The 70,942-nt window shown below is 37.6% G+C and overlaps 3 protein-coding genes across 6 annotated transcripts; 1 reads left to right on the top strand and 2 right to left on the bottom strand.

The window, feature by feature from the left end:
* Positions 1-18,358: 18,358 nt before the first annotated feature.
* Positions 18,359-34,113, bottom strand: LOC110140343 (C-type lectin domain family 6 member A). Of its 2 annotated transcripts, XM_020898734.2 has the most exons (6): positions 33,992-34,113; positions 32,983-33,075; positions 29,876-29,977; positions 22,583-22,734; positions 20,040-20,155; positions 18,359-18,819 (listed from the first exon to the last, which is right to left on the bottom strand). In XM_020898734.2, exons 1-6 carry the CDS (start codon positions 34,002-34,004, stop codon positions 18,675-18,677), a joined length of 621 nt encoding a protein of 206 aa, XP_020754393.2. In that variant the 5' UTR covers positions 34,005-34,113; the 3' UTR covers positions 18,359-18,674. The 2 variants fall into 2 exon arrangements, with proteins under 2 accessions (XP_020754393.2, XP_070320156.1); XM_070464055.1 differs by lacking the exon at positions 32,983-33,075.
* Positions 25,051-25,491, top strand: LOC110140345 (small ribosomal subunit protein eS25). The gene has a single exon (XM_070464050.1). It carries the CDS (start codon positions 25,051-25,053, stop codon positions 25,426-25,428), a length of 378 nt encoding a protein of 125 aa, XP_070320151.1. The 3' UTR covers positions 25,429-25,491.
* An 11,396-nt stretch (positions 34,114-45,509) lies between the features above and the next one.
* LOC110140342 (C-type lectin domain family 4 member A) lies at positions 45,510-57,717 on the bottom strand. Of its 3 annotated transcripts, XM_070464004.1 has the most exons (7): positions 57,676-57,717; positions 57,381-57,578; positions 54,033-54,146; positions 51,181-51,282; positions 48,421-48,572; positions 47,174-47,298; positions 45,510-46,093 (listed from the first exon to the last, which is right to left on the bottom strand). In XM_070464004.1, the coding sequence occupies exons 2-7, from the start codon at positions 57,457-57,459 to the stop codon at positions 45,952-45,954; spliced, it is 714 nt and encodes a 237-aa protein (XP_070320105.1). In that variant the 5' UTR covers positions 57,460-57,578; positions 57,676-57,717; the 3' UTR covers positions 45,510-45,951. The 3 variants fall into 3 exon arrangements, with proteins under 3 accessions (XP_070320105.1, XP_020754391.1, XP_070320106.1); XM_020898732.2 differs by lacking the exon at positions 57,676-57,717 and having other exon boundaries at positions 57,381-57,669; XM_070464005.1 differs by lacking the exon at positions 57,676-57,717 and having other exon boundaries at positions 46,069-46,146; positions 57,381-57,669.
* Positions 57,718-70,942: the final 13,225 nt, after the last annotated feature.

Genomic DNA, 70,942 nt, shown 5'->3' on the forward strand with positions numbered 1-70,942 from the left:
AAGCAAAAGAGTTCCAGAAAAACATCTATTTCTGCATTATTGACTATGCCAAAGCCTTTTACTGTGTGGATCACAATAAACTGTGGAAAATTCTTTAAGAGATGGGAATACCAGACCACCTGATCTGCCTCTTGAGATACCTGTATACAGGTCAGGAAGCCACAGTTAGAACTGGACATGGAACAGAGACTGGTTCCAAATAGGGAAAGGAGTACGTCAAGGCTGTATATTGTCACCCTGCTTATTTAACTTATATGCAGAGTACATCATGAGAAACACTGGGCTGGATGAAGCACAAGCTGGAATCAAGAATTTCCGGGAGAAATATCAATAACCTCAGATATGCAGATGACACCACCCCTATGGCAGAAAGTGAAGAAAAACTAAAGAGCCTCTTGATGAAAGTGAAAGAGGAGAGTGAAAAAGCTGGCTTAAAACTCAACATTCAGAAAACTAAGATCATGGCATCTGGTCCCATCAGTTCAGTTCAGTTCAGTCACTCAGTCATGTCTGACTCTTTGCGACCCCATGAACTGCAGCATGCCAGGCTTCCCTGTCCATCACCAACTCCCGGAGTTTACCCAAACTCATGTCCATTGAGTCGGTGATGCCATCTAACCATCTCATCCTCTGTCGTCCCCTTCTCCTCCTGCCTTCAATCTTTCCCAACATCACGGTCTTTTCCAATGAGTCAGCTTTTCGCATCAGGTGGTTAAAATACTGGAGTTTCAGCTTTAACATCAGTCCTTCCAATGAACACCCAGGACCAATTTCCCTTAGGATGGACTGGTTGGATCTCCTTGCAGTCCAAGGGAATCACTTCATGGCAAATCGATGGGGAAACACTGGAAACAGTGGCTGACTTTATTTTGGGGGGCTCCAAAATCACTGCAGATGGTGATTGCAGCCATGAAATTAAAAGACACTTACTCCTTGGAAGGAAAGTTATGACCAACCTAGACAGCATATTAAAAAGCAGAGACATTACTCTGTCAACAAAGGCCCATCTAGTCAAGGCTATGGCTTTTCCAATAGTCATGTATGGGTGTGAGAGTTGGACTATAAAGAAAGCTGAGTGCAGAAGAATTGATGCTTTGAACTGTGGTGTTGGAGAAGACTCTTGAAAGTCCCTTGAACTACAAAGAGTTACAAAGAGTCGGACACAAATGAGCAACTGAACTGAACTAGGTCAGTCATAGCTTTTCTTCCAAGGAGATAGCATCTTTTAATTTCATGGCTGCAGTTACCATCTGCAGTGATTTTGGAGCCCAAGAAAATAAAGTCTCTCACTGTTTCCATTGTTTCCCTATCTATTTGTCATGAAGTGATGGGACTGTATGCCATGATCTTAGTTTTTTGAATGTTGAGTTTTAAGCCAACTTTTTCACTCTCCTCTTTCACCTTCATCAAGAGGCTGTTTAGTTTTTCTTCGCTTTCTGCCATAAGGTGGTATCATCTGCATATCTGAGGTTATTGATATTTCTCCTGGCAATCTTGATTCCAGCTTGTGCTTCATCCAGCCTGGCATTTCGCATGATGTACTCTGCATATAAGTTAAATAAGCAGGGTGACAATATACAGCCTTGACGTACTCCTTTCCCAATTTGGAACCAGTCTGTTGTTCCATGTCCAGTTCTAACTGTTGCTTCTTGACCTGCATACAGGTTTTTCAGGAGGCAGGTAAGGTGGTCTGGTATTCCCATCTCTTGAAGAATTTCCCACAATTTGTTGTGATACACACAATAAAAGGCTTTAGCATAGTCAAGAAGCAGATGTAGATGTTTTTCTGGAATTCTCTTGCTTTTTCTATTATCCATTGAATGTTGGCAATTTGATCTCTAATTCCTCTGCCTTTTCTAAATCCAACTTGAACATTTGGAAGCTCTTGGTACACGTGCTGTTGAAGACTTGCTTGGAGAATTTTGAGCATTATTTTCCTAGCGTGTGAGTGAGTACAATTGCACGGTAGTTTGAACTTTCTTTGGTATTGGAAGGAAAATTGACCTTTTCCAGTCTTGTGGCCACTGCTGAGTTTTCCAAATTTGTTGGCATATTGAGTGCAACACTTTAACAGCATCGTCTTTTAGAATTTGTTATAGCTCAGCTAGAATTCCATCACCCTCACTAGATTTTTTGTAGTGATGCTTACTAAAGCCCACTTGACTTCGCACTCCAAGATGTCTGGTTCTAGGTGAGTGATCACACCATCGTGGTTATCTGGGTCATGAAGATCTTTTTTGTATAGTTCTTCTGTGTATTCTTGCCACCTCTTCTTAATATCTTCTGCTTCTGTTAGGTCCATACAGTTTCTGCTCCTTTATTGTGCCCATCTTTGCATGAATGTTCCCTTGGTATCTCTAATTTTCTTGAAGAGATCTCTAGTCTTTCCACTTACATTGTTTTCCTCTGTTTCTTTGCACTGATCACTGAGGAAGGCTTTCTTATCTCTCCTTGCTATTCTTTGGAACTCTGCATTCAAATGGGTATATCTTTCTTTTTCTCCTTTGCCTTTCGCTTCTCTTCTTTTCTCAGCTATTTGTAAGGTGTCCTCAAACAACCATTTTGCCTTTTTGCATTTTTTTTTCTTGGGGATGTTCTTGATCACTGCCTCCTGTACAATGTTATGAACCTCTGTCCATAGTTCTTCAGGCACTCTATCAGATCTAATCCTTTGAATCTATTTGTCACTTCCACTGTATAATCATAAGGGATTTGATTTAGGTCATATCTGAATGGCCTAGTGATTTTCCCTACTTTCTTCATTTAAGTCTGAATTTGGTGATAAGGATTTATTATCCTTAAGTTAATAAATAACAAGGATAGATAAATAGATATTAAAATAATTTTATATTATTTATTTATATTATAATGGTAAATTAGAAATATTTGAATATATAAAAATATAAACTTATAATGATTCAAAAGGAAGCAATTCATATTTCCAATCTAAAATGTGAGTATATACTATAAGACTTGCTTATTTTTTAAAAACTTTTTATTTTGTATTGGGTTATAGCCAATTATTAACATGTGATAGTTTCAAGTGAACAGCAAAGGGATTCAGCCATACATATACATGTATCCATTCTCCCCCAAACTCCCCTTCCATCCAGGCTGCCACATAACATTGAGCAGAGTTCCCTGTGCTATACAGTAGGTCCTTGTTGGTTATCCATTTTAAATATAGCAGTGTATACATGTCCATCCCAAACTCCCTAACTATCCCTTCCGCTCAACCCTTGTTTATTTTATTTTATTTGTCTTTTCTTCTTTCAGTAAGAGTATATGCATTTCCAAGCATAGGTATTTCCTTGTTCTGTTTTGTAGAACTAAATAATAGATAAAGAAATGGTAAAACAAGTAATTCTGGAGGAAATTTTCTGGAGGAAAAACAGGAATGACTTTTGTTCAGTAGTTGCTACATCTAAAAAACTAAGCAGAAAGAGAAGCCAGGAGTTCATACAAAGTAACCGAATAGGGTATTTCCATGGCTGTAAGTAAGCCTGGTTAGGACTCCATGCTTCCACTGCAGGGGGCACAGGTTCAATCCTTGGTATGGGAACTAAGATCCCACATACCTGTCCAGTAGGTCCAAAAAATAAAAATAGAAGGAGAACTCCTAATGTGCTACAAAGTTACAAATTAGTCAAATATACTAAGCAAAAGAGCTAACAAGAAAGACTCCCTTATACTCTAGAAGATAAGACCCTAACATCAAATGACAGACTTTGAAAATATAAGAAATGCATGGCTTTGGAATAATGCTAACAGACGAAATCAATGAGTTATGTAGCATTTAGCCAGTAAGATAGTAGTATACGTATGATATTTCTGGAAGAAATGTCTGGTTGCAAAAAAAGGTAGTGGGGGGTAATGTGAAAAGCACAAGATCAAAATAGACTGATGTCACAAGTGAAGTTTAAGAATAAAACAGCTATCAGATTCTGGTTCAAGGCAATGTTATAAGAGGCTCCTGAACACACTTCCTTCCATGGACACACCAAATCTACAGCTACACATGCAATGACTCACTCTGAAAGAAATCTAGAAACAAGCTAAGTGACTCCTACATATCAAGCAAACATGAAAAAAACCATCAAAATGGGTAGGACCATGGTTGACATATTGTCAGTCTCTAAGGAAAACAAACTCTGGAGTCGTGATTCAGCAGGAGAATGTTCACACCTTGGTCAGACTTGAAATCAGACAAGTAATAGCACTGAGAGCCTTGATAACACATGTGTAGGTACAGAGAGCTGCCAAAGGAATGGCTTCAAATAAGGATAGGTACAAGTACAGATCACTTCAGTCATGTCTGACTCTGCAACCCTATGGACCGTAGCCTGCCAGGCTCCTCTGTTCATGAGATTCTCCAGGCAAGAATACTGGAGTGGGTTGCCATACACTCCTCCAAGGGACCTTCCTGACCCAGAGATCAAACCCATGTCTCCTGCATCTCCTTCACTGGCAGATGGGTTCTTTACCATTAGCACTACCTGGGTAGCCCTAGAAAGGATAGGATTGTGGGTCAATTGAATAGTTTCCAGCACAGGGTCCAAAATTCAGCAAGAAACAACAGCCAGACTCATGGGCACAAAGCCTGAGGCAGAAACCTAATCATATTAAATGGATGAGAAATGGGTGTATTGGAAAGGGTATTATGATCATAAGGTAAAAGTTTTAAAAAGTCATAGACGTTGCAGGTAACTTATACTGTAGACATCAGGCTTTTTTGCAGCAAAATTGATTTCAACCCTACAAATCAGAGGAGCTGGTGTCCTTTATGATTTCTCAAGTCATCTCAGAAGCTGAGAAATACTGAGTCTGTAGGACATTGACATTGGCAAATAAAACTGGGAAAGGCTGAAGAAAGGAGTGGCTGACAAGTGTGGGTGCTCTGTAGACTGATTCCTAAGATGGTCTTAAAGGTTTTCTCTGATTCATTATCCAAATCTATTGTTTAGTGCGTCTGACACACCAACACTCCTGACAGTGTACGTCAAAACTTGGACTTTATCCCTTAGAACAATTCTGGCCTTTCTTTTCCTCTTCCTCAATGAGGGACCATGAAAATAAAATTAAGCAAGTTATTTCAAGGAACTTTGAAAACCATCACGGGCCATGCCAGTGTAAGTTGTGTTGTATGAGTGGTCACCATCTTTGTTGTTATTACTATGCAGGAAAGCAGTTTCTTTTGCACAAATGTTCTTAAACTGAAATCATGCAAATAAGACCAAAATGCAGGATCACTCAAGCTATTTGGAAGTAAAAAGCCAACCAAGACTAATGTTTAAAATTCATGAGTTGAATCAATGCTATGAAATTTCAAATTAGCAGGTTGGTGGCATGCTCAAGTCACTGGGCAGCTCTGCACGTCTTCAGGAAAGAAGAATTAGACTTCTCAATGATTGAAAAAGAGGTATAAATGTACATCATTTAAAGGAGGACAACAGGTATTCTTTACAGACTAACAAACCCCATTTCAATGATGGTCAATTAAGCAAATCAGTATTAGGTATTTTAAAATTAGCTTCCAAGAAGGATTCATATTGGTTTGGAAAATTTAAACAAAGGCATCTTACTCAAGACTCTGTTTTGAAGAAGACAGCCATTATAAACAAGGGAATGAAGTAACTTTGGCTTGTCTTACAGACTAGTTATAACAGCTCAAAACCATGTGTCCCTGTTGGTGGAAATGTGAATTGATACAGCCACTATGAAAGACAGTATGGAGATTCCTTAAAAAACTAGGAATAAAACCACCATATGACCCAGCAATCCCACTCCTAGGCATATACCCTGAGGAAACCAAAATTAGGAAAAAGACACATGTATCCCATTGTTCATTGCAGCACTATTTACAATAGCTAGAACATGGAAGCAACCTAGATGTCCATCAACAGATGAATGGATAAAGAAATTGTGGTACACAATGGAATATTACTCAGCCATAAAAGGAATGCATTTGAGTCAGTTCTAATGAGGTGGATGAACCTAGAGCCTATTATACAGAGTGAAGTAAGTCAGAAAGAGAAAGATAAATATTGTATACTAACACATATATACAGAATCTAGAAAAATGGTACTGAAGAATTTATTTGCAGGGCAGCAATGGAGAAACAGACATAGAGAACAGACTTATGGACATGGGGAGAGGGGAGGAGAGGGTGAGATGTATGGAAAGAGTAACATGGAAACTTACATTACCATATGTAAAATAGATAGCCAACAGGAATTTGCTGTATGTCTCAGGAAACTCAAACAGGGGCTCTATATCAACCTAGAGGGGTGGGATGGGGAGGGAGATGGGAGGGAGGTTCAAAAAAGGGAGGGGATATATGTATACCTATGGCTGATTCATGTTGAGGTTTGACAGAAAACAACAAAATTCTGTAAAGCAATTATCCTTCAATTAAAAAATAAATTTTAAAAATATGCCCTCCACATTAATGAAGAAGCTAGACTGTGTCAACAGTTTCTAAGGTTGAAAATACTTCAGGGATTCTCAAACAGCAAAATGCTTTATTTAAAAACACACATAAAGATTTAGACTGCTACAGAGAGTTTGTGGGGAAAGATTTTTTAAGTCCTTTGGTCGAAAAAAAAGTTAATGTAAGTAACCCAAGCAGTGCACCTGGGAGAATATGAGTACCAGCTCATGCCAGCTGTAATAACCTTGGAACATTATTTTAAAATGCCTCTAAAGTAGTGATAGTTCACATTAATTGATTAGACCAGGGATTATCCTAAGTACTGAACAGAAATTAACTTCCATGATCTTCACAAAACAAAGTATATACTATTATCTTCCCACCATTACAAATAACACACCCATGTCTTTGAAGAGTTAAAAATTTGCCAGAGCTCCCACAGAGAGTAGGCTAGCATTCAGATCTAGGTAATATGGCATGAAGCCCATACTGTTAACTACTGAATTATAGCCCTCTGAGAAAAGGACATTTCATCATGTAAAAAGCCACTGATTAACAGCAACTGACAGAAAAATTAAAAACATAGCCTAACAGGGAGTAAGACTGTACCTAGTATGGAAATCATGACTGGACCATACTCAAAAAAGAGTCGGCAAGAGGAAGGAAAAGAAACAATGCATACCCACTACAGTGGTGATGAAACTAGCATGGACAAACAGAAATGAAAACCACAGCAGCAATCCAGTGATTCAGTGGAGACCTACAGCTTCCTCTTTTGATGCAGCAAGTAAAGAACACACTGATCTATGGCAACAGGTTTCTTAGAGTCAGCTGGTCCAGAGTAAACTAGAGGTGATACCTTGTGTTTTTTTTGTAATTGTATCTTTCTAATTAAAGGATAATTGCTTTACAGTATTGTGTTGGTTTCTACCAAACATCAACATGAATCAGCCATAGGTTTACCTATGTCCCCTCCCACTTGAACACCTCTCCCACCTCCCTCCCCACCCCACCCCTCCATGGAAATGTTTACATTTCCATAATGATTAGTGATGTTGAGTATCTTTTCGTGTGTCTATTAGCCATCTGTGTGTCTTCTTTAAAAAAATATCTATTTAAAAAAAATAAAAATAAAAAATATCTATTTAGGTCCTCTGCTTATTTTTTGAGTTGGTTTCTTCAATGTTGAGTTTCATGAGTTCTGTGTATATTTTGCATATTAATCCTTTATCAGATAAAAATTTTCCAAATTTCTGCCTTTTTGTCTTGTTGATAGTTTCCTTCACCATACAAAAGCTTTTTTGTTTGATATATTACCATTGTCTATTTTTGTTTCCCTTGCTTAAAAAGACATATCAAAAATATAATGTCAACCAGTATCAAAGAGCATATTGCCTATATTTTCCTCGAGGAGTTTTTATGGTGTCAGGTCTTACATTTAAGCCTTTGGTTTATTTTGAGTTTATTTTTTGTACATGGTTTTTTGTACATATTGCTGCACTCATTATGCCAGCAAATTTGGAAAACTCAGCAGTGGCCACAGGGCTGGAAAAGGTCAGTTTTCATTCCAATCTCAAAGAAAGGCAATGCCAAAGGATGCTCAAGTTCAGTTCAATCACTCAGTCATGTCCAACTCTTTGTGACCCCATGGATTGCAGCACACCAGGCCTCCCTGTCCATCACCAACTCATGGAGTTTACTCAAACTCATGTCCATTGAGTTGGTGATGCCATCCAACCTTCTCATCCTCTGTCGTGCCTTCAATCTTTCCCAGCATCAGGGTCTTTTCAAATGAGTCAGTTCTTCAAATCAGGTGGCCAAAGTATTGGAGTTTCAGCTTCAGCATCAGTCCTTCCAATGAATATTCAGGACTGATTTCCTTTAGGATTTGAACTGGTTGGATCTCCTTGCTGTCCAAGGGACTCTCAAGAGTCTTCTCCAACACCACAGTTCAAAAGCATCAATTCTTCAGCTCTCAGCTTTCTTTATAGTCCAACTCTCATATTCATACATGACTACTGGAAAAACCATAGCCTTGACTAGATGGACCTCTGTTGGCAAAGTAATGTCTCTACTTTTTCATATGCTGTCTAGGTTGGTCATAACTTTCCTTCCAAGGAGAAAGTGTCTTAATTTTATGGCTGCAATCACCATCTGCAATGATTTTGGAGCCCAAAAAGTAAAGTCTGCCACAGTTTCCGCTGTTTCCCCATCTATTTCCCATGAAGTGATGGGACCAGATGCCATGATCTTAGTTTTCTGAATGTTGAGCTTTAAGCCAGCTTTTTCACTCTCCTCTTTCACCTCAATCACGAGGCTCCTTAGTTCTTCTTTGCTTTCTGCCATAAGAATGCTCAAACTAGCACACAATTACAATCATCTCACACTCTAGCAAAGTAATGCTCAAAATTCTCCAAGCCAGGCTTCAACAGTACATGAACTGTGAACTTCCAGATATTCAAACTAGATTTAGAAAAGGCAGAGGAACCAGAGATCAAACTGTCAACATCCATTGGATCATCAAAAAAGCAAAAGAGTTCCAGAAAAACATTTACTTCTGCTTTATTGACTATGCCAAAGCCTTTGACTGTGTGGATCACAACAAACTGTGGAAAATTCTTCAAAAGATGGGAATACCAGACAACCTGCCTGCTTATTGAGAAATCTGTATGCAGGTCAGGATACAGTTAGAACTGGACATGGAACAACAGACTCATTCCAAATAGGGACAAGAGTATGTCAAGGCTGTATATTGTCACCCTGCTTATTTAACTTATATGCAGAGTACATCATGAGAAACACTGGGCTGGCTGAAGCACAAATGGGAATCAAGATTGCCAGGAGAAATATCAGTAACCTCAGATATGCAGATGACACAACCCTTATGGTCAGAAAGTAAAGAACTAAGAGTCCTCTTGATGAAAGTGAAAGAGGAGAGTGAAAAAGTTAGCTTAAAACTCAACATTCAGAAAACTAAGATCATGGCATTTGGTCCCATCACTTCATGGCAAATAGATGGGAAAACAATGGAAACAGTGAGAGACTTTATTTTGGAGGGCTCCAAAATCACTGCAGATGGTGATTGCAGCCATGAAATTAAAAGACACTTACTCCTTGGAAGAAAAGTTATGACCAACCTAGACAGCATATTAAAAAGCAGAGACATTACTTTGCCAACAAAGGTCCATCTAGTCAAGGCTATGGTTTTTCCAGTAGTCATGTATGGATATGAGAGTTGGACTATAAAGAAAGCTGAGTGCTGAAGAATTGATGCTTTTGAACTGTGGTGTTGGAGAAGACTCTTGAGAGTCCCTTGGACAGCAAGGAGATCCAACCAGTCCATCCTAAAGGAAATCAGTCCAGGGTGTTCATTGGAAGGACTGATGCTGAAGCTGAAACTCCAATACTTTGGCCACCTGATTTGAAGAACTGACTCATTTGAAAAGGCCCTGATGTTGGGAAAGATTGAAGGTGGGAGGAGAAGGGGACAACAGAGGATGAGATGGTTGGATGGCATCACCGACTCAGTGGACATGAGTTTGAGTAAACTCTGGGAGTTGGTGATGGACAGAGAGGCCTGGTGTGCTGCAGTCCCTGGGATCACAAAGAGTTGGACATGACTGAGTGACTGAACTGAACATGGTGTGAGAAAGTAGTCCAGTTTGATTCTTTTGCATGTAGTGATCCAGTTTTCCCAACAACATTTACTAAAGAGACTGTATTTTCTCATTGTATGCTATTGCCTCTTTTGTTTAGATTAATTGACCATATAAGCATGGGTTCATTTCTGGGCTTTCTGTTCTTTTCCATTGATTTCTGTGTTTGTTTTTATGCCAATATCCTACTGTTTTGATTACTATAATTTTTTAATAGAGTTTGAAATCAGGGAGCTTTATACCACCCTTCTTTCTCAAGACTGTTTTGGCTATTCAGAGTCTTTTGTGTTTCCATACAAATTTTTGAACTATTTGTTCTAGTTTTATGAAACTAGAACATTTGCATCATTGGCATTTCGATAGGGTTTGTATTCAATCTGTAGATTGCCCTGGGCATTATGGTCATTTTAACAATGGCTATTCTTCCAATTCATGATCACAGCATATCTTTTCATCTGCTTGTGTCACCTTCAATTTCTTTCATCAGTATCTTACAGCTTTCTGAGCACATGTCTTTTACCTCCTTGGTTAGATTTATTCCTGTGGACTGTAGCCTGTCAGGCTCCTCTGTTCATGGAATTCTCCAGGCAAGAATACTGGAGTGGGTAGCCATTCCCTTTTTCAGGGAACCTTCCCAACCCAGGGATCAACCAAGGGATCAAACCCAGGTCTCCTGCATTGCAGGCAGATTCTTTACCATCTGAGCCTCCAGGGAAGGGTATATTACAATTATAAGGATCCCAAGGGTCAAACCAGCCACAGCATTAGTTCTGAAAGGGGAGAAGTCTGTAGGGACTTGCCATGGCCCCAGGTGAATGTCCCTAGGCATTTCTAGTCAATAGCATTGTTATCAATAGGCAAAGACCAGAAGAAAACAGGAAGTAAAGCGAGGAAAGTTGTTGAGAATGATTCTTTGATTTATTATTTGAGTTACATGTTGATTGAAGCCATTTACTGAAATGGGAGCCCTAGAAAAAGCAGTTTTTAGTAAAATCTAGGGCATTCAACATGTTAAGCTTGAAATGTTTGTTTAAGATCTTCAAATAAGGGCACTTTATTCAATAGTCTGTAATAATCTACATGGGAACAGAATCTAAAAAGAATGACTATATGTATAACTAAATCACTTTGCAGTACACTTAAAATGTTGTAACAAAATATTACACACCAACTATGCTGTTTAGTCACTGACTCTTATAGTATCTGATTCTTGTGATCTTCATGGACTGGTAGCTTGCCAGTCTCCTCTGTCCATGGGATTTCCAGGCAAGCATATTGGAGTGGGTTCCCATTTCTTACTCCAGGGTATCTCCAGCCATTCCCCAGTGGCTCAGTGGTAAAGAATCAGCCTGCAATGCAGGAGACCTGCAGAAGACGCAAGTTCGATCCCTGAGTAAGTCAACTATACTACAATACTGGAATGGGTAAGCCTTTCCCTTCTCCAGAGGATCTTCCCAACCCAGGGATTGAACCCAGGTCTCCCGCATTGCAGGCAGATTCTTTACCAACTGAGCCACAAGGGAAGCCCAAGAATACTGGAGTGGGTAGCCTATCCCTTCTCCAGCGGATCTTCCTGACCCAGGAAATGAACAGGGGTCTCCTGCATCACAGGTGGATTCTTTACCAACTGAGCTATCAGGGAAGCTGCCACAATATAAATAAAAATTAAATTTAAAGTAATTTTTTCTTTTAAAAAAAGATCTCCAAATGAGACAGCAAGACCTACTCACTTGGAACTCAGAATGAAGATTCAGTTGGACAGAAATTTAAACATTAGAACAGAAAGTTTGATTAGTCCTAGCAAAATTATGTATTTCAGTAGGATTACATTTCACAAGCAAGGCATATAAAAATTTTCCACTAGGCAGACTTTTGAAGAGTCACTAGGAAAGAGGAAGGGGGTTGTTCCTTTACACTGTGTTATGTCTTTGTTAGACTACAGAGCGTCATGTTCTTACAAACCGCCAGAACACAACCACCCCCTCACAGACCACTTTACCCCTGTTCTCCCACATGCACTCTCATTCATGTGCCATAAGAATACAATTTGCCATCATGATTCCAGCCACTTAATACTAACTTACTCCTTTTGAGAGTTTCTGAAATTTCCTGACTACTACTAACTACAAAGAATCATAAGAGATAATGTAACAGACAAGAGAAATTTTTAATGCTTTGAGATATCCTGAATTTCTTACAATAAGAACTATCTCTTTGTGTTTTGGAAAACACAGGCACAGATCTTCCAATTCCTCACTTCATTTCATCCCTCTTTTCACTCTTTTTTTTTAATGTGTGGGTACTCAACTCAGTCTGATTTTTCTGTATTTCTTAGTCAAATATGGATTTTCTAATCCACTTCCCCTTGATCAATGAAATATATTTTCTTAAACCCTTCTTTCTCTATCACTTGACCTTGAAAAACTAAAATGGAGCTAATTTTAGTGATGATGTTGGGTTTGTTCTTTTTTTTTTTTTTTTTTTGGATTACACTAACATCTGAGGTTGCCTTTTTTTTAACATTCAAGAAAATTTCAGGTTATCTAAACCAACATGTTCCAAATTCATATAAGGAGGCAGGTTGTGTTGTGCTCTCTTGCTCTTATCTGATTTTTTATCATCACATCAGAAAACAGATATTTTAAATCATCTGAGAAATAACAAAACAAAGTGATGAGAAATGTTTAATGTCTCTCAAAATAGAAAATCTTAGATGCCATCTTGAATCATGCTGCATGCTTTTCTTATTTTCCCAATTGCTCATAAATCTGAGTTATTTTTCTAATTTCATGTTTCCTTAGCCTATTATTGTATATGACTTCTATTTTAGTCTTAAAATCATCTAGCTTCACAATTCTTTCACTTTCTTGGGCACTTACTTTATAGAACATTACTCCTGAAATCAACATCAATTCCTAAATCCCCATTCTCGGTTTTACTTCAACTCTCCTATCTGGAACTATTATAAAAAGAAAATACAACCTCACTTCCACTTTGAAGTTATTCTTCTAGAAACACTAGTATGCACCCTTGTAGTGAGGCATGTGGAATCTCTTAGGTCTGTTTCCCTGAAGCTTTTACCCAGGAAATCTGGATTTATTCAGAGAAGCTAGACCTTACTCATTTTACTCTGAAAGACTAGGAAACTTTAGATGTGAAATTAATCTCAAAGGAAGTAGTATTGTTAAAGGTTAATTTTTATTCAAGGGGAGAAAAAATTTCTAGAATCTGCATGTGTCATAACAAAAATTACTCAAATTTGGGACTTCCTTTGTGGTCCATTGGCTCAGACTCTGAGCTCTCAGTGTAGAGGGCCTAGATTCGATCCCTGGTCAGAGAATTTGAGCCTGCATGCTGCAACTAAAGAGCCACACGATGCAACAAAGATCAAAGATCCCGCATGCCACAGCTAAGACTCAGCACAGCCAGATAAATAAGTATTTTTTAAATTATTCAAATTTCTTTAAAATCCAGATGAAATGTATGCTCTAACTTCCCAGGCCTTTCCCTTGTTGTTCAGCCCTCTGTAGGCTCTTGCCTCCTTTTGCCAGAGACCTTGAGTCTAAGTCAATCCAGGCTCAATTTAGACAGGCTGCTTCTTCTCACATTACAGCATTTTCATCACAATGAAGAAAAGTAACATAATTCCTATTCTGTAACATTTGTGTATGAATGTACCCATTAAAAAGTTTAACACAGTATTAAATAATTAGATAATTTTTTAAAGAACTTTATATACATGCAAAACTTCTTTGTGGGATATGATATAATAATTTATAAAAAGATGTACATAATAAGATATATTGATATATTTGGTCTTCAACCTTCATTCATGACTCACACACCCAAAGTGCTTATAATTTCCTGAGTGATTAGAGCAATAGAAACATCTTTTGTTACACTTGTTTTTTGTCCTTGGTTTCTAATATAGCTCAGAGCAATAAATGTAAAATGGGTGTCTTTTATTAATTTTTTTAATGTATATGTGTCATTGAGTCCCTTAACAATTCACCTGAAACTATCACATCATTGTTAATCAGCCATACCCCAATACAAAATAAAAAGTTTACAAAAGAAAATTAAAAATAAAATTTTAAAACCTTTTCAACCACACCTGAGTTTATGCTGGTGAGATAACTTTTGTAATGTCCCTATATAACCTATGGATAGAGGCTGATTAACAAGGGGACCAACCATGTAATTAGAGTGCTGAAACTTAACAGCCCCACTCCCCATCCTCCAGGGAAGGGAAAAGGATTGGAGGTTGAATTAATCACCAATGACTGATAATCAGTCATTCTATTGATATATGATGAAGCCCCAGAAAACCCCAAAAGGACAGGGTTCAGAGAGCTTCCAGGTCAGTGAAGAAGAATACTTCCATTGACCAGGACAGTAAGGCATCATCCCAAACTTCATGGCGACAGAAGTTCCTGTGCTCAGGAAACTTTCAGACTTCATTCTACATATGTCTTCACCTGGCTACTAATTCTTCTGCTTTAATAGCCTTTGTAATAAACTAGGAATCTCAAAAGTAAGAGGCTTCCCAGGTGGCTCAGTGGTAAAGAATCCGCCTGCCAATCCAGGATATGCAGGAGACTTGAGTTGGATTCCAGGAAGGCCCTCTGGAGGAGGAAATGACAACCCACTCCAGTATTCTTGTCTGGAGAATCCCATGGACAGAGAAGTCTGGTGGGCTACATTCCATGGGGTTGCAGAGTCGGATATCACTAAGTGACTAACCACGCATGCACACACTAGTAAGTAAACTGCTTTCCTGAGTTCTGTGAGCTGTGCTAGCAAATTAAACAAACCGACAAATTAAACATTAATACAAAATAGATGGTTTTCTAAAAGATAAAAATTACTGGAAATGACTAAGAATCAGAAATCCTAAGCCTCAAAATCATAGAGAAAAGGAAAAATGTGGTAAAAAATAAAATCCTCTTAAATAGATAGAAGTTCTGAGAACTTCATGGGCAAATTTAACCAAATTTCTAAGAAGTATATATATATATACTATGGTCTGAATGTTTGTGTCCCTCAAAAATTTACGTGTTGAAATCCTAATGCCCGAAGATGGTGGAATTAGGTGGTGGCGCCTTTGGGGGGTGCTTAGGTCTTGAGGACAGGGCCATCGAGAATGGGACTCATTAAAAAAAATAATAATAATGGGACTTGTACCTTATAAAATAAGTTCAAGAAAACCCCTAGACTTTCCCTTCCATCCTGGGAAGAGACAGGATGAGGGTTGTCACCAACACATGATCATGCTGATGCCTTAACTTGGACTTCCCAGCTCCAGAAGTATAAGAAATACATTCTCTGTTGTTTATAAGCTACCCAGTGTCCAATGTTTTGTTACAGCATTCGAAACATGCAAAGACACTATAATACGGTAAATTTAATCAAATGGTTCAGAAAATAGAAGAGGAAGAAGAGCATTTTGACTCATTCTACAAAGTAGACATAAACTAATTTCAAACTTGCAGAGCACACACACATAAAAACTGTGGGTCTTCCCACTTACAGACACAAATGCTTAGAGCAAACTTTACAATGTATTTAAAGAATGCTGTATTCCAACTATGTTAGACCTAGTCTCTCAGCCCTCAGCATCCACTCCTACCTCCTTCATCGTACCTACCATTGCTTCGGAGAATGGAAAGCTATGAATGACATTTTCCAGGCTCCCTTTTTATTTTCTTGATGCAAATTTGTAGACACCAATTAAATTCAATAGTGTGTGAGACTTGGGAGTAAAAATGAAGCAGGAGCTAACTTTCTATTGATAATAAAGGTCATAAATTTTGAATTTCCAGATACAATTGTGGCTAGAGTGAGTATTCCTGTGTCCAGCCCCAGACCCTTATGGGTGAAAAGAAAATTGTGATGGAACTTCCCTGGTGGTCCAGTGGTTAAGACTTTGCCTTCCAATGCAGGAGGTGCTGCTTTGATCCCTATTCAGGATGCAAAGTTCCCATGGCCAAAAAGTCAAAACATAAAACAAACAATATTATTACAAATTCAATAAAGACTTTAAAAGAAGAGAAAATGGTGATGATGGTGGCATGGAGGCAAAACTCTCTGGATGTTGCAGACCCTGAGATCACTGTTACTGCAGTATGACCTTGACCTCAAGGGCATCATTCAAGAATCACCAACTCAGAGAGATATACAAGCTAAAAGGGGCCAGGCCCCACCATTGCTCTCGAGAGGCAATGGACATCTCAAATGAACAAGTGTTGGACAGCACTTGTTCAATCCCCATGAACATTATCTTTTATCACAGGTTTTTTCTGTGGAATAGCTGGATTTGTGGTTTTGTTTTTCAGAACTCTGCTTCAGCAAGATATGGAAAAAAGATGAGGTTATGGAAGCTCATCCAATTCCAGATATGATGAAGGGAGAGGGCCATCAAGAAACTACCCCCTGTCCCCAGAAGAATGGGTTGAATTTGTCACTTAGCCACCTGCTTGGCCCTAATCCTCCTTCAGTGGCCAGTGGATGAGGAAGGTGCGTGTCTGCATTAAGAAGCAGACAACTGGACATGAACTTTCATGGTAGAAGGAAACCAGCAAGAAACGGATTGCCGACCATGCTGGACAAACTAGATGAACATGTGCATCCAAACAAGGACTGTTCTGTGTCCTCGCATTTGAATGACGTTGTGCTGGGAATTCCCTCTGCAGGGATCTGGCAGGACTGACATGCAGTTCTCTAAATGCACATGTTTGTCTCATCTTTTTTGTCATTTATTAAAGTATTAACACACTTTATATTAATTAAAATACTAATTAAATGACATACTAGTAATTAATAAAATGCTAATTGATACACTATTATTTAAAGTATTAATATACTATATACTATAATCTCACCTTTATATGATTAAAAAACAAAATGCTCCAAATGTGAAGAAAGGTAAAATGCTGTGTATTGAGTGCTGCTAGTATCCCTGTTTTCAACTTCTGAAATACTGTTCATGGTTTTTTATTGTTGTTATTCTCATTTATAAATATATCATGCTGTATTTACTAAAAAAAAAAGAAAGAAAGAAAGAAAGAATCCCCAACTCTCATTAATTTAGTCTCCAATCATCTTTCATATTTAAACTTTGGGTGCACAAAAAAATTTTAATTATAATTTGAGATCCCTAGTACACTAGCCTCTTGACATTCTTGTTTTCTTTTGTTGTGTTTGATGTTTATTATATGAATATCAGTAGCCAATATAAAAGCTAGAACTTTATAACATGTCTATGTGCTCCTGCCAATCCTGCTTCCTGCCTACCATAAAAATGTCACCATTATATTGAGCTTTGATTATCAAACCCTTGATTTGTTTTCACTTTTACCATATATGTGCCTAAACAATGCAAGCATACTGACAAAAGTTGGTGGCTCAGAGGTAAAGAACACGTCTGCCAATGTAAGAGACGTGGGTGTGATCCATGGGTAAGAAGATCCCCTAGAGAAGGCAATGGCAACTCAATCCAGTATTCTTGCCTGGAAAATCCCGTGGACAGAGGAATCTGGCCAGTAGTTCATGGAGTCACACGTCAGACACGAATTTGTGACTAAGCAGGCACACACTGATTAAAGTTATCCCCACAAAACAACTCTTCATTTTAATATCCACATTTCATAGACCCTAGATTTCTCTTAATACAGAATTTGTTGGATGATGTTTATAAATGAAAAATGTAGATATATATACTTCCCAATATGGTTGTACCAAAATAAATTCAAACCAGTAAAGTGTAAGAGATCTCATTTATCTACATCTCCAACACTTGGTATTACCTATTTATTAGTTTTTGCCATTAAAATGGGTATGAAGTATTATATTACTATGATCTTGACTTGCGGTTCTCAAGTTATGAGTGAAGCTGAGCATCTCTAAAAATACAGCTTATTAGGTTATGTATTTCCTCTTCCATGAAGTGCTTTTCAATTATTTTTCCCAATTATTGTCTTTCTAATTATTTAATGACAGTTGTTTATAGGTTCTTGGTATTAATACTGTGCTCAAAAACACTATAAAGTGTTTTGATAAGCACAAGTTCATAAAGAATCTGCCTGCCAAAAAGAAAAAAAAAAAAAAAAGGATCTGCCTGCCAGTGCAAAAGATATGAATTCAATCCTAGATCTGGATGATCCCCTGGAGAAGGAAATGGCAACCCTCTCCTGTATTCTTGCCTGGGAAATCCCATGAACAAAAGAGCCTGGCAGGCTACAGTCCACGGGGTCACAAAAGAGCCAGACACAATTTAGCAACGAAACAACAACAAAGCCTTTTAATAGACAAAATAGTACAATATCTGGAACAAGGAATGTTGAAAAGAGGTACGAAGAAAAGAGAAGAAAAGAATGAATAACAAACTAAACAAAAAAATAATAATAATAAAGGAAAGCTCATCCTAAGATTAGTGGAAAAGAGGTTAATAGAAGAGGACGAACTGAAGAGAGAAAGGCATCAGAATATCCCCATGACCTGATATGATAAGGATTATCTAAGTTACAAAAGAAAATTACATTTTTACAATGGGTCTAAATTTTAAAGATGTTAGTGAATAAAGTTCCACTTATAGGTAAATCTTCTTCATCTCACATATTGATTTCCTTTTAGAATCACAGAAAACATCGTTCCAGCCCCATCCTCTCTCATCCCAGAAAACAACTGAAGCACATTCCTCTGCAGAAAAGTTGGGTTCATTTTGGTGCCAAAATCTAAGGAGAAACAAAGGGTAAAAACACTTCAGTGAATGCTGAGTGATTGATTAGAAAGTACATAGGGTCAGGGTTGAAAAAATTAGGGTTCAAGATGAAAGAACACCCCAATGATGACTCCTTTTTTTCATATAGCCATCCTCAAAAACACCATATGCAGGTGGCTTCCCTGATGGTTCAGTGGTTAAAATTTTGCCCCCCAATGTAGAGGGCACAGGTTCAATCCCTGGTCAGGGAGCTAAGATCCCATATGCCTTGAGCCCAAAAATCCAAAACAGAAGCAGTATTATAACAAATTCAATAAAGACTTTAAAAATGGTCCACATCAAAAAAAAGTCTTTAAAATAAAACCACATGTGCAGACACATACTATCACTCTTGCTAATCTAAAATTCTCCTGGAAAGTAAGTTTTTATGAAACAAGACAAGATTTAATGCTTTAATATCTGATCTTCACTTCCTCTCCTATACAGAGCACTTATCCTGACCTCTCTCACTTATGCACTCTTATCATATTCCTAAATCTCTCTGCTCTCATGGAGCTACACAAAGTGAGTATCAGAATGCTTGAGTCTGGGATACAATCTGTGGTAGGGTGGGATGGAAGGGATAGGACATTATTTTTGAAATTAAAAGACCTAGTACTGCTGCTGACTCATTTGACTTTAAGGAATTAATTAAATTCTTCATCTACAAAGATAGGAATCACTGTAAGTTCCCCAAATAGTTCACAAGGTTGTGTAATTATCAAATGTAATAATGTATAATTAAATTCAGGGTTTTTTAAAGCCACAAACAAATAGTATTATTATATAGTTATCCTATTAGAATTTCAACATAATACTGCTTCAGACATTTAAATATTATTAATTGGAGAAATACTTAATTGAATTGTTTAGGAGCAGCAAAAGTAACAGTTAAGAGCATTATCTTTGGACTTAAATAAACATAGAGTTGAGACTACTTTCTCATCTTACTAATTTATTGAAGTTGGGCTATTTATTATATTTCTTATCAGTAAAATGAGTTCTGAAAAAGAAGTTTTTATGAAATTTAGGTAAGATAATGCATGCAGTTAGTAAGAACTTAATGATTGTTAGACTCTTGATTTCATAATTATGGCCATTAGTATTAGCATTAATAGTTGCTGCTAACAAAATTTCTCTAATTTTTTTGTGTAAACAAGACACTAGGGTTCATTAATCTGAGTCTGCACTCACCTGACATTTTCCTTGTAAGGTGTCTGATCAATCCATTGCCAATTGCCATTCCCTTGTGGGTCTGAGAGTCCCAGAAAATAAGAAAATGTTTTATTCAGCTGCTGGATAATGAAATCCTATGAGAAGAAAAAGAGTCACAGACTGAAATTTCCAGGTTGGATCAAGTAAGGGTTGTCTTTAGCTCTAGAGAAAAGAAAATGCAGATATGAGGAACAGTGTCATGACAAGAGTGGACAAGAGTGATGGCTAAAAACACCAACATTATCCCAGAAGGAAGAAAGCTCTGTTCTGTGAATTCCCATCTCAGACTATTTATTCTTTTCTTCACCAAGAGACAATTCTTTCTCAATGTGCAGATTGGTTTCTGTGCTTTTAAATGTTTAATAAATTTTACAAATGTGTGTGTATCATCTTATTTATCATTGTTTATCAGTAAAATTACATTTGGGTCATCAAAATTCAAATTCATTTTTGTCTACTTTCCTAAGCAGTACTTCTCTAAGAAGTAGGTTTCAATACTTGCAAAAGTTAAACATAAAGGAGTTCTAACTAAAGTTTCACTGTAGTATGTGATTAATTTCTGAAATTATTTAGTTTTGACCAAGAGGAGCAAAGATGGAGAGTAGAAAGGCCCCGAGTTCCCTCCTTTCACAGCACACTAGGATTACAACTATTTATAGAGCAACTGGCAATGAGAATGACCTGCAGGCTAGTTGAAAGATCTACAACTTAACCACAAAGTGACTGGTAGATGGGTCAGAGACACAGAGGAGTCAAGATCCATATACCCAGATAGGTAACCCACAGATGAGATGATAATTAAAATTACAGAGATTATCTACAAGAAACAATAGACCATAGAGTAGTTAACTGGATAAAAAAAACAAACTCCGGTGAGACTCACTTCAGTCTTAAAGGACACACACAGACTGCAGTGAACAAATGGAAAAAGGTATTCCACACAAATGAAGCCAAAACAGAGTAGGGATAGCAAAAAATGAATTTGGACCCTTACTTTACACTGCATTTTAAAAAAAAATTCAAAATGGAAGATAGACCTAAATATAAGACCCATAACTATACAAATTGTGAAAGAAAACACAAGGGAAATGTTCTATGACACTGGATTTGGCGACTTTTTTAGCTATGACACCAAAACCATAGGCAACAAAGGAAAAATAAAGTAACTAAACTACATCAAACTCTAAAACTTCTGAGCATCAAAGGAAATAATCAACAGAGTGTAAAGGCAACCTGTGAAATGGGAGAAAATATTTGAAAATCATATATCTGATAAGGAATTGATATCTAGAATATATAAAACTCCTATAGCTCAACAAAAAAAACACAAATATCTCAATTTTTAGAATAGGGAGAGTACTTGAATACACATTTCTCCAAGAAGGCATGCAAATGATCAACAAATATATGAAAAGATGTTTGATACTGCTAATCATTAAAGAAAAGGAAATCAAATCACAATAAAATATAATTTCACACCCATTAGGATGGCCACTACTGGAATAAAGACAAAGAAAATAATGTGTTGTCAATAAAATGGAGAAATTGGAACCTTTGTGTACTCTTTGTGGGACTATAAAATAGTGTAGCCACCATGTAAAACAATATAGTGGTTCCTCGAAAATTTCAAATTAGGATTACTATATGATCCATCAATCCCACTTCGGAGTATATATGCAGAATAATTGAAAGCAAAATTTCAAAGATCATCTGTGGTTATTTGCAGCATTGTTTAGGGGAGCCAGGTGATGGAGCATCCCAAACATCCACAAATATGTAAATGGATAAGTGATACATGTTTTATACATAGAGTGGAATATTATTCAGACTTACAAAGGAGGAAAATCCTGTCACATGCTACAAAATGGATAAATTTTGAAGATATTATACTAAGTGAAATAAGGCAGTCACAAAAATACAAAATACTATATGATGCCACTTGTATGAGATATCAATAAGTATTAATAGTCAAACTCATAAATACAGAAATTAAAAGGGTGGTTTCCAGGGACTGGAAGGAGGGTGAAATGGGTTGTCACTCTCCATTGGGTATAGAGTTCAGTTTGGCAGGATGAAAAAGTTGTTAGATCTTGTTATTGAATTGGTCAAAAAGTTCATTTGGGTTTTTCCATAAGACATTAGCTCCAGTACTTTGGCCACCTGATGCGAAGAGCTGACTCTTCTAAGAAAGGACTCTATGCTGGAAAAGATCGAAGAATGGAGAAGGGGATGACAGAGGATGAGATGGTTGGATGGCATCACTGACTCAATGAACATGAGTTTGAGCAAACTCCAGGAGATGGTGAAAGACAGGGAAGCCTGGCATGCTGCAGTCCATGGGGTCACAAAAAGTCAGACATGACTGAGCCACTAAACAACAATAAGGCATTACAAATACAATAATGTGAATATAGTTAGCACTACTAAACTGTACGCTTAAAAAGAGTTAAGGTGGTAAGTTTTGTTATTCTCTTTCCTCATTTTTTTTTTATTTTAATGAAAAATAAAGAAAACCAAAGTACCTGCTCTGCTTCTGTGTTGATCACCACCAAGTGAGCTCCCATCCCAACGCAGTTCTGCTCACTCTTAGCCCAGAAATTCTCTTTAGAAGAAATAAAGTAGCAGCTGGAGCCGAACGGCTTCCAGGTACCTGGGCAACATCCCCAAATCTTTCCTGCGTTGCATGAAAGCAAAGGGTGAGTGTAAGATGAGACTAATAAGCTTAAAGGAGCACGTTCTATACATATAAAATTCTGAGGATCTGTAGTCGTTTTTCAAAGATACGTGTCTTAATTCATGTATTTTCTTTCAGTGCCCTTTATTATATAATTTGACGCCGTAAAATTGCTTGTAAATAAACATTCTTCAACATTAAGCCCTCAATACTTACTAAGGTTTGCCTGCAAAATTTTTCTGGATTTTTTTTTTGCCAAAAAAATCACTATCAATATTTTTACCCTATTCCTTATATTCTTTATACATTAGAAACACCAAATTCTTTCAGAGTTTCAAATGATCAACTAAGTGAGTCTGGAATTCCAGTTCTGCTTAACAATCTTGGGCAAGCCACAGGGCCTAAAATTTTTAACATTTTAATAATGATAATTATTCTCAGGATGATTGTGGAAATTATAATTATTTATCATTAGAACTGTCTCTACCATTTATTGTATATGTCCTTGAGCAAATTCCATAACCTCCTTGCACCTCATTTTTTTTGCACCTCATTTTTTAATCCTTAAAATGGAAATAACAGTACCAAACTCAAGGTGAGAGTTAATCATGTAAATATACAAAGCACTTTAAAGAATGCTTAAGATGTAATAATTGCTCATAAATATTACCTAGTACTAATTTTTACACAGTATCAAGCACTTAAGAGTATTAACAAATAGTTGTCCCCTTTCTCCTTCGAAGCACCAGTTTGTCACTCTCCTTAGATTAAAATATCTGCGACTAACTGTAAAAATATCCACTGATGTCTTTTCTTTGTGTGTGTGTGTATATATATATACATATATATATATATAATTTTAGCACATGTATATGCATATATAAATAATATAATAAATTTGTTGGGATTTGAACTTTCTTAAAGGTATTATATGCAGTCTTCTTGGGCTTAATTTCTCATTGCATAATGCTAAAATTCATCCATATTGTTATATGTAGTTCTATTTGTGTTTTTAATTATGGTCAAATTATTACATATTAAGTAATGAGAAAACTTTTAAAGGCTTATTATTCATTGTATAATATTATAAAATTTTATTATATTATAAAATTTAAAATTTTAAATATTATAAAATGTTATTCATTTTATAATATTATAAAATGAATAAAATAGACTAATGAGTATCATTTTAATATTGGCCCCCTTTAGAAATCTATCTTAATTATATATTCTGATCACTATTAAAAATTGGTTTTTCATAAGACTTCTCAAAATGTGCCTTAACAGATTATTTTAATTTTAAAAGTCTAATTTGACTGACTGTTTTGTTAGTAGGGATTGGCCTTGCCAATTAATTATACATTTCAAACATTTTTCACATGTTAAATACAAATCTCCAGTTACAAGGTTGACAAAAATACTGAAAAATGTGATGAGTAGAAGAATTTGTCAAAAAAGCATATTGATTTTAATATATTTCATTTTCCTAACTGTTCTGAGAATAATGGACTCATTAAAATGGTTTGTAAGTATTGAAAAACAGATGTAATTAATAGTCATTTGCTAAGACTTCTTAAACATTTTTGGTGTACTTTCCAGAAATTGAGAAAGCAAATGACTACTGGCTGAAAAATAGCAAGACTTTGCAAATTATTCCATTTATTATTCTTAACATCCAACAGCATTGAAAAATAACCTAATCAAATTCTCAGCAGACCATTACAAATAATTTTTGGAACTAGAACACTGTATGATTTCTGGCAAATAACTGAAAATTTTCAAAAAATTGACTGACATCCTAACAAAGCACATTCTATGCCTATCTACTTATTTAGGTAAGTAAGGCTTATCTAAAGTTTGTGTTGCTAAAGTGAAAAACAGGAATAGAACTGATGTTGAATTCTCTCTCATTCTAGTAATAATGATAACCAAGTAGATACAGTCTGATTGCATTTTTCAAGTCCCATTCATCTAACTAAGAGATGGACTTCCAATAGGATTTTGCTTTATTAGTAGTAACTTATCAATATTTAAAGTACATTTGTGATGTTTTGAACACAAGAAATTAATTACACTTAAAGCCCAGTGTTCCATAGAATATAAATACATTAATAAAACTGGAGCATAACTGCTAGAAGCAGTCAAAATGTTTGGACCTATACATGGATCACCATGAATGTGACAACTAAATATGCAGACTGATACTGCAAACAATTGCCACTGGTGATGTGATATTCTAAAATAATAATGTTGAGCTTTTTTTGTCCAACATCTTAGCGAGGTGGCAGTGGTTGCAGTTGCTCTCCGGCCTTCGCTATGCCACCCAAGGACGACAAGAAGAAGAAAGATGCCGGAAAGTCGGCCAAGAAAGACAAAGATCCAGTGAACAAATCTGGGGGCAAGGCCAAAAAGAAGAAGTGGTCCAAAGGCAAAGTTCGGGACAAGCTCAATAACCTAGTCTTGTTTGACAAAGCAACATATGACAAACTCTGTAAAGAAGTTCCCAACTATAAGCTTATAACTCCAGCTGTCGTCTCTGAGAGACTGAAGATTCGTGGTTCCCTGGCCAGAGCAGCCCTTCAGGAACTCCTTAGTAAAGGACTTATTAAACTGGTTTCAAAGCACAGAGCTCAAGTGATTTACACCAGAAACACCAAGGGTGGAGATGCCCCAGCTGCTGGTGAAGATGCATGAACAGGTCCCACCAGCTGTACATTTTGAAAAATAAAACTTTATTAAATCAAAAAAAAAATAAAATAATACTGTTGAATAAACTTCTGAACAAAAGAAAAAATAAAAATATTAATGTATACTTATCTATATATTTTGGCAAATAGGGGAAGTATGATGTAAATATTAGTCCAAGGGGGAAAAAGAATCATGTCAAACATCTAACTGTTAAATAATATATGTTATTTTTTTCCTTAATGTGGACCTTTTTAAATGTTTTTACTGATTTATTACAATATTGCTCTTGTTTTATGTTTTTGCTTCTGTTTTATGTTTTGACTCCCAATCAGACCTGCAACCCCTGCATTGGAAGATGGGGCCTTAACCACTGGACCACCAGGGAAGTCTTGGTTACTCTTTTTTTCTCAATGCATGATGAGAGTGGAGGTAACACTTTGTAATGCCATTAAGACACTAGTAGATACATTTTTAAAAGACATAGCAGGTTTTTTAAATGTTAGTACTAACAACAGTCCGGAAATTGAAGCCTTTGCTTCTATGTGTGCTCAGTCGCTAAAGTGTGTTCGACTTGGCGACACCAAGGACTGTAGCCCACCAGGCTCCTCTGTCCATGGGATCATCCAGGCAAGAATACTGGAGTGGGTCACCATCTTTCGCTTCTATAACATGATGCAAAAATATAGACATCAAATTAAGTTATGTAAGGAAGAACATAATCTTTTTTTAACATTTACAAATTTATTTTTTATTTAAAAAATCTTTTTGCTCAACATATTACAGACAGAAAGCTGTATAAAACTGATATATACATTAACAAATTATTGAAAGTTGAACATCCTTATAACTCCCACTTAGGTCAAGATATGGAATTTTACCATCTACCCCAGATGGCGCATATGTGCCTCATCTTAATCACAGACCCTTTCTACCACTCTAGATATAATAACTGCTTTTCAAAATTCTTTTAGGGGCTTGGCAAACAGAACAGTTTAAATGTGACAGGTCAGGCTTCCCTGGTGATCCAGTCATTAGGACTGCCTTGCAATGCAAAGGACACCAGTCTGATCCCTGGTCCAGGAAGACTGCACATACCGTGGAGCCACTAAGTCTATGTGCCGCAGCTACTGACCCTGTGTGCTGCAACTATTAATACTGAAGCCTGCACGCCAAGAGACTGCTCTGAACAGCAAAAGAAGCCACAGCAGTGAGGAACCCATGCACTTCAACTAGAGAAAGCCCGCATGCAGCAACGAAGACCCACCATAGTTGAAAAATAAAATAAATAAATCTTTTTTAAAAAAGAAAAGGAGAAAGAGGATAGGCCTAGGCAGAGCACAGGTCCACTGAAAAAACTCTGACTTTACCCATGCCTCTGAATATCTCAACACCAGGACTGGGTGGGGGGGTGGGGGGGGAAAGGGAAAGATAAAATGTGGGTTTCAATTAGGCTTTAACTTCAATCAAATGGGAATTTTGTGTTTGAACTTTCATTTTTCCTTTTCATTGTCATAATAATTTGAAAAGTTATTGTTTAAAAATTGGGCATTTTTATTTGATGATATGGTATTACGCAACATAATTTCATCCTATAAGCTTATCTGTAACTTAAATTGGTTGTGTTGAACACCCTGAGTGGCCATTAACATTAAGTTGGATAGATTTAGAGAGTGAATTTGCAGTCTCTTATGTCAGACAAATGTGGAGTTAATTTAATTAATATCCATCTGTTTTGTCCAATTCAGAGTATTCTGAAGGCAAAGGCTTCCAGAAAGGTATTCTTTAAAATTTCAGTAATTATTGTTGAAGTGTCTCCCGAAGTCAGGAGGAAGACAATCCTGATAGACTTATGTTTTCCTCCCCAGAAGGGCCAGCTCTACAGCTGTTTGAGAAAAAAAAAAAACTCCAATGTGACAACAAAACCATAGGTCAGGGAGAGTAAGGAAAATTACTCCTCAACACCCATGCGCTACATTCTTGCCAAATACCAAAAAAATGGGGGAATTTTCAACATCTCAGAGAAGCACAAACAAACCTCTGCCCTCTCGTTACTGTTCATAAGTTTCTTCATAAAAGCAGAGGAGGAAATATTTAGTTCCTGAAACAGCAGGAATCTAATGTCTATTTGGGTTTCATTACTTAGAAGGAGTCAAGTCATAATGACCACTGCAAACATGCACTTTGCATTTCTTGGGCTTTTGTGAGTCAGACCAGTGTTGATTCTGAATTGAACTCAACCAATTCTCTCTGTGGCTCAGATGGTAAAGATTTTCAGCTGGTAAAGAATCCGCCTGCAATGTGTGGGAGACCCGGGTTTGATCCCTGGGTTGGGAAGATACCCTGGAGAAAGAAATGGCTACCCACTCCAGTATTCTTGCCTGGAGAATCCCATGGACAGAAGAAGCCTGGTGGGCTACAGTACACGACTGAGCAATTAACACTTTCACTTTACTTTCGATTCTCCATATGCTAAGTTACGAGGGTTATTGTTTAGAGTAGGGGCAGTCTCATTGAGACAGGAAGACAGCAATACAGCCATTTTGAAAGGACTGGGGAACAGCCTTGCACAAACCAGCCCTTGGAAGCTAAATAGGAGCTTGAGTCCCAGAGACACAGGTGAAAAAAAGCAGCAAAACAAAAACACACTTGCAGGAATAAACGATTGGCTTTATCTCTGCTACATTAATGAGTGTATACCTAGTTGCCACAAGAAGCTCAACTAAATATTTTAACCTTATCTGTTTCTGTCCTTTCTTGCAGAAAATCTTCCTGTATTCCCTTTCCCTCACACAAGCTCTCTCTGTTCTTGACAGCCACCATGGACCCATCTGCCACTGATTTTAAAAGCCTGATGGACTTTCCTGGTGGGCCAGTGGTTAAGAATTCTCCTTCCAATGCAGGGGACTTGGGTTTAACCCCTCATTAGGAAACTAAGATCCCACATGTGCTGTGCTTAGTCACTCAGTCGTGTCTAACTCTCGCGACCCCATGGACTGTAGACCCCACACTCCTCTGTCCTTGAGATTTTTCAGACAAGAATATTTGAGTGGGTTGCCATTTCCTCCTCCAGGGGATCTTCCCCACTCAGGGATCGAACCCGTGTCTCCAGTGTCTCCTGCATTACAGGCAGATTCTTGGTAACTATGTGCTGCTGAAACCACAGAGCCTGTTCTGTTTAGAGCCTGTGTGCCTCAATGAATACTCAGCACAGCCAAAATGCTAAAATATTTTTTTAATGTTCGACAACTGTTGGAAATTATCAGTGATCATGGGACAAACCCTCCTTATTGTTATAAAAGCAACTACCCCCTACTACTTGAGGAGCTGGCATTTTTCTCCCTGCCTTCTCTCTTGTGTACAAGCTGTCTACTTTAACAAAAAGCTTTGCCTGCCTAAGACTCTTGTGGAATCAATATTCATTTCTATGGTATCACTGTCCAAGGATCTGGAAAGGACGTGGTAACACCATCCTGAGCCATGTTCCGAGCTCCAAGTTGACCGTAATAAAACTGGTTCTTGGAATGGACATGGGCATTATTTTTATTTATCTATTTTTGGCTGTGCTGGGTCTTTTTTGCTGTATGTGGGCTTTTTTCTAGTTGTGACGAGAGGAGGCTACTCTCTGGTTGCAGTGCATATGCTTCTCATTGCGGTGGCTTCTCTTGTTGCCAAGCACAGGCTCTAGGGCACACAGGCTTCAGTAGTTGTGGCATGTGGGCTCAGTAGTTGCAACTCCTGGGCTCTAGAGCAGAGGCTCAATAGTTGTAGTGCAGGAGCTTAGTTGCTTCACAGCATGTGAGATCTTCCCAGATCAGGAATCAAACCCACATCTACTGCTTGGCAGGTGGACTTTTTACCACTGAGCCAGCAGGGGAACCTCGATATGGGCATTATTAATTGGGCACTTTAGATATCAAAAAGATTTTATCCATTTGGTAGAGGGTGACGGTAATGTGAAACAAGAACCGTTGGGAATAATTTCTAGGGTGGGCTTCAGCAAATTACGAGGGTATGTTGGTAGCACGTATTGAGGTCAACAAGGCTGGAGGAGGCATTTTTTGAAGGCAAGTCTAGAACCTGATATGAACAACGAAGTTTAGAGATACATTAAATATATTCATGCAGCAACTTTGCATGCTGTACTGTGCTTAGTCGCTCAGTCATGTCCAACTCTTTGCAACCCCGTGGACTGTAGCCCACCAGGCTCCTCTGTCCATAGGGATTCTCCAGGCAAAAATACTGGAGTGGGTTGCCATGCCCTCCTCCAGGGGATCTTCCCAACCCAGGGATCGAACCCAGGTCTCCCACATTTGACCAGATTCTTTACCATCTGAGCAACCAGGGAAGCCCGCAGCAACTTTATCTTTTTTTAATAGAATAAACCAATCTTGAACTCAACCCTGACCTCTGTCTGAGAAAAGGGGATGTCTAGTTAAACATTGCAACACCTTACCTGTCACCCTTGTCCCTTCACTGAAGCAGGTTAGATTTGAATGGTGTGTGTGCAGTTCAGACAGCCTTTTGCCAATGTTGCCATATGTAAAATAATAAGTCACTGTAAAAGGAGAAGAAGGATTAGTATCCTTCCATTCTTTCACTATTGAGCATTATGCTCTAAATCTGTGCCGCGCTGGGGTACCTGCAACTGCCACCACTCTCTTCTTTCTAAACCAGCTCAATAAAGACTATGCTGATTGTGTATGGAATCTAGGGAAAATGTACTGATGAATCTATTTGCAGTGCAGGAATATAGACCTGGACATAGAGAACGACTTGTGGACACAGGGTGAGAAGGGGAGGGTGGGACAAACTGAGAGAGTAGCATTGACTTATCTACACTACCTTGTGTAAAATGGATAGCTAGTGAGAACCTGCCGTAGAGCACAGGGAGCTCAGCTGGATGCTCTGTGATGACCTAGAGGGATGGGGTGGGCTCGTGGAAGAGAAGCACAAGAGGGAGAGGATATATGTAGATGTATGGCTGATTCACACTGTTGCACATCAGAAACTAATGCAATTACGTGTTGTATGTTAGTCACTCAGTCGTGTCCGACTCTGCGACCCCATGGACTGTACCCCACCAGGCTCCTCTGTCCATGGAGTTCTCCAGGCAAGAATACTGGAGTGGGTTGCCATTTATACTCCAACTTTTTTTTTAATTGTTTACTACTTGCTTGTATGCATTGTCATGTTTGTGTTTATGCCGACACATTTATTTTTGACTCCTTCCCCCATTAAAATTTAAGCTCTATGTTCTAGGGCAGAGATTCTGTTTTCCTTCTTTTTTTTTTTTCATTAATTTTTATAAGAGTGTGGTTGCTTTACAATATTGTATTAGTTTCTACTGTCCAGCAAAGTGAATGAGCCATACATCTACACATATCCTCTCCCTTTTGGACTTACTTCCCATTCAAGTCACCCCGAGCATTAAACAGGGTTCCCTGTGCTATTATACAGTACGTTCTCATTAGTTGAGATTCTGTTTTCTATACCAGTTAATCACTTAGAGCTGTGACGATCATAATAATCAATAGACACTGTTCATTCACTGGCTATCTGCTTATCTTTAAATTTTTTTAACTTTTTGTTTTGCATTGGTGCATAACCGATTAACAATGTTGTGATAGTTTCAGGTGGACAGTAAAGGGACTCAGCCATACATATACATGTATCCATTCCCCCCCAAACTCCCCTCCCATCCAGGCTGCCACATAACATTGAGCAATACAGTAGGTTCCTTGTTGGTTATTCATTCTAAATATAGCTGTATGAACATGTCCATCCATAACTCCCTAACTATCTCTTTCCTCCGTACTTTCCCCACCCCTTGACCCAGCAACCATAAATTCATTCTCTAAGTCTGTGAGTCTTTTTCTGTTTTGCAAGTAAGTTCATTTGTATCAATTTTTTTTTTAAGATTCCACATATAAGGGATGTCATATGATAGTTCTCCTTCTCTGTCTGATTTACTTCACTCAGTATGACAATATCTAGGTCCATCCATGTTGCTGCAATGGCATTATTTCATTCTTTTTAATGGCTGAGTAATATTCCATTGTATACATGTACCACATCTTCTTTATCCATTCACCTGTTGATGGGCATTTAGGTTGTTCCATGTCTTAGCTATTGTAAACAATGCTGCAATGAACATTGGGGTACATATATCCTTTGGATCATGTTTTGCTCCAGATATATGCCCAGGAGTGGGGTTGCAGGGCCTTATGGTAGCTCTCCTTAATGTTAATAATCCTGAAGTGAGTTTGCAGTTTATTCCAGTATTTTTAAAAATTTCTGACTGCTGGTAGCTACACTTAAACATAGAGGATGAATAACAACCAAGGGGAGCCTTTAAACCTTTAGAGACATTTTAAATGTCTCAAATGAATATAAACTTTTATGTTCAGGGTGTGCACATTGAGTAAGACCTGTTCTCTCTCAGGTCCTGACTTGATTCTTCACTCATATCCTTCTCGTCCTTCTGTTATTGAAACCCTGGACTGTCAAACATTATTACCTCTCTCTTAGCCTGTCTCGGAGTTCTGAATACCTGCTTCCTTTTGATTAGTGAAATAGCTACCCTTAAACTCCTTTCTCTCTTCCACTTGACTCTGTAAAGTAAAGCAAATTCTAATCCTGGTGATAATTCTTTGTGCTTTAATGAAGACTATAAGATTGATTCACATGTCAGAAGGAGCTTCAAATATGGCCCATTTGACATAGGAAGTCAGTTTCACCCCCTCAGATTATTCAATAACTATTTTTAACCACCTTGTCAGTGAATAGAGAAGTAAATTGTGGGTTAGAGAGCAAAAAGGCCCTTGAGACTTCTCACAAAATGAGCCTGAATTATTTAACTGGAGGCAAAGGGAACAGGAAAGAAATACTTTATTCTCTTCTAGTTCCAATATTCCACTTAAAAACCTTTTCCTTTCCTAGTGGGAAAGACTCCCATATGAAAACCAAAGACCCTAATCTAAAGTATTATGATCATAAAGGCAGTTATGGCCATCCTCTCACTAAAGGGCTTTATGACACGTGATCACCATGAACCCAGGAGTGAAGATGGAGTCCTCGAGGATGGCAACAAACAACATACAATCTAGGTGAGGTCATGATTGGGTAAATGCTAGTAAAACCAGGCAAAATAAATCTGAAAAAAGAACCAGTTATCAAAACATGGAGGAAGCAGAGTAAAGGGAGGAGAAGGGGAGAGGAAAATGAAGAAAACACATGGCATTCCAAGTAAGAGCTAACATATTAATGGGTGAAAGAGAACATATTCTAGGGAAGGGGTCCCCAACCTCTGGGATCTAGTGCCTGATGATCTGAGGTGGAGCTGATGTAATAATAATAACAGAAAGAAGGTGCACAGTAAGTGTACTGTACTTGAATCATCCTGAAACCATTCCCCACCCTAACCCCTAGTTTGTGGGGAAACTGTCTTCCACAAAGTGGGTGCCTGGTGCCAAAAAAGGTTGAGGATCACTGCCTAGAGGGTCTACATAGAACTTGATGGGGAAGGGATCAAGGGACATAGCCCCTCAGTGATGAACTTACCCACACAGCTCACAATGAAACATGCACTGAGGAGGACTAAGCAAAGTACCAGGATACACCAGAGCCTCACATGGAAGCAGGATTCTGCTTTCTCTGTCAAGTCAGCAAGACAGATGTAGTTACCAGGGGTTCCAGGAAGCAAGAGACCCTAAGAAGCTTAGAGCAATGAAGACACCAAATGAAGAATCTCAGAGTAATTGGGACTTAAATTAGAAGAGAACTTAGGGGACTTCCCTGGCAATTCAGAGGTTAAGAATTTGCCTTGCAATGCAGGAGACACAGGTTCCATCCCTGGCTGCAGAGATAAGATCCCATGTGCTGGGGGGCAACTGAACCCACATGCCTCAACTAAGACCTAACACAGCCAAGTAAGAAAATATCTTTTTAAAAATTGAGAGAGAGCTTAGAAACGCCCTCAAGATTAAATAACCAGGTAGTGGCTCTCGAAAGTGGAGCTAGTGGTAAAGAACTCGGCTGCCAATTCAGGAGATATAAGAGATATGGGTTCAATCCTTGGGTCATAAAGGTCCCCTGGAGAAGGAAATGGCAACCCACTCCAATATTCTTGCCTGGAAAACTCCATGGACAGAGGAGTCTGGTGGGCTACAGTCCATGGGGTCACAAAGAGTTGGGCATGACTGAAGTGACTTAGCAGCAGCTCTCAGGTCTTAAACAATCCAGGCAAAACTCATTCTCAGCCAAAGGTAATTTCCATTTCCTTGTTCTTTCTTCTTAGTATTGTAGTCATCTGTTGATTTCCCTATCTTTCTAAAAATATCATTTCTGTCTCTTACTTCTCATAAACCTCTGTGGTGTATGGTTTCTTACACTTTCAGGTGAGTCTGGCCTCTGAGGAATTATTCTCTCTTTCAGTCTTCCATGACTCCACAATGTGGTCCAATCTCTTTCCCATCCATTTGTCTGTTGTCTACCTCTTCTCTCCAGATGACTCATCATTTCATCACACACTTATACCTTCCTTTCTTGAATGGAGAAAAGGAATACTTACCTTCCCGCACCATTCTCTGGGCTCCCTGTGTTCAGGAGGTCCAAAAGCCTTTCTCTCTCTCTATCTGAAGATGTTACCCAGAGCTCTGGCTTCATTCAAAGAAGTCAGAGCTCAGAAATGAACTGCTGAATACTCTGATGTGACTAAGAGACATCCAATATAAAGGGCACCTTGAAAGAAGAAGTTGCGGTTTGGACTATAGATTCCAGTGATTTTTAAATAGTGGATAAAATGAAAGAGAAACTGAGAAACCTAGCCTAAACTGTTCATGAGAACTTCAACAAGAATACTCACATCATTTGTTCACTTTCTGACAGAAAGTCCCTCTCTCTGATTCCTACTCAGAACAGAGTAGGAATCTTTTTAAAAAAAATTTATTTGTAAGATGTAATTAATTCAGTGGTCCTTAGCCAATTGGGGGGGCTTTCCTGGTGGCCAAGTGGTAAAGAATCTGCCTGCTAATGCAGAAGACTTGGGTATAATCCCTGGGGAAGGCAGATCCCTTGAAAAGGAAATGGCAACCCACTCCAGTAGTCTTGCCTGGGAAATCCCATGGGCAGAGGAGCCTAGTAGGCTATAATTCATGGGGTCGCAAAAGAGTCTGACATCATTTAGCAACTAAACAACAAGCCAATTTTTACACTGAGTTTTATGTAAGACTTAACCCATGTGTTTAATAGTGTCCTAGGAAGTGAGAAAAATCTGAATAGATATGACTTAGATAATAAGGGTTAATATACTAAATTACATGAAGAACAATGGACATTGTTTAGGAATATAATTGCAAAGTGGAAGAGACTGGAATCTATCTGTAAAAGTGATAAAACATTCTTATTACATCAAGACCAAGACTGAAGAACATTTATTAATATGTTACAATCTCCTTGAGTAGTAAGGAGGAGCTGAAGTGGTATAACATCAAGGGTGAGGTTTATTAATTTCTTGTGATTACTCAAGGGCTTAGGGGTCCTTCCTTACATACAGTTTCCAGAATGTAGACTTTTCTGTTAATATGTACATCTCCACAATCTCAGTTGAGCAACCACAAATACAAGAAACAAAAATCAAAACTACCGTGGATGTATGAATATTAAACTCAGCAGGATTTGTTTGTTTGTTTTTCTGGTTGTGCCATGCAGCATGTGGGATCTTTACTCCCTGACCAGGAATCAAAGCTGTACCTCCTACACTGGGAGCTCAGAGTTTTAACCACTAGACCACCAGGGAAGTCCCAACTCAGCAGGACTTTTTAAGTGATAGGATGCTGCTACTGCGAAGTCACTTCAGTCATGTCTGACTCTGTACGACCCACCAGCCACCCCCACCCCCTGCCCGTCCCTGGGATAGTTATCAATAATAATGAAAATAGACATTGAGACTAGGATTAAAAACCCACAAAAGGCTCCTCCCAAATTGGTTTGGGATGCAACAAGTCATAATAGGAGAAGAAGAAGTGATTATAAAACATCACCATATGTTTCCAGTTCCCCTCAGAGATGAAGAAACATAAACCCAAGGATGAAGTCACTTCATGGTCCAGAAAAAGAATATTCTCCTCAAACGTGGAGAAAAGGGAAATCTGTACACGGTTGGTGGAAATGTAAATTGGTATAGCCACTATGGAAAACAGTATGGAGATTCTTAAAAAACTAAGAACAGAACCATATGGTCCAGTAATTCCACTCCTAGGTATATATCCAGCAAAATTAAAAACTCTAAAAGATGCACTGTCAGTCAACATGAGATCTGACTGACATTCATAGAATACTTTATCCAAAATGACAAAACACACATTTGTCACCAACTCACATAGAATACTACCAAGATAGGCCACATTCTGGCCCATAAAATACATCTGAACAAATTTAAAATAATAGGAATTAGACAATGTCTGCTCTCAGCCCACAGTGGTATTAAACTAAAAGTCAGTAATAGAAGAACAGCTGGAAAATCCCAAAGTACTTGCAGATTAAACAACACACCTCTAAAAAACACAAGAGTCAAAGAAGATTTTTTTTTTTTAAAGCCATGCCACAGGGCTTGCAAGGTTTTAATTCCCCCACCAGGGATCAAACCGGGCCTACAGCAGTGAAAGAGCTGAGTCCTAACCACTGAATCACCAGGAAATTCCCCCCAATTTTTAAAATTTTAATTAAATGAAATGAAATGTATCAAAATTTATGGGCTACAGCAAAGGAAGTGATTATAGGAAAATTTTATACCACTGAAGCCCTATATCAGAAAAGACAAAAGAAAAAGAAAAGAGAAGTCGCTCAGTTGTGTCCGACTCTGCGACCACATGGACTGTAGCCTACACAGGCTCCTTCCATCCATGGGATTTTCCAGGCAAGATTATTGGAGTGGGTTGCCATTTCCTTCTCCAGGGGATCTTTCTGACCCAGGGATTGAACCCAGGTCTCCTGCATTGCAGGCAGACGCTTTACCATTTGAGCCACCAGGGAAGCCACTTCAAAAAGACAAAAGACCTAACTAAAATCAGTAACTTAAGCTTCCACCTTAGACAACTATAAAAACAGAGAAAATTAAATCCAAAGCAAGTAGAAGAAAAATAAATAATAAAAGTGAGAGTAGAAATCAATGAAACTGAAAACTGCAAAACAATAAAGACAATGAAACCAAAAGTTTGTTCTTTAAAATTATCAACAATTATTTTAAAAAATCAACAAAATTGACAATCCCCTAGCCAAGTTAATGAAGAAAAGAATAAGACATAAATTACCAAAATTAGAAGTGAAAAAGAAGTTATAAAAGAAGTTATCATGAATTACCCACACAGACGTTAAAAGAATCACTAAGGAATATTACTGGAAAAGCCCACATAACTACATGCATTACAGAATGCAGATCACTTCTATTCATTGTGATAACACTGTTCTCAAAGCAGCTTACAGTTAGCATTCTTTTTTTTTTAAAGATGTATTTTATTGAAGTATTTTTTTAAAAAAATATATGTATTTTATTGAAGTATAGTTGACTTACAATGTTTCAGGTGCACAGCAAGGTGATTCAGTTATACAAATACACATATATTATTTTTGAAATTATTTTCCATCATAGGTTATTATAAGATATTGACTATAGTTCCCTATGCTATACAGTAAACCTTTGTTGCTTGTTGCATATCTATTTTTCAATCAGAAATCTATCATTCTATTTATACTAAGTCCAACAAGTGGAATAAAATGTTATAATTTTTTTAGTTAGGCAAAAATTCATGTTTTCCAAGATGTATATATTATGCATTTGTATATATATATATGTATACAAAAGCTTTTCTACTACACTTGATAAAGGCTGAAGACAGAATATCAAAACAAAAAAAGAGAAATTGGAGAACATAAACTAAATGAAATGGGAGCACTGAATATGAAATAGAAAAAGTGAAACAAACTAGATAAAAGTAAAAGATCATCATATAGTCCAGTTGTTTTTAAACATGACTGCTCATTAGAAACATATCTGGAGTGATTACAGGTTTTTCTATTAAATCCTAGTTTTGGTGATATAGAGTTCTATTATTTTTCTGATGATCAGTCATGATACAATGGTATTAAGTGAGTAATAGTTACATAATCACAGTAGTGAAAGATGTTTATCAGTTTTCACAATCAATAGCCAGACAAAAAATAAAAGATAATTACAATTGCAAGCCATAATGGGAACATGATTAATTTAACAATATAAAATAATTACATACAATTTGGGGGGGGGGGTCAAGCAGAGTGATGTGGTAAGTGGAAGTGCATACATGCACATGTTTTCATCCACCCAGCCAGTCTATGTCTTTTGGTTGGTGCATTTAACATCCATTTACATTTAAGGTAATTATCAATATGTATGATCCTATTACCATTTTCTTAATTGTTTTGGGTTTATTTTCTGTAGGTCTTTTCCTTCTCTTGTGTTTCCTGCCTAGAGAAGTTCCTTTAGCATTTGTTGTAAAGCTGGTTTGGTGGTGCTGAATTCTCTTAACTTTTGTTTGTGTGGAAAGCTTTTGATTTCTCCATCAAAACTGAAGGAAAGTCTTGTTGGGTAGAGTATTCTTGGTTGTAGGTTCTTCCCTTTCATCACTTTAAATATATCATGCCATTCCCTTCTGGCTTGTAGAGTTTCTGTTGAGAAATCAGCTGATAGCCTGATGGGAGTTCCCTTGTATGTTATTTGTCATTTTTCCCTTGTTGCTTTTAATATTTTATCTCTGTCTTTAATTTTTGTCAGTTTGATTACTATGTGTCTTGGTGTGTTCCTCCTTGGGTTTATCCTGCCTGGGACTCTCTGTGCTTCCTGGACTTGGTTGACTATTTCTTGTTGTTGTTGTTTAGTCACTAAGTCATGTCTGACTCTTTTGAGACCCCATGGACTGTAGCCCACCAGGCTCCTCTGTCCATGAAATTCTCCAGTCAAGAATACTGGAGCAGGTTGCCATTCCCTTCTCCAGGGGATCTTCCTGACCCAGGGATCCAACCTGGATCGATCTGCCTGCAATGCAGCCAGATTCTTTACCATCTGCAAAATGAGATAGTCTCTTGGGAAGACAGTTTGGCAGTTTCTTACAAAGTCATGAGTAATCTTAATATAAAATCCAGCAACTGTGCTCCTAGATATTTACCTAAATGAGTTGAAAGCATGTTCACACAAAAATCTGCATATGAATGTTTTGTTATTGTTTTTTAGTTCCTGAGTCATACCCAACTCTTTTGGGATGCCACGGACTGTAGTCCTCCAGGTTCCTCTGTCCATGAAATTTCCCAGGTAAGAATACTGGAGTGGGTTGCCATTTTCTTTTCCGGAGGATATTCCCAACCCAGGGATCAAATCCAAGTCTGTTTGAATGTTTACAGCTGTTTTATTCACAGTTGTCAAAAACTGAAAACAACCAAGATGCTCTTTGATAGATAAGTAGATAAATTGTTGGATCCAAACTTCCATTGGATCATCGAAAAAGCAAGAGAGATCCAGAAAAACACCTACTTCTGCTTTATTGACTATGCCAAAGCCTTTGACTGTGTGGATCACAGCAAACTGTGGAAAATTCTTCAAGAGATGAGAATGCCAGACCACCTTACCTGCACCTGAAAAATATGTATGCAGGTCAAGAAGCAACAGTTAGAAGTGGACATGGAACAACAGACTGGTTCCAAATTGGGAAAGAAGTATGTCAAGGCTGTATATTGTCACCCTGCTTATTTAACTTATATGCAGAGTACATCATGCGAAATGCCAGGCTGGATGAATCACAAGCTGGAATCAAGATTGCCAGGAGAAATATCAGTAACCTCAGATATGCAGATGACACCACCCTTATGGCAGAAAGCAAAGAGGAACTAAAGAGCCTCTTGATGAAGGTGAAAGAGGAGAGTGAAAAAGCTGGCTTAAAACTCAACATTAAAAAAACTAAGATCATGGCATCCAGTCCCATCACTTCATGGCAAATAGATGGGGAAACAATGGAAACAGTGACAGACTTTATTTTGGGGGGTTTCAAAACTACTGCAGATGATGACTGCAGCCATGAAATTAAAAGACACTTGCTCCTTGGAAGAAAAGTTATGACCAACTAGACAGCATATTAAAAAGCAGAGATGTTACTTTGCCAACAAAGGTCCATCTAGTCAAAGCTATGGTTTTTCCAGTAGTCATGTATGGATGTGAGAGTTGGACTATAAAGAAAGCTGAGTGCTGAAGAATTGATGGTTTTGAACTGTGGTGTTGGAGAAGACTCTTGAGAGTCCCTTGGACTGCAAGGAGATCCAACCAGTCCATCCTAAAGGAAATCAGTCCTGAATATTCATTGGAAGGACTGATGCTGAAGCTGAAGCTCCAATACTTTGGCCACCTGATGCGAAGAACTGACTCATTTGAAAAGACCCTGATGCTGGAAAAGATTGAAGGCAGGAGGAGAAGGGGGATGACAGAGGATGAGATGGTTGGATGGCATCACTGACACGATGGACATGAGTTTGAGTAAGCTTCAGGAGTTGGTGATGAATAGGTAAGATTGGCATGCTGTTGTCCAGGGGTTGCAAAGAGCCAGAGTTGACTAAGCAACTGAACTGAGATAAACTGTGGTACAGCCATATGATGAAAATCTTCCATGATAAAAAGAAAGGAGCTATCAAGCCACAAAAAGATGTGAAAGGATCTAAATACATATTGCTAAGTGAAATAAGCCAGTCTAAAATGCTACATAATGTATGATTCCAACTATATGACAATCTGAATAAGGCAAAACTGTAGAAGCATAAAAAGGTCAATGGTGGCCAAGGGTCATGCAAAAGTGGAAAAGGAATGAATAGGTGGGGCACAGGGGATTCTTAGGGCCTTGCAACTACTCTTTATGATCCTGTAATGGTTAATACATTACCTTTCTAGTTACATATCCAAGAAAAATAAAAACACACGACCACAAAAAGTCATATAAATGAATGTTTATAGCAGCTTTATTCATTATACCTAAAACCTAGAAAGGACTCAATTGTCACTAAAAAAAACAAAGGAAAGCATTATGATATATTATATACAATGGAATAAGACTCAACAGTAAAATTGAATGTAGAACTGAGAAAATACAAAACATGGATGAATATCACAAATGTTGAGCAAATGAAGGTAGAAACAAAATGGCATATTTTATTGTTGCTCCTTTATGAAGTTTTAGAGCTGGCAAAACAATATGTGTGAAAATGAAAGTGTTAGTCACTCAATCGTGTCTGACTCTTTGTGACCTCATGTCTGCGATGCCAGACACCCAGGTTCGATCCCTGAGTCAGGAAGATCCCCTGGAGAAGGGAATGGCTACCCATTCCAGTATTCTTGCCTGGAGAGTTCCATGGACAGAGGAGCCTGGATCTCTCACATCACAGACAAATTCTTTACCATCTAATCCACCTTTGATAGAAATCAGATCACTGTTTTTCTGGCATAGAGGCACAAGGAAATATTCCACAATGATGGAAAGGTTCTTATATTGGTTGACATGGTGGCTACAGGTTTGCATGCATTTGTCAAAATTATTCTACTGTACTCTGAAAATGTTAGCTTTTTACTGTATATATAAATTAAACATTGATGATTTCTATATTTGTAAAGACAGATTGATTAATTGATGTTGTAGTATTAAGATCATCTAAGCAAAATTAGCACTTAACAGACCATAAAGTGTCATCAGGTGTCAGCAGATTTCCACCTTCAGAGAAGACATCCAGGTTGATCATTTTAATTCCAAAGGACAAAAGTATTTTTCACAGTACTGGATATTCCAGAGTTTCTGCATCCTCTTCCATTTACTATGTGACAAAAAAGTTTAAAGTGTTGGTAGACTTTTTTTTGTTTCTGTGTTGTTTTTAAAGCAACTAGAAAGATGGATATAGAGCTAAAATTCTAAGATATATTTCACTTACAAACTTAAATATATCTGCCAGATAAACCAACACATAGATGCAGCGTTCAAATAGTTCTGGATGTAGTCTATCTCTTTTTTAAATTAGTTTTTATTGGAGTAGCTGACTTTAAACATTGTGTTAACTTCTGCTATACAACAAAGTGAATCAGTTATACATATACACATATCTACACTTTTTTTAGATTATTTTCCCATATAAGTCATTACAGGGTATTGAGTAGAGTTCCTTGTACTATGTGCTAGGTCCTTATTGTCTATTTTATATTTAGTAATATGCATATGTCAATCCCAATCTCCCAATTCATCTCACCCTCCTTTTCCCTCTAAGTGTCCATACTTTTGTATTGTACATCTGTGACTTTATTTCTCTTTCATAAATAAGTTCATTTGTAACCTTTCTTTTTAATTAATTTATTTATTTTTATTGGAGGCTAATTACTTTACAATATTGTAGTAGTTTTTGCCATACATTCACATAAATCAGCCATGGGTGTACATGTGTTCCCCATCCTGAAGCCACCTCTCACCTCCCTCCCCATCCTATCCCTCAGGGTCATCCCGATACACCGGCCCTGAGGACCCTGTCTCATGAATTGAACCTGGGCTGACGATCTATTTCACATATGGTAATATACATGTTTCAATGCTATTCTCTCAAATCATCCCACCCTTGCCTTCTCCCACAGAGTCCAAAAGTCTGTTCTTTACATCTGTGTCTCTTTTGCTGTCTTGCATATAGGGTCATCGTTACCATCTTTCTAAATTCCATATATATGCATTAATAAATGCATGTATTGGTTTTTTTCTTTCTGACTTACCTCACTCTGTATAATAAGCTCCAGTTTCATCCACCTCATTAGGACTGATTCAAATGCAGTCTTTTTAATAGCTGAGTAATATTCCATTGTATACATGTACCACAGCTTTTTTTTTTTTTCTTCATTTATTTTTATTAGTTGGAGGCTAATTACTTTACAATATTATAGTGGTTTTTGTCATACATTGACATGAATCAGCCATGGAGTTACATGTATTCCCCATCCCGATCCTCCCTCCCACCTCCCTCTCTACCCAATCCCTCTGGGTCTTCCCAGTGCACTAGTCCCGAGCACTTGACTCATGCATTCAACCTGGGCTGGTGATCTGTTTCACCCTAGATAATATACATGTTTTGATGCTGTTCCCTCAAAACATCCCACCCTCGCCTTCTCCCACAGAGTCCAAAAGTCTGTTCTGTACATCTGTGTCTCTTTTTTCTGTTTTGCATATAGGGTTATCATTACCATCTTTCTAAATTCCATATATATGTGTTAGTATGCTGTAATGGTCTTTATCTTTCTGGCTTACTTCACTCTGTATAATGGGCTCCAGTTTCATCCATCTCATTAGAACTGATTCAAATGAATTCTTTTTAATGGCTGAGTAATATTCCATGGTGTATATGTACCACAGCTTTCTTATCCATTCGTCTGCCGATGGACATCTAGGTTGCTTCCATGTCCTAGCTATTGTAAACAGTGCTGTGATGAACATTGGGGTACATGTGTCTCTTTCAATTCTGGTTTCCTCGGTGTGTATGCCCAGCAGTGGGATTGCTGGGTCTATATGGCAGTTCTATTTCCAGTTTTTAAAGGAATCTCCACACTGTTCTCCATAGTGGCTGTACTAGTTTGCATTTCCAACAACAGTGTAAAAGGGTTCCCTTTTCTCTGCATCCTCTCCAGCATTTGTTGTTTGTAGACTTTTGGATAGCAGCCATTCTGACTGGTGTGAGATGGTACCTCATTGTGGTTTTGATTTGCATTTCTCTGATAATGAGTGATGTTGAGCATCTTTTCATGTATTTGTTAGCCATCTGTATGTCTTCTTTGAAGAAATGTCTGTTTAGTTCTTTGGCCCATTTTTTGATTGGGTCATTTATTTTTCTGGAATTGAGCTGCAGGAGCTGCTTGCATATTTTTGAGATTAATTCTTTGTCCATTGCTTCATTTGCTATTATTTTCTCCCATTCTGAAGGCTGTCTTTTCACCTTGCTTATAGTTTCCTTCGTTGTGCAAAAGCTTCTAAACTTAATTAGGTTCCCTTTGTTTATTTTTGCTTTTATTTCCATTACTCTGGGAGGTGAATCATAGAGGATCCTGCTGTGATTTATGTCAGAGAGTGTTTTGCCTATGTTTTCCTCTAGGAGTTTTATAGTTTCTGGTCTTACATTTATATTTTTAATCCGTTTTGAGTTTATGTTTGTGTATGGTGTTAGAAAGTGTTCTAGTTTCATTCTTTTACAAGTGGTTGACCAGTTTTCCCAGCACCACTTGTTAAAGAGATTGTCTTTTCTCCATTGTATATTCTTGCCTCCTTTGTCAAAGATAAGGTGTCCATAGGTGTGTAGATTTATCTCTGGGCTTTCTATTTTGTTCCATTGATCTATATTTCTGTCTTTGTGCCAGTACCATACTGTCTTGATGACTGTAGCTTTGTAATATAGTCTGAAGTCAGGCAGGTTGATTCCTCCAGCTCCATTCTTCTTTCTCAAGATTGACCTGGCTATATGAGTTTTTTGTATTTCCATACAAATTGTGAAATTATTTGTTCTAGTTCTCTGAAAAATACCGTTGGTAGCTTGATAGGGATTGCATTGAATCTATAGATTGCTTTGGGTAGTATACTCATTTTCACTATATTGATTTTTCTGATCCATGAACATGGTATATTTCTCCATCTATTTGTGTCCTCTTTAATTTCTTTCATCTGTTTTATAGTTTTCTATATATGGGTCTTTTGTTTCTTTAGGTAGATTTACTCCTAAGTATTTTATTCTTTACATTACAATGGTGAATGAAATTATTTCCTCAATTTCTTTTTCTGTTTTCTCATTGTTAGTGTATAGGAATGCAATGGATTTCTGTGTGTTAATTTTATATCCTGCAACTTTACTATATTCATTGATTAGCTTTAGTAATTTTCTGGTGGTGTCTTTAGGGTTTTCTATGTAGAGGATCATGTCATCTGCAAACAATGAGAGTTTTACTTCTTCTTTTCCAATCTGGATTCCTTTTATTTCTTTTTCTTCTCTGATTGTTGTGGCTAAAACTTCCAAAACTATGTTGAATAGTAGTGGTGAGAGTGGGCACCCTTGTCTTGTTCCTGACTTTAGGGGAAATGCTTTCAATTTTTCACCATTGAGGATAATGTTTGCTGTGGGTTTATCATATATGGCTTTTATTATGTTGAGGTATGTTCCTTCTATGCCTGCTTTCTGGAGGGTTTTTATCATAAATGGATGTTGAATTTTGTCAAAGGCTTTCTCTGCATCTATTGAGATAATCATATGCTTTTTATCTTTCAATTTGTTAATGTGGTGTAACCTATCTTTTTTTAACCTTAGAGAATATTTACCAAAATTTTAATCAAGAATTTTAAGAACTTCCCTGGTGGTGCAGTGGATAAGAATCCACCTGCCAATGCAGGGGACACAGGTTTGATCCCTGGTCTGGGAAGATCCCACATACCACAGGGCAAATAATCCCATGTGCCACAACTTCTGAGCCCACATGCTGCAACTACTGAAGCCTGAGCACCCTAGACCTCATGCTTTGCAACAAGAGAAACCACCACAATGAGAAACCTGTGCACCACAACACAGAGAAGCCCCTGCTGGTATCAACTAGAGAAAGCCCACTCACAGCAACAAAGACTCAGTGCAGCCAAAGATAAATAAATAACTTCTTTTAAAAAGAATTTTAAGATTGATTTTCTAGAATAGTGATCTCAGAACAATTTTTATTACACATCCTTAACAAAATTTAGTCTAGAAACACTTCATATTGAACAGTTATTTATATGAGTTACATACCTATAATATCATACAATATGCTATTTAAGAATAAGAATTTAAAATTATATAAAAAATAGAAATTTTAATTTTTCATTTTACTCACTAATGGTGAAATTAATGTACTCTCACTTTTCAATTATTACTATTATTTTTAGAGAAAAGTATGATATGATATGTTATATTATTTTGCAAATCTTAGCTCAAAACTGTTTTGAAAGTGTTTAAGTTACATATTGCTGAAGAATAAGCCACCCCAAAACTTAGTGGTTTAAAACAGCTGTTTTATTATTTTCACAATTCTCTCTGTTAATTGGTACATAGCTGAATACTTCTTCATTTTAATCTCACTCTTTAGACACAAATCTTACATAAAATCTATAACACACAAATAATTACTGGTGCTCAAAGGAAGATGAGAGAAAATAGGCTATGAATGACATTTACAAAAAGATGGAAAGTAAAGTTCTAGCACTGACTAATATTTTCAGCTTGAAATAATGCACATGCCAAAAGCACATTTGGGAGTGGCAAATTTTGCCCCCCTTAAATTTTGTGAATGAATAAATGAATGAATATGTGCACAACCTTCTGGAAAATTCTATTAAGATCCTTAAACAAGACATATGAGTAACAAGAACATATTAGCTATTTCTATGATGTAGGATACTGATTCAACCTCATGGTCATGGAGAATGTTCCATTTTATAAGTAGATCTTCATCATCTTGCAAATAAACTTGTGACCCTCATTACAAGGACTATCATTCCAGCCCCATTTTCTTGAGACAGCATTTAGCATAACACAACGCTCATTAGGATTGTTGGGTTCACCTTGATGCCAGAATCTGATCGCCAGAAATGGGGGGGAAAAAGGATGAGAACGTTTCTTTAAGAAGTGCTTTGAAAAAAAAAAAAAAGTGCTTTAAAAAAAGAAAGTAAAGGAGATGGCTAGGCATGGAAGTCAAAGTCAGATATGCCCAAATCATTCTTTCCCACTTCTCATGATGTTTTTCCTCCTCTATATCTCTGAGATTTCCCTTGAAAATTGTTCTTACATCACTCAGCACTGTCATCTTATTTCATTAAGCACTCTCCCAGCAGGCATTCCAGAGGCTGCCTTCTGTTTGTCTATCTTAAGTCCTGTTCCCAGTAAATTGTTAGTCCACAGGCTCTCTTAAAAGATGTAAAAGACTTCCTACTGGTCTCAGGTATCAGTGTACTGTGTTTCATTTTTTTATGCACTGCTTTTGGAGTCTGATGAGCTAGCTAAAATCTCTGAATCAGCTACTATCCCTGTTACCTTGGACAAGGAATTTAATTTCACAGATTCATAGGGACTAGATTAATATCTCTGTATGTTTCACACAGTGATAGGATCAAAGGTGGTAAAGTACTAAAATGTAATAAAATACTTAAGAGTTTCAAAAGAACTATATAAATATAAGACTATCAGAATTTAACATATTTTCTGTATGAGAGATATTAAATTCTTGATAATTAGTCACAATCTTAATTGACATATATTTCTGTTATATTTAGAGGTAAAAATAGTAGCGGTTAAAAGCACAAGTTTGGATGTCAAACAGACCTGGGTTTGAGGACCATTATAACCACTGCTGGATAACCACTGAGTTATCTAAACTCTTTAAACTCAGTTTCTTCATCCCTATAGTGAGGATAATAATAATGTGTGCCTCGTAGTGTTATTTGATGATTGAGCTAATAAGGAAAATTATTTAATCTAGTACCCAAGAATTAAAAGAATGTGAGTATTTTCTTTTATTGAAGTATAGTTGATTTACAATGTGTTTGTTAGTTTCAAGTTTACAGCATGAACTATTTTATTTTAATAACTGATCAATGGAACACCCTAAAATCCCTGTAGAATGGAGAACCCGGGTTTCTTTATTTAATTCTGTACTCACGTGGCACTTGCATTGTATAGTGTCTGATCAACCCATTGCCAGTGTCTTTCTCCCATTGCCAATGTCCGGTCTGACAGGCCCACATAATAAGCAAAATTAATTCTCAGTTTCTGGGTGATGAAATCCTAAAGGAATAAAAAGAAGCAGTTATAGCCTTTAGAACAGTCAGGTAGAATTGAGTTACATATGGCTTTACAGAGAAGAGAAGAAAAAGAGAAAATTCAGAATGAACCATATGGGGGCCCTGCAGAGGAGTCTTCAGTTTTTTCTGGCAGAGCAGAATAGAATCAAAGATACCACTTGTGAGCCTGAGGTTGGTCTTAGTCTGTTTAGGCTGGATTGCTTATAAGTGACAGAAATTTTTTCTGACAGTTCTGCAGGCTAGAAATCCCAGGTTATGGTACCATGTGGTAAGGTGGTGGTTCCTACATGGTGTTTTCTCATTGTGTGCATTCACACATGTAGGAGGAGAAGTTGCTCTGTAGAATCTCTTTATTAAAAACATTAATCCCATCCACAGAGGCTTCACCCTCATGACCTATGCAGCTCCCCAAACCCATACTTCCTAATATGATCATCTTTGGAGGTTAGAATTTCAACATATGGACTGGGGCAACACGACACAAACATTCAGAACATAGCCATGTTCAATACATGTGGAGGCAATTTCTATTCACGATCATAATGAATTCTCATCTCAAACTCACTTCCCTTCGTTTCTTCCTTAAGATAGGGTATTCTTCACAGTTGTACATAAGAAAAATTTTGCAAATTAAACAATTTTCCTTTTAACAACGTCAGATTGTTCTAGTGGTCATTTCTGATCATTGATTGTGACTCTTCATGATTGAACTTCATTTCCCAGTTGGAGTTAATTCCTGTTCCCTGTTATATAGTTAATAATTCATGAAACATTTATGTGCTCTATATTTCAACAATGATAATAAATAATATTTATTATTTGAAATAAATGAAATCGTATTTCAGGCTGAAATATTTTCAGCCTTCCACTTAACTCCTATGTAGTATATTTTCAATTCCACAATTTATTTGGGACAGAGGTTAGTTTTATAGAAGAAGAAAAAAGGCACGGAATGTAAAATCTTAGGTAACATTTTCTATTTATTTTCTTCAGCCTTCTGCCACAGCACCAATATTCTAAGACAATAAAAATCTCCTTCTTAACTAAGATGTTTAAAAACCAGACAACACTCTTGACTCCATTATCGATTAGAAAGTAATAATACCTGCTCAGCTTTGGTGTTGATCACCAGCAGGTGAGCGTTCATTCTCAAGCATTTCTTCTCACTATCATTCCAAGTATTATATACATTAGAAATAAAGTAGCAGTTAGAACTAAATGGTTCCCAATTCTTTGGGCAGCAGCTCCAGTCTTTCCCTGTATTGAGAAGAAGGCTATATCAGTGCAATATAAGAATAATTTTTAAAATACATAAATTATAAAAAAAATTAAGGATCAGAGGAGAATACATGAAAAACAGGACTCTTGTCAGGTGTCAAGGAGGTCAAGTCTGCCTACCATCAGACAGTGACAAGGTAGGACCCCCTTACCTTTGCCTGAGTGGTATCAGGAAAAATCAGATAAAACAGAAGTTTAAAGAAGATCCTCAGAACATAATACAGAAATACCCAAGTTTCAGTGGAAAATTACTTATCATACCAAGAACCACAAAGTTCTCAAAAATTAGCTTAAAAAAATACATACATATATATGCCAACACCAAGATAAGAGAAATACTGAAGTTATCTGGCAAAGATTTTTAAAAAGCCATGGAAAAATGCTTCAACAAGTAAGTACAAATGTTTGAACCGTGTGAAAAAATAGGAAGCCTCAGCAGAGAAATTGATAATTCAGCCAACAAATTAAAGATATAAAAGGGAATCAAGTGGAATAGTTGGAAAACATAATAACCAAATTAAAAGCACAGTGGATGGGCTCAACAGCAGAATACAGACAGAGAAATCAATGAATTAACATATAGAATAATAGAAATTACTCAACTGAGCAAGTAATAATAACTTAAGTGAAAAGCTGAATGAACTGAAAACCAGCAACTCTTCATACATATAGCAAACCACCGCCCTCAGATCTGGAGAGACACAAAGGGAAATATGGAGAATCACAACATATTAGAGCAGAAACCTCTTTGGGAGCCAGTCCCAGGGTAGAGAAATCAGAACTGTAATTGTGGAATTGCTGGAAGCACAGTGTGGACAACTCTAAGAGGTCAAAAGTCCAGGGTGGCCCAAGCAATGTAGAGGCACCAACACTTCCTTGAGTTTTACATCCTGGAGTTCCACAAGGTTGTTGTTGTCATTGATTGAACTGCTGTTGTACAGTCTCCTGCACTGGCAGGCAGATTCTTTACCACTGAGCCACCAGGGAAGCCCCAACACTATTGATACTATGTATAAAATAGATAACCAATAAGAACCTACTGTACAGCACAGGGAACTCTACTTAATGCACTCTGGTGTTGTAAATGAGAGAAACCCAAGAGGGTGGAGTATTTATGCATGTATGGCTGATTCATTTTGCTAAGCAGTAGTAGCTAACACAACATTTTGAAGCAACTATAATGCAATAAAAATTAGTTTAAAAAGAAAAAATATTTCAAGAAGCCTGCAACTGCAACGTACTCTGTAAATGACTGTGATTTCTGTTGTTGAGACACATGCTATCATGATTTGTTGCTTCCATTCATAGTTTTCAGAGAGCAGTGCCATCTGCCAGGAGCTTGTTATGAACACAAACTTGAGATGGGCTGTATCTCTGGATTGTATCAGGAAAGTAGCCAGATCCATCCCCTCCCCATCAACTAGGCAGAACCAGTTTTTCAATTAGAAATAATTTGATAGGTGGAAAGATATCTCAAATAAAAAAAAGACCATGAAACATACTAGTTTTTCATCTTTATAAATATGGACAAAAGTGTACCACACTAACACTAGACCACACAAAGCAGGAAGTAGCTATATATATATATATATATCAGCAGATATATATATACTATATTATAGTATTATATATATTATATATAGTAATATATATATTATATAGTATTATACATATATAGTATATATATATACAGTATATATGTGTGTATATACAGTATATATCAGTATACATACTGATATATACATAGTATATATAGTATATATTAATGTATATTCTTCAGAGCAAGGAAAGATTTCAGAGTTAAGACGGACATAGAATAAGGATAAAGGGAATTTTTTCTTGTTCAGTTCTCCAAGAAGCCATGTTACTGCTGTGGTTGTTGTTCAGTCACTGAGTCATGGCTCTTTACAGCGGCATGGACTGTAGCACTCCAGGCTCCTCCATCCATGGGGTTCTCCAGATGAGAATACTGGAGTGGGTTGCCATTTCCTTCTCCAGGGGATCTTTCTGAACCAGGGATAAAACACAAATCTCTTGTATTGACAGGCAAATTCTATACCACTGAGCTAACAGGGAAACCCCCAAGAAACCATAACGATCCTTAAACTGTATGTATCTAACAACAGACAATTAAAAAGTGAAGCAAAACCATAGAACTGCTAACAGAGTTTAGGTTTGGGGTAAAAAAAAATGGAAAATTTTAAAGCAGAGTATTTTATCTATTCTCCCAAAAATGTTTTATGTACATACAATATGATTTCTTAAAACATATATGAATTAAATCTCTTTTGACCAAATAAGTTTTAACTGGTATGTGAGTAAAAGAGCAAGTATGCACAGAAAGTTCAGAAAGAAGCAAAGACTGAAGAAACCAAAAAGCAATGTAATCTTTTTCATAATTAAGACTATTTCCTTGCACAAATGAATTAAAGATATGCATATTATAAAAATTTTAGGCCCTAAATATTTGTATACTTAAAACTTAAAATGTTCATGAGACTCAACCTTAGTATAGTTCACTTATTGGAAATATTGACCTAGGACACAGTATTGTCAATAACTGAATCACAGGCACATTAATTTTTACCTTCTAGGGTCGAATTTTCTTTCACACATTCCAATTCTGTGTGAGTGAGTTCTCTTGTAGCCTTTTCTTCTTTATGAACATAAGAACATTTTTGAAAAAAAACTGAAACAGAGAATAAGATCATTCATTTTCCTGGTAGCATTATAGCTTCACTCTTTTTTCTAATAGTATAAACATTTTAATTAAAAGAAAGAAGTTGTCTGAATAGAGAAACAAGATTCAAATATGTGCTCAATTCTATGCTTATAAGAAATTAACTTCAAACTTAAACACCGAATAAAAGTAAAGAAGGCTAGTGGCTATATTAATGTCAGATAAAACAGATGTCTAGATAAAACATTTATATTTTAATATAATACTATAATACTATATGATATTAATGCAATAATATAATACTAAAATTTTATATTTATATTATTACATTAATATTATCTATTTATTTTAATATATAAAAATAATATAATGATACAATCAATAATATATTAATTATAATATATGATATAATGATGTGATTTTTTAGATTTTTATTTTATATTGGTGTAGAGTTGATTAACAATGTTATGTTAGTTTCAGATGTACAGCAAAGTGACTCAGTATACATATACACATATCTATTCTTTTTCAAATTCTTTTCCCATTTAGGTTATTACAGAATATTGAGCAGAGTTCCCTGTCCTATACAGTACTGTCCCTGTTGGTTATCCATTTTAAATATATAGTAACTTCCCAATTGGTTCTTATTCCTCAGCAGGCCAACACACAGATCTAAATATTCATCAAAAATAAATAAATAAATACTCATCAAGCCCTCACCTCCTTGATTCTACTTCCTCATTATCATTCAAAGGTATTCCCCTTCTCCTTCTTCACTACCTTAAATCAGATTCTCACTATTTCTCAGTTGGACAATGAACTGTCTTTCTGATTATTCTCTCCTCATATATCCATTTTACACATCTCCACCAAAAGTGTATTCCTATAAATCAAATTTAGTTACATCACTTCCTTGCTTAAAATTCTGTATTGGTTCTCCATGACCGTGACACATTGCAAAAATGGCCACAATTTTCAACTCTCCCTGTACCCACACCCCTTTGCAATATAACTTCTTAGTTTTTCCAATCAACAAGTGGGGTCTATTTATTCACCACTTGAAACTGGACTGACTCTAAGATTTCCTTCAACCAACAAAATGTACAGAAGCAACTCTGTCTGTTGTTGTTGTTCAGTTGCTAAGTCATGTCTGACTCTTTGTGACCCCATGGACTGCAGCACACCAGGCTCCCCTGTCCTTCACTATCTCCTGGAGTTTGCTCAAATTCATGTCCATTGAGTCCAGTGATGCTATCTAACCATCTCATCCTCTGCCCTCTTCTCCTTTTGCCTTCAATCTTTCCCAGCATCAGTCTTTTCCAATGAGTCGGCTCTTCGCATCATCATGGCCAAAGTATTGGAGCTTCAACTTCAGCATGAGTCCTTCCAGTGAATATTCAGGGTTGATTTCCTTTAGGATTGTTTCAAGCTAAGGCTTCAAGAGGCTTTACTCACAGCTGTTCTCACTCTGCCAGCCTACATGTTGCCATATGAACAAGCTCAAGCTCGCCTGATGAATTATAAAGAAGTGGAACCAATTTGTCCACATCATTCCAGTTTACATCCTCTTCCTCAGAAATTGGGTTACCTGCAGCTGGTACTTGACTATGTATGCATGAATGACTTTAGCCAGGACCAATGAAACATCTTAGCTGAGCCCAGTTCAAACTGATGAACCACAGAATCATGAGCTAAAAACAGTTGCTGTTTTAATCCACTAAGTTTTAGACTGGTTTATTGAACAACAGAAGATAATTGATAAAGTAATCTGCAGTGGGGGCAGGGGGAAATCCACACTCTTTAGAATTGTACAGGACACTCTTCATGATCTGAACCCTGCTTGTTTCTCCCATCTGCAACCTCACAGTTAACTTAGCACCATACGTCACAGTCATTTAACATGTTTTTCCAAATTTTTTCAAGCCCTCTCACATCTGTCATTCTTGGTCCACACATGTCTAGATGTCACCTCCTCCAGGAAGCCTATCTCAGCTTGCTGCGCTTCTTACTCACAGAACATTTACCAGACATTGTTATAAACACTGGTTCATTCAACCAGTTGCCATCATTCTCCAAACTTCTCAAAACCAAGGGCTACAACTCTGCTGTCTCTATCTGGCATAGTGCCTGACATAGACTAGATGGCCACTGTACAGTTACTTATTGAATGACCAAATAATTGAATAAAGCATCTATCCAAAAATGATACTAGTTTTATGATTTTTAAAAACTTGATGAATTTTGATAGGCAGAAATCTACCTATTTATCAAATGGATTTTAAGGGCTCATGCAGTCTTGAGAAAGACAAAAATAATTAAGATGAAAATTCAGTAGAATTTTTTCTTGGGAGATTTCTTCCCATTTCCTTCTTGTTCATCTGCTAGTCCCCAAATATGAGTCTATACCCTCAACAGGCATAGCCTTATAAACACTACTAAGAAAATACAGATTTGGTCTCACTTAAACAACTGTCTAGTGTAGAAATGGTGCCCTATATATTTCATCCTACAATACAGAAACATGTACACACATATACTCCTTTCGATTTCTCTAAAGAGAGTGAATGCCATTATTTCTATAGAAGAATGACTAAATGCAAATAAAGGACCAAGCTCACAATGAATTCCCACTATCTATGTCTTCCCCCAGAGAAGACTTCTTTCCCAAATATCTAAATAAGCTCATAGTTTATCAGTTTATTTGATGCCATCTCTTCATGTCAGGCAGACATTTCTTATAGATCCATCTGGATACTTACAAATAAAAGCGATGAAAAATGAGATTGCCAATAGTAGCAGAAGTATCAGCAACGAGGTAAGAAGTAGCTTGGAAAAACTATGGCCACTTTGGTGAAGGTTGTTCTCTTTGGGAGCTGAAGAAGGAATCAAACTAATCAGATTATTATCATGAATAATAAATCCTGACCTTGACTTCCTCTTGCTCCTTCTCTTCCTCCTCTCCCTTTTCTTGTATGATACACTATTACTATTACATGACATTATTTCAAATATGAAGCTACAAAGGAAATAGTAATATTCACTGTAGAAACACCAGAAAATACATAAAAGCACAAATTTCTACCATTGAAGATGAAAGTGAAAGTGTTAGTCGCTCAATCGTGTCCAACTCTTTGCAACTCCATTAGTTGTATCCCACCAGGCTTCTCTATCCATGGAATTCTCCAGGCAAGAATACTAGAGTGGGTAGCCATTCCCTTCTCCAAGGGATCTTCCTGACCCAGGTAAATCAAACCTGGGTCTCCTGAATTGCAGGCAGATTCTTTACTGTCTGAGCCACCAGGGAACCCATTGGGGATAACTGTTAATATTTTGGTATACATTCTTCCAGCAATTTTTTAAGTGTATATACATGCATGCACTTTTGCCATATGACTGACATACCATATATATTGGGTTCTGACCTACTATTTTCTTGTATACTGTATTTTATACAGTATATATACTGTATACTGTATTTCTTGTATACCATATTTTCTTCTTTAACCCACTATATTGTGGTTGCATAGTATTTCATTATATATTTAAATAATCTTCCAGATTATTTCTAACTTTAACTACTTTACATAATGCCATAGCAGATAACTCTTTATAAGTGTCCCTCATCACATCCTTAAAATAAAATCAGACTGTTTTATTAAATTTATTAATTTATTTTTAATTGGAGAATGATTACTTGACAATACTGTGTTGGCTTCTGCCATATATATACCCCATTGTTTATCACAGCACTATTTACAATAGCTAGGACATGGAAGCAACCCAGATGTCCATCGACAGACGAATGGATAAAAAAGTTGTGGTACCTATACACAATGAAATATTACTCATCCAGACTGCTTTTTAACTTTATTTTTTTATGGAAGTATAGTTGAATTACAATGTTGTGTTAAAAAATCAGACATTATTAGTCACCATTTCATGGTTGAGAATTATCTTATCAAGTGTCCATTGATGGGTAAATGGATAAAGAAACTGTGACAATTGTATGGAATGGGTATTATTCACCTATAAAAAATAAGGAAATCTTGCCTTCAGGATGGACCTTGAGGGCATTATGCCAAGTGAAATAAGTAAGAAAGAGAAAGACAAATACCATATGATCTCACTTATCTGTGTAATCTTTAAAAGATAATAGTAACTCATAGACACAGAGAACAGAATGGTGGTTGCCAGAGGTGAGGGGTGATGAGGTGAGTGAAATGGGTGAAGGGGGTCAAGAGGTAAAAACTTCCAGTTACAAAATAAATAAGTCCTGGGATATAAGGTACAGTATAATGACTATAATTAATAATCCTATGGTTATAATATACATATATAAAATACTGCATATTTGAAGGTTGCTAAGAGTACATCTCAAAAGCCTTCATCACCAGAAAAAAAACTGAGAAACTATGTATGGTGACAAATGTTAATTAGACATTGTGGTGATCATTTTGCAATATACATAAAAATCAAGCCATTGTGCTTATACATCTGAAACTAATATAATTTTGTCAGTCAGCTCTCAATTGAAAAAAAGAATTATTTTCTCAAAGTTATACTGCCAAGTGGAGATAAAACCTGCAATAATGTATACTATGATCTCATTTTTAGAAAAACACATATGCACATTGATGTATATTTATAATTGGAAGGATGTACACAAAATGTAAATTATAGTTATCTCTAGATAATAAGAATAAATACAGTAATTTAAATTTGTGTGTGGACCTAGAGACTGTCATACAGAGTGAAATAAGTCAGAAAGAGAAAAACAAATATTGTATATTAATGCATATATGTGAAATCTAGAAAAATGGTACAGATGAACCTATCTGCAAAGCAGAAATAGAGACACAGATGTAGACAACACATGTATAGACACCAAGGCAGGGGAAAAGGGAGGTGGGATGAATTCAGAGATTGGGATTGACATATACACTCTACTATGTATAAAATAGATAACTAATGAGAACATACAGCACAGGGAACTCTACTCAATACTCTGTAATGACCTATATGGGAAAAGAATCTAAAAGAGTGGATATATGTACATGTGTAACTGATCCACTTTGCTATACAGCAGAAATAGAACACTGTAAAATAACTAAACTAATAAAAATTTTAAAAATAAATAAATTGTGTGTACCTCTGGTTTTTTTTTTCTATAATGAACATTGCAGCATATAATAACAAAGTTATATAAATTTTAAAATTTTTTATTTATTTTTTAAAGGTTATCAATTACTTATTTATTTATTTTGGCTGTGCCTGGTGGTATGTAGGCTCTTAATTCCCTGACCAGTGATTGAACTTGTGCATTGGGAGTGCAGAGTTTTAACCACTGGGCCAACAGGGAAGTCCCTATAAATTTTCTAAGGGGAAAAACAGTTTCCTGAGCATTTTCCATGTTTCTACAGAAGAATTTTGGAAAACATAAGCACTCACAACTTCCCTCTCACAGCTTCTCATAGTCTCCATGGTTTTTTTCCTTTTTTGTTCTGTAGCTGAAATATCATACATGCTACCCAAATTACCTTTTATTTATTTCCAAACCTCACTGAATCCATCTCAGATACAGTGTGCAATGGATTTTCCGATTGCAGAGCAACCGCCCTCAAAACATAAGCGATTTTCTGTTTAAGACTTTCTAGGCTTTTATCTGCAACGGTCTTTTGTTCCATGTTAATCTGATACTAACCAATACACTCAAACACTCTGCACTCAGACTCTTCTCCCGTGACTGATGGAGAAATAAGACCCACCAATTCATCATTAGCCCCTGCGTCTGGACTGACTGTTTCAAGACCTGAACCCACTCTCTACACTGCAGTCTTAGCTCACCTCAGAAAGCACACAAGAACTACACAGCTTCATTAGCACGCTCCTTAACTCAGGACCATAGTGGATTTCTCACACCTCAGTTTTGTCATGGCACACTTGTACCATCCCTTAATCCTTATTTTCAGGCAACTCGATCTGAGAATCCTGTGTTTCCCAACCATGGCCAGAGAAACAGCAACCAACATTCCCTGGCTTTATTTATAGTATTCTCTCTTCACCCTTCATCCCATCATTCACTCTGACCACCAGAAAGCAAGTCTTACCTGCAGGAGGCTCTAATTTGGTGCCTGAGGACTTGGGTTTATTAAACTTCACTTCAGCGTAAGTGATCTCGGAAGTCATGCTGAGATCTTCTGTTCTTGTCAAAGAATCCTGTCCGTCTCTCCCTTAAAACCACTTAAAATGAAATGCAAGCATGGTGCACATACATCCTATCACACAACTAGCTGAGAACAGAGACCCTAGACAAACAAATAAACAAAAACCTTGAGAGGAATTTCATGAAAATTAAAAACCTCAGGGGCCCAAACCCCAAGACAGGCGCAGTGCTAATCATACCTTTAAACATTACGCCAGCAAATAGCAATAAAAGTAGGAAGTCAAAGGGCAGGGGAGAAAAATAGGAAGGAAAGGAAAAGGGGAACAAAGCAGAGACATTCTCCCTGAGAACAGTGAACTTACCAGAAAGGATGAAATTAAAGCATTTGTGAGCATCTACCTGCAAACATAATCATTTGCAGACCCACCAACCTGAGTATATACTCATTCACGTTTGCATTCTCCTCATCTTCTGGGGTTGATCAGGCAACTTTGGGGACTACATCCCAACTGACAAAACAACTTACTTGTCTGACTCCCCACTTCCAAAAGTCAGAGTCCTCTAGTGCAGTGGGAAGTCGAAGTTCAGATTATGTGCCTTTAGAAGTTGCTCTCCTGTGTTCTCTGCTCTTCCCTGTTCTTGACTAAGTCTATCATGCCTCCACATTTATTCTGCTCAAGTGCCCCTAGCAGCTCCTGAGAGCAGCTCTCTACTGGATACTAGAGGAGAAGGGTGTCTCTCTCTCTTTCATCCCCAGGATACCACAACAAAAGTATTATGGATATACACAAGCCTTTAACAAATTAGGATAATTTAATGGATTCACAGTTTAGAGGAGGAACTAAGTGCTACATATAAGCCAAGAGGAAAGCACCCCAAAAATTAAATCCTTCGTGTAGAATCTTTTGCAGACATGCTCCCAGCTCACACCCAAGATTCAGCTCTCCCCACATGAGTCTCCTTTTTTTTTTCCAGTTTTTGCTGAACCACCCAGCTTACAGGATCTTACTTAGTTCCCCAATCAGGGCCCAGCAGTGAAGTAGAGACTCCTAACCACTGAACTGCCAGGGAATTCCACTGATTCACCTTCTTTTAGTCTCCCCACCTAATTCCTCTCTCCCCTGCATAACACACACACACACACACACACACACACACACACACACACACACACAAGCATTTACCTCTGTATTTATTTCTATGTCTAAATATATTGAAAACCATGAGTTCACACTAACGTCTCTAATCCCAACCCTACGCAAAGAGTTCATTCTATTTTCTTCTCTTTCTGCATCTCTAACTCCCTCTGTGACAGTAAGAAAACTGCTTCCATTCTCCTTACTTACTTATTTGATCAATGTTGTTGTTCAGTCACTAAGTCGTGTCCAACTCTTTGCGACCTCATGGACTGCAGCATGCCAGGCTTCCCTGTCCTTCACCATCTCCTGGAGTTTGCTCAAATTCATGTCCATTAAGTCAGTGATGCCATCCAACCATCTCATTTTCTGTCACTTCCTTCTCCTCCTGCCTTCAATCTTTTCCCAGCATCAGGGTCTTCTCCAATGAGTTGGCTCTATGTATAACGTGGCCAAAGGATTGGCGCTTTGGCTTCAGCATCAGTCTTCCAATGAATATTCAGGGTTGATTTCCATTAGGATTGACTGGTTTGACCTCCTTGCCATCCAAGGGAGTCTCTAGATTTTTCTCCAACACCACAGTTCAAAGGCATTAATTTCCTGGATTTAACCATGTTCTACCTTGGCTGCCCCTCCCTCCTTAACTAAGATGCCCTTCTCTCCTCCACGGGGCTCCTTTCTCCATCCAGGCCTTACCACTGTTGGCGCCACCTCTGCTCTGCACAGGAGTCCTGCACTGAGGCAGCCAACCCCCACAGCCATTTTTCCTCACCCTGCCCAGGTCTGCCGCCTTCCACAGCAAAGCCCTCCTTAACCTGCCTGGACTCTGATTCCTGAAACCAGTGCCCTGACCCGCACGTGGAATCCGCCCTCACCCCACTCAGGCTCTGACACCCTGTCCAAGGTCACCCTCCTGTGTGAAAGCCCTCCTCACCCCGCCTGGGCTCTGAGTCTCCATGCTGTGCTCCCCCATCATGTGGAGAGCCTCTGAAACCCACACCTGCATGGACGCCTCCCTCCTTCTGCTTGGGCTCAGACACCTCCCCACAAGGATGCCCTGGTCACTGCGTGAGCCCCCTGCACCAACCGCCACTCCGCCACACAGATGCCTTGTTCACCTCTCAGGCATTGGTACCCAGACCAGGTTGCTTATGACACCCCACAGCGGGCCACAGCCACGTATGGACACGCTCCTCAGCCTGCACAGGCTCTGAGGTCAGAACACTTTCCCACCCCTACAGAGACGGTCTCTTCACTCATCTTGGGCTCTAACACCACTGCCAAGCTAGCCCCCTGCACAGTCACCCTGCTCCCCCCGAGTGAGCTCTGACTGCCTGCACCAGACCACTTGCTCCTCCCCCATCCCACCATTCAATAAACACCCACCTTGCTCTACCCACCTAATGCTTCATTTAGGACTGAATTGTTTAGTAAAGACAGGAAAGGGGGTACAAAAAACAGTAAGGGAAGAAAAAGAGCTAATTTTTATAAATTTCTCCAGCAAATAACTTCTGGACCTAATAAGCACTACTGGACCTTAACCACCTAAGCTGGTTTCTGGATTCAGGGGCAGTTCACCAACTGCCCTTGTGGCCTCAGACCACAAGGTTCACTGTCCCCATCACTACATGTATGTGTGTCTGCAACTGACCCCAGCCACTTCACAGGTACCTGCAGCTCAGTACATACAAAAAAGAGGTAAATGGTGACATGAAAGAATACAAAAGGGGAAATAAAAGGGCAAAATTTTTGCATCCAATCAAAGTTAAATTGCTATCAGCCCACAGTACCATGATGGAAGGAAGGAAGGAAGGAAGGAAGGAAAAAGAAAGATATGATGTTTTATGGAAGCTTCAGGGTAAAAATCCTGAAGCATAAACCTACAGTAGAGTCACAAAAGGTTAAGAGAAGGGAATCAAAATATACCACTACAGAAAATCATCAATTCACAAAGGAAAACAGCAAGAAAGGAACAAGGGAACAACAAAAGACAAAAAACAATTAGAATGACATAGTAAGTCCTTATCTATCAATAATTACCTTAAATGTGAATGGATTGAATTCCCCAATGAAAAGACAGAGTGGTTGAAAAAAAAGCAAGACTCAACTATATATATTCTACAAGAAACTCAGCTCAGCTTCAAGAACACACATAGGTTAAAAGTGAAAGGATGGAAAAAGATACTCCATACAAGTGGAAACCAAAAGAAAGGAGGGGTGACTATACATATGTCAGCAAAATAAGATGTTAAGCCAAATATGGTAGTGAGAAACAAAGAAGGTCATTATACAATGATCAAAAAGATAATAATCATAAATATGTATGCATTCAACATCAGAGCACCTAAATATATTAAGCAAATACTGACAGATCAGAAGGGAGAAATAGACAATAAATAAGAGCAGGATACGTCAACACCTTACTTTCAACAATGGATCGATTATCCAGATGAAAATCAACAAGGATATGTTGGACTTCAACCATACTTTAGACCAAGTGGACCTAAAACAGACATCTACAGAATATCCCTTCCAAAAAAGCAGAATATACATTCTTCTGAAGCACATAATATTCTTCAGAATAGGCCAAATGTTAGATGAAAACACAGTCTTAGCAAACTTAAGAACACTAAACTTGTACCCAGTATCTTCTCCAACCACAGTAGTGTGAAACTAGAAATTAAGACCAGAAGGAAAGCTAGAAAGTTTACAAATATATGGAAATTAAACAACACAATCCTGAACAACCAATAGCCCAAGGAAATCAAGAGGAAATTTTTAAAATATCTTGAAACAAACAAACAAAAAAATGGAATACAACATACCAAAACTTATGCAAGCCTGCAAAAGCAGTTCTAAAATGGAAGCTTATAGTGATAGATAAAAGCCAACATTAAGGAAAAAGAAATATCTCAAATAAACAACCTCACTTTATAACTCAAGGAACTAGAAAAAGAAAAACAAAGTAAGCCCTAAGTTAGTAGAACAAATGAAATATCTAAAGTCAGAGTGAAAAAGAGGAACCATAGAAAAGATCAACAAAACTAAGAGCTGGTGTTTCAAAAAAATAAACAAAATTGACAAACCTTTAGAAAGACTAAGAAAAGAAGAGAGAAGACTCAAATAAATAAAATCAGAAATAAAATTTGGGACATTACAACTGATCATACAGAAATGCAAAGGATCATGAGAGACTACTATACACAACTGCACACCAACAAACTGGATAACCTGGAAAAATAGAAAAATTCCTAGAAACATGTAGCCTACCATGACTGAAACAGGAAGTAATAGAAAATCTGAAGAGACCAATAACAAATAAGCAGACTGAATCAATAATCACAAATTTACGAAAAAGAAAAGGCTCGAACCAGATGGTTTCCCAAAAATCCACCCAACATTTTTTTAAAAATTAGCAGCAATCCTTCTCAAACTCTTCCCAAAAATTCAAGAGGAGGAAACACTCTAGAACCCATTTTATAAGGCCAGCATTACTTTGATACCAAAGATGAGGATGCTACAAGAAAATGCCATTGTCACTGATGTATATGGATACAAAATTCTCAACAAAATACTAGCAAGCCAAATTCAATAACACATTTAAAGGACTGTACACCATGATCAAGTATGATTCATCCCTAGTGTAAAAGATGGTTCACTGTATACAAATTATTATCTGTGAAACACTGCATTAATCAAATAAAAGGTGAAAAGCACAGGATCATCTCAATGGATATAGGAAAAGCATTTGAATAATTACAACATCCTTTCACGATAAAAACTCTCAACAAATTGGGTATGAAGGAACACACCTAAACATGATAAAGGTCATATATGATAGGACCACAGCTAACATCATACTCAATGATTAAAGGCTGAAAGTTTTTCCTCTAAGATCAGGAACAAGACAAGGGGGCCCACTCTCACCATTCCTACTCAACAGAGTACTAGAAGTTCTAGACAGAGCAGTTGGGCAAGAAAAGAAAATAAAGGTCATTCAAATCAGAAAAGAAGAAGAAAAATTTTCTCTGCAGATGATATGATCTTACACATAGGAAATCCTAAGAACTCCACCAAAAAACTGTTAGAACTAATAAATCATTTCAGTAAAGTTGTAGGTTACAAAATAAACATATAAAAATCAGTTTCCTTTCCATATAACAATAAAACAAGCAAAAAAAATAAAAATGACAATCCCATTTACAATAACACCAAAAACAATAAATGAAATTGAAATTGGAAATTGCAGAAAATGAAATTGGACCGCTGACACCACTCCCCAAAATTAACTTGAAATAGATTAAATACTTAAACATAAGATGTGATATCATGAAACTCCTAGAAGAAACTACAGGGAAGAAGTTTCTTAACCTTGGTTTTGACCACAGTTTTTTAGATATCACACCTAAAGCACAAGCAACAGAAGTTAAAATCAGTAAGTGGGACTACATCAAATTAAAAAGCTTCTGCACAGCAAATGACACAATCTATAAAAGAAAAGACAACCTACAGATGAGGAGAAAATATTTGCAAACCATATGTCTAATAAGAAGTCAATATCCAAAATATTTAAAGAATTCATACAACTCAATAACAAAAACAACACACAAATAAACTAAAAACAATTTGATTTTTTTAAATGGGCAGAAGCACAAAATAGACATTTTTCTAAAAAAGACATACAGATGGCCAACAGATCTTTTTTTTTTTTTAGAGTCACAAGCAACTGACTAACTCTGTATGACTCAAGACCACAAAGAAACCACTTCCATTTCATGCTGTTCTGAGACCTAGCGCTGGGGCCCAGACTGCAAGGGTGATGCTTAAGACATACTCACATAAAATGATGCTCAACATCACTAATCACAGGGAAATGCAAATTAAAACCACAAGGAGATATCACTGCACATCTGTTAGAACAGCCAAAACCCAAAAGATAAAAGATAACAAATGTTAGGGAGGTTGAGGATCAAGGGGAACCCCTGGCACACTGTTGGTGGAAATGCAAATTGGTATAGTCATTATGGAAAACAGTATGGAAGTTCCTTAAAAATTAAAAATAGAACTACCATATGAGTCAGGAATTCTACTTCTGGGTATATACCCAAAGGAAATGAAAACAGGATATTTAACAGATATTTGCACTCCCTTGTTTATTGCAGCATTATTCACAGTAGCAAGACATGGAAACAACCATAGACTCCATTTGCAGTGAATAGATAAAGAAGATGTGGTATACATATGCAAAAAAATACTATTTGGCCATGAGAAAGAAGGAAATTCTGCCATTTTTAACAACATGGATAGACCTCGAGATTGTTACGCTAGGTGAAAAAAGTTCGAGAAAGATTAATACTGTATTTCATGATACCACTTATACATTAAAAAAAAGCCAAACTTGTAGAAACAGAGAATAGACTGGTGGTTACCAGAAGCTATGGGGTGGAGGAACTGGGGAGGTGCTGTTTAAAGCTGTAAACTTTCTATCAGTAGATAAATTAAGTTCTGGAAATCTAATGCCCAGCACAATCATTAAAGGCATATCTTGGAAAAATTAGTTCCACTTTCAGAAGCCGGTTTCAGTTCCAGATAATCAGAAGAAATGAATATTACAACAAAGTTACAAGAATTCTTGGTTTCCCAATACATATAGAAGTTATATGTACACTATATGTGCATGCTCAGTCACTTCAGTCGTGTCTGATTCTTTGCAACTCCATGGACTATAGCCCGCCAGGCTTTTCTGTCCATGAGATTCTCCAGGCAAGAATACTGGAGTGGGTTGCCATGCCCTCTTCCAAGGGATCTTCCCAACCCAGGGATCGAACCTGCATCTCTTATGTTTCCTGCATTGGTAGGCAGGTTCTTTACCACTGAGCACTGGGGAAGCCCAATGTCTACACTATATTGTAATCTAGTGAAAAACACCTTGAAAAACAATATACACACCTTAATTTTAGCATACTTCATTGCTAAAAAAATATTAAGTATCATCTGAGCCTACAGTGAGTCAGAGTAGTAATATCACACAGACGCTATAACAAATACAATTATGACGAAAAAGTTCGAAACATTGTGAAAATTACCAAAACATGACACAGAGACATCAAGTGAGCAAATCATCACAGAGCTGTTGAAAAATGGCACTGATAGACTTCCTCGATGCATGGATGCTGCAAACCTTCAATTCATAAAAAACGTAGTATCTGCAAGTGTGATAAAAGGAGATAAGCCTGTATAGACAATATTATAAACTTCACAGTTGCTAACAGATTAGGTCTTAATTGTTCTCACCACAAAACAAAAGAAATGACAACTATGTGACATTATAGAAGTATTAGCTAACACTAGCTAGTGCAAAAAATGTAACAAATCAACATTCTGTACATCTAAACATTTATAGTTAATTAAATGTAAAATAAATGCCAATAAAATTAATTTTTTAAAATTAATTTATTTAATTGGTGGCTAATTATTTTACGATATTGTGGTGGTTTTTGCCATACATTGACATGAATCAGCCATGGTTGTATATGTGTCCCCAATCTCGAACCCCCCTTCTACCTCCCTCCCCATCCCATCACTTTGGGTTGTCCCAGTGCACCATCTTTGAATGCCCCGTTCCATGCATCGAACTTGGACTGATCATCTATTTCACATATGGTAATATACATGTTTCATTGCTATTCTCTCAAATCATCCCACCCTTGCTTTCTCCCACAGAGTCCAAAAGTCTGTTCTTTACATCTGTGTCTCTTTTGCTGTCTCACATACAGGGTCGTCATTACCATCTTTCTAAATTCCATATATACATGTTAATATACTGTACTGGTGTTTTTCTTTCTGACTTACTTCACCCTGTATAACAGGCTCCAGTTTCATCTACCTCATTAGAACTGACTCAAATGCGATCTTTTTAATAGCTGAGTAATATTCCATTGTGTATATGACTTTCTTATCCATTCATCTGCCAGTGGACATCTAAGTTGCTTCCATGTCCTAGCCATTGTAAACAATGCTGCAATGAACATTGGGGTACACATGTCTCTTTCAATTCTGGTTTCCTTTGTGTGTATGCCCAGGAATGGGATTGCTGAGTTGTATGGCAGTTCTATTTTTAATTTTTTTTAAAAGAAAGGAATTCTCATCATTTTGTTCTTATGCTTACTATCTTATTGCACATGTTGATAGCCAGGATTAGAATAGCCAGCCAATCAAAGAGAGGGGATATATGTATATGTATGGCTGATTCTGTGCAGCAGAAACTGACACAACAGTATAAAGCAACTCTACTCCAATAAAAATAAATTAAAAGAAGAGCCAGTCAAGGAGCAATAGCAGAAGCAGTAACAGTTTACCATACACCAGGCCTTGTTCTAAGCACTTCAGGTTTTTAACTTACTCTTTTGAACTGTGGTGTTGGAGAAGACACTTGAGAGTCGCTAGGTCTGCAAGGAAATCAGTCAGTCCTAAAGGAAATCAGTCCTGAATATGCATTAAAGAAGGACCGATGTTGAAGCTGATTCTCAATATTTTGATCACCCGGTGCCAAGAGCCAACTCATTGGAAGAGACCCTGAAGCTGGGAAAGATTGAAGGCAGGAGAAGAAGGGGACAACAGAGGATGAGATGGTTGGATGGCATCACCGACTTGATGGACATGAGTTTGAGCAAGCTCCGGGAGTTGGTAATGGACAGGGAAGCCTGGCGTGCTGCAGTCCATGGGGTCACAAAGAGTAGGACACGACTGAGCGACTGAACTGAACAGAATTCCGTCAACTGTATAAAGTAGGAACTATTATCCTCATTTTGCATGTGAGAAAACGGAGGCAAACAAGAGTAAACTTGTCCAAGGTCAAAAAGCCAGTAAGTGGCAGACAGAATTTTGTGCCAAGTCAATCTGTCTCCTCTCAAGTTCATGTTTGTTACCAGTACTGTTTTATTCACCTATTTTGGTGGGACTGAGGAAGGGGAAAAGTGTTAGCTGCTCAGTCATGTCTGACTCTTTGTAACCCCGTGGACTGTAGCCCCCACCAGGCTCCTCTGTCTGGGGGAGGTGGGGGCAGGGGTATCATCAAAATTAATATGTATATCCCCCATTCAAATGTTTATTTGGACTTCCCTGGTGGCTCAGATGGTAAAGAACCCACCTGCAATGCAGGAGACCTGGATTTGATCCCTGGGTTGGGAAGATTCCCTGGAGGAGGGAATGGCAACCTACTCCAGTATTCTTGCCTGGAGAATCCCATGGACAGAGGAGCCTGGTGGGCTACAGTCCCTGGGGTCGCAAAGAGTCGGACACAACTGAGCAACTAAGCACAAATAAGATTTATTTAAGTATTAAAATTTGAAGAAAGTATTGCCCTGTTCATTTTCTGCCTACCCAAACAGCTATTTTTCTACAGTCCCAAAAATCTTTGTATTGGGTACATGTTTAGACTCTAACTAAAATGTCCCTTGATTGTCTTCATTTATGTCTTTTAAGTGCCTCTCTGGCTAGGTGTAGAAGGAAATGGCAACCCACTCCAGTGTTCTTGCCTGGAGAATCCCAGGGACGGGGGAGCCGGGTGGGCCGCCGTCTATGGGGTCGCACAGTCGGACACGACTAAAGTGCCTTAGCAGCAGCGGCAGCCGGCTAAGAAATCCGAGCAGTAGTTCCTAGAAGAGCCCCGCCCTCTAGTGGTCCCATGTTGCTATGCAGCCAGATAAAGCATTTACAGAAATCGCTTCAATGACTTTTTTTCCTATGACAGGTGCCATGGCAGAACACAGGTAAGAAAAAAAAATTAAAAAGCAAACAAGACTTATGATAATGGGGGGTAGGGAGGGAGGGTTAAACTGGGAGATTGGGATTGACATATACACACTACTAAATAGAAAATAGAAAAAAATAAAATAGATAATAAGGACCTACTGCAGAGCACAGGGAACTTGACTCAATGCTCTGTAATGACCTACATGGGGAAAGAATCTAAAAGAGTAGATATATGTATATGTATAACTGATTCTCTCTGTCGTACCCCTGAAACTAACACAACATGGTGAATCAACTATATTCCAATAAAAACTTTAAATGTTTTAAGTTAATGTAAAGAGCAAACAAAAGCATTCACAATGGGTTTTATGCACTATTGTATTTAACAGAGGGGATGACACTGGTCCTAGGGAAGAACATTGTCTCAATGGACAATTATCTTAATCCTGGCTCAGATGTAGTCTTTAGTACACTAGAGCTTTTTAAAAAAGAATGTATCACCCCCATATCTTGATAATTTTCAAAAAGGGACTGAAATAACAATTCTCATTCTGAAATAAGTGCCACTCCACAGGATTTCAACCATGGTTGTTATGAAAACTCTCCCAGGCTTAAGGGACTTGCAAGTAAATGCAACTCTCTTCCTATTTTTTTTATATATATTTATTTACTTATTTTTGGCCACACTGGGTCTTCATTCCCGCACACAGGCTTTCTCTGGTTGCAGTTGAGTAGGGGATACTCTCTAGTTGGGGTGAATGTGCTTCTCATTGCGGTGGCTTCTTTGTTGCATACCATGGGCTGAGTAGTTGTGGTGCATGGGCTTAGTGGCCCAGTGACATGTGGAGGTCTTCCCTGATCAAGGATTTAACCCACATCCCCTACATTGGCAGGCAGATTCTTAACCACTGGATCATCAGAGAAGTCTTCTGTATTTCCTTTTTTTCTCAAGAGAATATGTGATTGATGGGGAGCTCATGAGTTCTAGTCACAAACCATATGTGTTTTCCTTATGTATGGTTAAGAAGCAATAACAGAAACAATTTTTCTTAAAGGCTAGAGAAATAGCTAAACATAACTGAAGTGCAATGTAATCTTAGCCAGTTGTGATAACTGAGACAGTTAGCCAGCAAATTCATCAGCCCTGGGCTACATGATATCCAGATTTCCTTTTCCCAGGCCATGGAGTCTATGTACTAAAGGAATATTCATCTTCAACACTACTTTCTTGGGCCCTAACTGATTCTGGAGCATACAAATGAGACTTTCTGCAACTTAAGGGCATATAGCTAGCAACAGCCAAAGTGAGAATGAGTCATAAAAAGAAAAGCCCAACTTACCGATTCCTAGTCACGCTTCTCTAAAATCACTGTTAACAAGTATTTAATGAGTATCTACCACCTAGAAAGGCATATGCAAAGTATTGAGTAGATAAAAATGAAGACATGATCCTTATACCCAAGAGTTTACAAATTAGTTAAGAAGAGAATTTCAACACCAACTCCCCAAAACAAGGAAGGTCATCTTTCAGACTGAGGGGATAAGTAACATTCCATGAGCAGCACTTGAGCCATGCTTCCAGGACAGGGAGGGTGTTTCACCAAGCAGGTAGAGAAGGGAAGGAATTCTAGGCAGAGGGAACTGTAAGCATACAATGCCCACGGTGCTGAGAGCATATGAAGAATCAGTGTGATGAAGTAGACTGACGGAAACCTGAGAGTTGAGGATGAAGCGGTACTTTGGACATTAATATGGAAGTGAAGGAAAATTGTTAAAGGCAATCAATGAGTAGGGGAGGAAGGGGCATGAGCAGGGCTTGGTTTCAGCCCTGGTGTTCGGGTGGCAACATGGAAGCTGAACGGAGCTGAGGCAGCTACAGGCAAGCAGACTATTTCGGCTATCAGAATGAAGTAAGCAGTAAGAAAAGCTCACCTGACAACGCTGAAGGCAGATGTCAATGTCTGAGGGGGGTTGAGCTGGAAAAATGACTGTCCACATTTTCTGCCCCCAAACCCCCTTGAAGTTCAGGATAAATGTTTTATCTATCCATGATGTGCATGCTAACTCACTTCAGTCGTGTCCAACTCTTTGTGCCCTTATGGACTATAGCCCGCCAGGCTCCTCTGTCCTTAGGAATTATCCAGGCAAGAATACTGGAGTCAGTTGCCATGCCCTCCTCCAGAGGATCTTCCCAACCCAGGGATCGAAACTACATCTCCTGCATTGAAGGCACAGAATTGAACCCCGGTTCAATTCCTGGGTCAGGAAGATCCACTGGAGAAGGGATAGGCTACCCACTCCAGTATTCTTGGGCTTCCCTTGTGGCTCAGCTGGTAAAGAATGTGCCTGCAATGCAGGAGACCTGGGTTCCATCCCTGGGTTGGGAAATCCCCTGGAGAACCTGCAACCCCTTTTTTGTTTTGCTTTCACATTGTTTTATTGCCCACCAAATTGTAAATGTTTGTTAAAGAATCTTGATCAGATAATTATGAGAAGTTATAAAACATGTAGGAGGTCATTATGGTTCATAATTTTACTTATCAATAAGTAATTATCAATACTTACAATAAGTAATACCAATTTTACTTATCTGAACTTTAAGGGAGAGCTAGTTTTTTGAATAAAACTCAGTCATATGTTGAATTGTTTAGGAATGAAGTATAATGATGTCTGCACCTAACTATGAAATACATTAATGAGAAGATGGATAAATGAATAGAGGGAGATGGATCGACATGTGATAAAGTAAAATGGTAGAATCTAGGTTAATTGCACAATGTAAGTGATGAACATGTGTTTACCATAAAATTCTTTCAACTCCTCCCCTGCCAAAAGAGGTCAGGCACTGGTTCCAAGTCAAAGCAGTAGAAAATGACATGTTACACGAAAGTCCAGCTCTTCTCACACAAATTTAGTCCTCTTTCTGAATATCAGGCTGAAGATTGAAGAATTTACATTATATTTTTTCACTCTAGGTCTATGTTTGATATTATCACTTGGCTATTTAACACTTGTTCCATGTATGTGCTTTCAATCTTTGTCAACTTCATATTTTCAAACTTCATTCATTCTTCGAGCAATTGTGCTGTCTGGTCCCAATCCACTCTTTCAGGGCATGTTTTTCTCCTTTTTCTTTAGTCTGTGAATTTTCTTAAGTTTATCTTTGCAAGCTCCTTTCTCTGCCCACCTCTTGAAGGTTTTGCACAGGCTTCTGATCTTCATTCTCTCTCATCATCCTGTACCATACCATCTTCACAGTTTCAAAGGCAGCCTATAAATAGTTCTACCTCCCCTGGAAACCCTGACCACACTCTTGCTCCCCAGAATGATATTTCCATCAGTGTAACAGAGATAGCTCAAACTTATCTTGCTCAAATAAGTCAGTGCAATTCTCTTAAATTTACTATGTCACTAGCATTTTAAATCTTTTAACCACAACATCAAACTCACAGATTTTCTCCTCAGAATTTGGTCTATGAATACTAAATATATTTTTGCTGGGAAAAAAAAAAAAAAAAAAAAAAAAACAACTATAGTTTAGCAGAGTATCCTATTGGGAGTCAGGTTCTAGCTGAATATTTGGCACTTGTGTGAACTTGGTTATCTCACTTGCCTC

Source organism: Odocoileus virginianus, unplaced genomic scaffold, assembly GCF_023699985.2.
Source record: "Odocoileus virginianus isolate 20LAN1187 ecotype Illinois unplaced genomic scaffold, Ovbor_1.2 Unplaced_Contig_11, whole genome shotgun sequence".
Classification (NCBI taxonomy): domain Eukaryota; kingdom Metazoa; phylum Chordata; class Mammalia; order Artiodactyla; family Cervidae; genus Odocoileus; species Odocoileus virginianus.

Bases quoted from the DNA above. Each gene is read 5' to 3' on its own strand.
- LOC110140343 (XM_020898734.2), bottom strand. The intron at 29,978-32,982 runs GTAAGTTCATCA...CTCCTTTTACAG, and splicing joins TTTCATTGTGAGCTGTGTGG to TGACTTATTATTTTACATAT. The intron at 18,820-20,039 runs GTGAGTGCAGAC...GTTTCTCCTTAG, and splicing joins CCTTACAAGGAAAATGTCAG to ATTTTGGCACCAAAATGAAC.
- LOC110140345 (XM_070464050.1), top strand. From the start codon at position 25,051: ATGCCACCCAAGGACGACAAGAAGAAGAAAGATGCCGGAAAGTCGGCC.
- LOC110140342 (XM_070464004.1), bottom strand. From the start codon at position 57,459: ATGACTTCCGAGATCACTTACGCTGAAGTGAAGTTTAATAAACCCAAG. The intron at 54,147-57,380 runs GTAAGACTTGCT...TTCCTTCTTCAG, and splicing joins CAAATTAGAGCCTCCTGCAG to CTCCCAAAGAGAACAACCTT. The intron at 48,573-51,180 runs GTAAAAATTAAT...TTCTCAATACAG, and splicing joins AGAAAATTCGACCCTAGAAG to GGAAAGACTGGAGCTGCTGC.